General features: G+C 38.7%; 1 protein-coding gene across 1 annotated transcript in view; it reads right to left on the bottom strand.

The window, feature by feature from the left end:
* Positions 1-70,911: 70,911 nt before the first annotated feature.
* The window catches only part of TUSC1 (tumor suppressor candidate 1), a 1,447-nt gene continuing 269 nt past the window's right edge, over positions 70,912-72,089 (bottom strand). Inside the window, 1 exon segment of the mRNA XM_065657216.1 lies at positions 70,912-72,089. This exon segment is cut by the window's right edge and continues 222 nt beyond it. Coding sequence (XP_065513288.1) covers positions 71,634-72,089 — 456 coding nt within the window. The 3' untranslated portion in view covers positions 70,912-71,633.

Here is a 72,089-nt window from a genome sequence, read left to right as displayed (position 1 = left end):
CGACTTGGATGAGGGAATTGAGTGCACTGTCAGCATGTTTGCTGGTGACACGAAACTGGGAGGAGTGGCTGACACTCCAGAAGGCTGTGCTGCCATCTGGTGAGATCTGGACAGACTGGAGAGTTGGGCAGGGAAAAATTTAATGAAATATAACAAGGGCAAGTGTAGAGTCTTGCATCTGGGCAGGAACAACCCCAGGTTCCAGTATAAGTTGGGGAATGACCTATTAGAGAGCAGTGTAGGCGAAAGGGACCTGGGCATCCTGGTGGACAGCAGGATGACCATGAGCCAGCACTGGGCCCTCGTGGCCAAGAAGGCCAATGGCATCCTGGGGTGTATAAGAAGGGGGGTGGTTAGCAGTTCGAGAGAGGTTCTCCTTCCCCTCTACTCTGCCCTGGTGAGACCTCATCTGGAATATTGTGTCCAGTTCTGGGCCCTTCAGTTCAAGAAGGATAGGGAACTGCTGGAGAGAGTCCAGCGCAGGGCCATAAAGATGATGAAGGGAGTGGAGCATCTCCCTTATGAGGAAAGGCTGAAGGAGCTGGGTCTCTTTAGCTTGGAGAAGAGGAGACTGAGGGGTGACCTCATCAGTGTTTATAAATATATAAAGGGTGGTTGTCATGAGGATGGAGCCAGTCTCTTCTCAGTGACAACCAAAGGGGTAATGGGTTCAAGCTGGAACACAAGAGGTTCCACTTAAATTTGAGAAGAAACTTCTTCTCAGTGAGGGTAACAGAGCACTGGAACAGGCTTCCCAGGGAGGTTGTGGATTCTCCTTCTCTGGAGGCATTCAAAACCCACCTGGACGTCTTCCTGTGTAACCTCATCTGGGTGTTCCTGCTCTGGCAGGGGGATTGGACTAGATGATCTTTTGAGGTCACTTCCAATCCCTAACATTCTGTGATTCTGTGATTCTGTGATTGAGAGAGCACACACTAATGGAATCCAGCATGATCCTAGCCATGTCTAGACTATTTCAACTTATGGGGCTAGATAGGTCACCAGTAACACAAGAATCTATGCATGAAGCTCCCGTGCATAGCTTGGACTTACTCCCTGAGGCCAGATTTCTGAAAAAAAATGAAAGCTAATATTAGAACCTGGACATTCTAATGAACTGATTCCAGATTTAGGAAAACCATACACATTATGCAATCTGCACCCTGTTATTGCATAGAGTTAACCTCTCAGGTCTCCTTTCAACAACCAAAAAATTATTTTCTCTTCGGAAAATGAAGTCTTCCCCAAGCAACATTAAGTTCAAAAAAGGAAAAAAAAAAAAAAAAAGGTAGGGGGCATGGCAAGGCTATTTTCACATCTATTAGAATTTCAAGCTGTCCTTCTCTGTTGTATTCACTGTCTTGCCATTTCTAAGTGCAGTAGTTCATTTGCATAGTAATTACAAAGTTTAACAAATACCATTAATTGCTCAAAGCGGTATATTCCAATTAAATTACTGACAGTATTACATTATACACTTTTAACTGCGATTTAAAAATGAAAGCTCTTCAATCCTAATGTGCCATATAGATTCCTAGAGCTCAGTAATATTTTTGTTTTAAGAAGGTAAAACCTCTTCCCCAGTCCATTGTGAAAGCTCTGCTCTTTAGTGACTTCCAAAACCCTATTCATAAATACTGATTAGGCACTATTTCACGCACAGGGTGCAGCATTACTACCACAGCTCCCTACCCAGGGTCAAATTGGAAATGTTAGTAGTGTAAATCAGGCCAAATGTCCTGGTAATTCTATACATGAAAGATCATATTTAATAAATAGATGTTAACTAGGGACTCAGATAATTTTATTTTTAGTTTGCAAGTGTGAAATGCCAGAGACTGACTTAAGGCGGAAAAGCTGTGGGCAAAGAATGCATAATGCGATTGCACCATTTAAAGGGAAAAGCCTGAAGGCAAAGACCAGTTTGCAGTGCAGCTGGCTGACAAACAGCAAAGGGAGGGGATACAAGACACAATTCATTCTGCTAAATTACGAGACAGACATGTTACCTGCCTCAAATTAACCACTTTTACAACTTGTTATGAAAGGCTTCTGTACACCTGCAGAGTTCTTTGACTGTTCTTTGGACTAGTGCCTCATAACAGCCTGTTAAGCATAAAAATGTACTAAATGCATTAGGACTTTTGTTTTAATTATAGAATGGTTATAGAAGCAGTGTAGAAAGTAGGGAGCCCATTAGCCATCAGTCGTACTTTATTCATACTTCTTAGCATTAAATACATAATTAATAGTTCCCTCCATTTTGTTCTTAATCACAATATTTTGTAAGGAAAAAAAAAGAAATAAAACAACAACAATAAAATCAAACATATTACATAGAGGATAGTTGGGAGCAATTACAATATCAGAGCCATTTCCTTGCACCTGCAATAGCTCTCCCTCAGGCAAGCACTTTGGTTCACCCTGTTGCTTGAAGTATAAAGGATTCTTGAATGTTTGGCCATGTTGGAGCCTACAATACCCTCAGAGTCCACTAGAGCAAGAAGGTCACTTTGCAGCAGCTCCTTTTTCACCCAGAGATGTGCAGGTAAGATACCAGTTAATTACTGCACACTTTTCCTTTCTGACAAGCTTCTCTTAAAAATTGGCGCTTTTAGAAATGACACCACAGCTGCTGGTAAACAACAGTTCTGACATTGTTTCCAGAAATGTCAATTAGACCTTCAGGAAATAAGACATGAGCCTGGAGAATTGATTGTTATTAATATTTCACATGCAGATTTACACCACCAAGTACCATGTATCCCTCCATGAGTTCAGGAACCTACCCTACATTAGCAGTGCGAAAATAAAGCAAGTCTTCAGTGTGGCTGAGCGTACTTTTCCACTCTTGGCCTTCATGAAAGTTGTCTAACATATTTGAAATCATTATTCCTAATTCAGGAGAATCAGACAGGCAAGTTAGTATTGACAGCCCTGAGAGCTCTCTCCTTTGGCCAAACCCATCTCCGATGGAAAGGAGTGAAGCCTGGAGAAGACAATCTGCCTATACCTCACCATGCTCAAGCTCCCTAGCTCTATTGTAGGTCTTACACAATTTCTTGATAGAAATTGACAGAGTCTTTCTCACACTAGAGATTACATTAAAGAAGAAAACCTCCCCATTCTAATGAAACTCACACCCATGCGTGATCCTGAATGAGTCTTTAGCCCTTGGAGTACAACAACTACTTGCTTCCCACATTAAGTCACTTTAGTAATAATAATAGCCCTGATGAGAATATTGGTGCCCGACCTGTGACCAACATGCCTCACATTAAAAACTGCACAAAGGAAAACTGCCTTGCCAAAGTTGTGTTCTTAGCTTGTCAAAGACATTATTTTTGCAACCTGTGGTGTCTTCAACATCTGACAGGTCTCTCGTTAAACCATTCCAGAGAGATGGAAGAGGAAGGCATCCTTCAAGAGAATCAAGATATCAGCCTGGTGTGCTGTGCAGGGAACCAAACACATTGGATTTCACCACACTGGGACTTTAAGGATTTGGAGTGCAGAAAGCAGAATTTCTACAGGGTTGCAAAGAGAGAAATATTGTATTTTCTACAGGAAATACGTTTTCCCCTCAGTATTCTCTATATTCCTGGCATCAGGAGCTTCTGTTTTTCAGAATAAGGCTTGTTCCTTTTCTGAATGATACTAGAGCCAAAAGGACATTTTAGCTCTAAATATAGCCTTTTCTGTGTTATTTTCAGAACTCGTGTGTTATCATGACAGAACTAGTCATATAGCACTTTGACTGGAAGAAGAAAAGAAAGACAGATATTATTTTTTTTTTCTGACAACTCCAATTACTCAAATTTACTCAGTTCAATTATGTTAGTTTTATTCTTGGTTCAAAATAGACTGTGATGATCCAAAAAAAAAAAAAAAAAAAAGAAATCTTCCTTCTTCCTTAGACATTTTCTATGCAGTGCCCATACCAGAATATATCATTGCACTGCCTTAATTTATACTAGCTCTTTGTTCAAGCAGAATCATCTCCACATCTGATATGTATAGACAGAGGTTTCATATAAATCAGGAAAGCCACTAGGGTTGAGGATGGGTAAAATTAACATCAGGAAAGAACTGAAATGCTTTGACTCAGTTTACCAGCGTAAACCTCAAAATATCTGGCTTATCAATGGAGGTATTTGTCAGCAACTTACTATTTTTGCATCGTCTTGGGAAAAATCAGCTAAAAGGTGAGTTACATTAGTGATTTTGAGACGACACTGTGATGCTACAAAATATATATATATAACGTAAATATAATTTGTGGCTTCTTTTTGCCTATGGTGAAACACCAATTGCTTAGTGATTTAGGCACCACTCACAGCTGCATCTCTATTTCTCCCAATTTCTACTGTCAACACTAGCTAAGTGAAATGGAAATCGCTTGGAAGATTGCAACCATATTCTTTGATAGTGTGTATGGTGAATGCACACATATACAATCATTTGTAAGAAAGGGAGCCACAGTTTGATGCAAAAAAGTATGTTAGAACTTAATCATGCCTATGTAGCAGTTTAGGAAGGCTATAAAAGATGGTCAAGCTTCCTAGTATAGATTATGAAAAAAAAAGTTCACCCATATTTTTCATAATACTGAAATAGTTTGTCTCATTTTAGCAAAATATTATTTTGCTTAATATTATTTGCACTGTAACAGAATGATTTTCTACAAAAATGTATTTGAAAAAATACAATTTTTTTCCCAAGCCTGATAATAAAGGATAAATTTCTGTGTGCTTGATACTGTTTCAAAGGACAGGCAGTTACAGCCTTGGCATTGCTTTTGCTGGCATTTGGGTAAATTGACTGTATAATGAGTCCTTGGTTGTCCTTAACGAAAACTTTGTTGGACAGGTTCATTTACAATACTCAAACAGAATGACCTTCCAATCTGGCTTAGAGGACCCTAGATTGCTGTAAACGTGACCTGACATTTCCTTATGGGTGACATATTAGATTATAGCAAGGAATACAATAACATAATTTTATTTCAAAGTCTAAGTGAAAGTGATGGTCGAACAGATTAAGATGTAAAGTTCCTCTATAAAATTAAATTATTTGTAATCTGATGCATAAGACTTGTTTTATCTGCCATATAATACAATTATTTTATACAGTATAGTAGCTGTATTCATTGATGCTGCTGACAAAAGAAAAATAGTATCATTGCCAAGAGGGAGTTGAGAACTTTGGAGGGTAGTTATTCTGACTTCTAAAGTTTTATCTTTAAAACAAGAGCATCCTTTTTTCTTTTTTTTGGTCTGTTTTTTATAATGGTATTGGGCCATTAAGTTGATTTATTTTTCACTTATAATATTAGTCAGAACCACAAAATTTTTAGCAGTTTTTTTATAATATTACTGGTTTAAATTACTAGTTGTTTTCATACTTTCCACAGTTTATCTTAACCTCAGACTCTAATTGTTTGCAATTTTGTACCCACAATCAACTGGATGTCCCTAAGAGCCTAGTTGCAATAGTTTAGATTTCTTAAGTAACCCTTATTCAATTATTAAATACCTAAATGCCGTCAACTCAAGTCGGTGAAACTACAGGATCGAAATCAGAAGTACTACCTAAAATTAGGTCCAAGATCTTTGGTACTCTTTTAAAATTCCTTGCTTTTTCTGTGTAATTCTCAGCAGTCTTACCTTATTAAAATTTTTAGCTAACTCCTTCAACTGTTCTCCTGCAAAGTGTTACTGGTCAGATCACATACTTGAAAAGAATAGCTTATAGCAATTAATTCACCAGAATGAATGATACTTGCAATGGAAACTTTCAGTTTCTACCTTAAGTCATATAGTGCTGTTTCTCTGTTCATTTTTTTCTTTAAGCTGCTATGTAAGAAGGCAGAAGCAAAATAAAGTGAATCAACTAGAAAGAATATGAATTTCCAGAAACTCACAGTTTATGCTGCCAATTCCATACAAACACGGAGAGAAGTCTGAAGACTCCATTGTGCTTAATGTCTGTGTTATATTCTTCTCTTAAGGAAAGTAACACACACACACACAAAACAAAAACAAAAACAAACAGAAAAAGAAATTCCAAATCCTAGTAATGTTGTGAAATGAGCCACTAAAAACACGTCGTATTTTGTCAGCCCAGCAGCACTTAGTAATTAAGTCCACTATTCAAAAGCATTTCTGCAGTCACAGTCATAAGCTCAAAAAAAAAAGGAAAAATAAAAGCTTTTATCCTTTTCATCCTGGAATATTTTGACCTTAAAATTATTTTGGATCATGGAGCATTCTGGCCCAGAGATTGCCTTTTCTCTGTGCTGTTTTAATGAAATGGGTAGGTAACTTCCAGTATCAAACACTGAAAAAAATTCTGGCCAAAGTAATGGTTTGTTTAATCTCAGCTAAGCACATAAAATTCTGTCTTCTTATCTAAACTATTACCTCTGTGTTTGATCAGCACGTCTGTCGAGACTTTGTAGGTTGCTCTGAATATATTATCTTTCTTTGTGTAATGATTTTCCAAAGAAAACTTTTGGTTTCTAGTGGTACCACAAGCTTCATGCCATCCTAACCTAATGCCAGTCTGTATTTTTCATCAGTTTTTCGATCTGACACATCCATCATTTTCTTAAGATTGTATTTAATAAAATATCAAGGGTGGCAGATTTTCTTGCTAGGTGTTCAGAATTTTGAAATCCATTAAAAAATGCTGCAGTCTGTATCATGAATAACTGAAGTTTCTCTTACTTCTCCGTTCATATTGTTGTGTCATGTGGCTGCACCTTCCTGAATGGCACCAAACACTGGGTCACAAAAGCTTTGTGTTTTATAGGAGTTGCTCAGTAAAGCTTGCCATAATATACCAGAGATGCCCAAGGCCGGCTGTGCAGGATACTGTTACAAGCAAAATACCCAAGGATCATTTGAGAAAGGGGAAATGGTATTATTTATGAGCATCATTCAGAACCTAGACATTTGAGATGAGGTCTTTAGTCTACCTAAACAAGTCAATACTGCTGTAGGATACCAGCAAACATAAAACTTGTTTTTGAGGTCACAGAACACTAAATATTTTTCTCTCCTTTTATTCTAGTTGTAAAACGCTCCCTGTAATGTTCTTTCAATGTCACATTGTTCAGAAAGGCGTAGGCAATAACAAATAATATGTATCCTTCACTTCTTGCTCCACAGAAAAATGACCGTGCACAGAAATCATGCTGGAGCTCCTAGGAGGAGAGTGGCATCACTGTTTTCTGGTCAACAAACTGCATCTCAAGGAATGTCTTTCACAGATCTCTCTGTCACCTTAAGTTCAGGCTTGAAATTCCCTTTGTAGATATCAGGCCTCATTTTCTGTGTGGCATTAACCTGACCTCATCACAAGTATGATTTTGGGAAGAGCTTTAGGGATATTGTTAAGTACACAAAAATCATCCAGTTGCTTAGAGGAACTTTTCATAAGTAAATCTGCATAATTTGCCCCTCAAGTAGCAGCATTTTGCCATCTGTACATACAGAGGTTTTCTTTACCACTTTGCAATATCCTAAATCAGTCTTTTTTTTCTACAGTGAATCAGATCAAAGGCACAAAAATAAGAAAATAAAGAGGAAACATTCTCTGGGTGCATTTAGGAACTTATTTTATATATTTTTATATATATATATATATATATATATATATATGTATATATATAAACCCAGAAACTACATCTTTCACAATGCTATTGTATTCCAATATGTTCTTCCCACAGTGGAGATTTAGCTACCTGGAAAATAAAGGGGAAAAATCTTTTACTTCCATTTTAATATTTTCAAATGAATAGAATGTCTCAGTCATTTGCAACACATATTAGTTACTTTTTTAAAGAGAACCTCCATTAGCTGAAAGCAGCTTAATTACAACTGTGTTTTTACAGTGAACAAAAATGCAAGAAGTGTATGTCCTGCAGCGCATTTATCACATTACCCTGTCTGCATCTATCACATTACCCTATGTCCATTTGAATTCCATATTGAAAGACAGCAGAAGACCAGCAAATGAATAAGGCACTAGAACATTTAAAGAGCGCTGTTAGCCTATACCAGAAAATTGTAGAAACACATAGAATATAGAAATACATTGCAGAATATACTAGGAAATTGTAGATGTTTTCCAGATATACTGGTCTTCTTTTTCATACAGACCTCCATGTAGTTTCTTTATTACAACAGATAACCTTCTCTGGGAGGATACTCTTGAATGAGAAAAAATTTTCTACCAAAGCAGGTTCATCTTCAGCAGTTATATGTATATGTTGCATTTTTGGAAGCACATACACTATCCCTTTTGAAGATTGTTGCTCCTGTTGAACAGACATCTGACATCTTATGAATCAAATCCTCAGCCACTGCAGTTTTAAAAATTAAATCCAGCATGGTTTTTAGCTCCCTGTCTCCACTCATACAGTGCCAGCAGGGCAAGAGCTTCCACTAAAATCCTCAAGGAGCCCAAAATGCACTGTCAGAAATGTGATGCCCAAGTTATGCTAAGCCAGTGCTAGATAACAGTAAAGAAGCAGTAATCATTCCTGTGCTTTACTTGGAATAAAAGGATGCACAGAATCAGTAACTACAGAGCAGGAGACAGGCTGTAAGAAACCAGTTCAGCCCCAGCAAAAATGAGAACCAGAAGGGTCTGGCGTTTTCATGTGTGATTTTTCCACATATGCAGATGCAAATATTTGTAATGCGACTGTGTTATCTGATACTAGTTGGAGTTCTGCTGCAAAGATTCAGTGTTTTAGCAAAAATGTATTTGGTGTGATGGAACTTTGTATATGTAGATTTCTGGTTTAACTTTCTATTTTTAAAAACCTTTTTAAAACCTGCTCTTGAAACTATTCACAGAAACCTCTCCATTCTCTCAAAAATATTCCATTTCAATGATATAATACATAAAACTTCAAAGGCCTTTATATATAACTGTAATCAGTCTAAGTAATAACATTACACACAATTTTCCATTCTGATTGAAATTAGCACAGACGAGAAAAATGGCTTAGGTATTAAAACCATGGGTCAGCTCCCTGTTTTATTTTAGACTGTCATTTGTAAAGGCTAAATAGTCATTAGCACAGTGACAGTGTGATAATTAAATTAGATTACCTTTTTACAGTATGACAAAAAAAAGATACACCATTGTTTTTGCTTCCTCTCTTTACATTAGCAAAGGCTATTTTCAACTTATTTTCTTGGTTTTTCTCTTTACATTAGGTCAGCAGAATCACAGATATAAAACAAAGCCAGGACAGTTATTTAACATTTGCTGATTGAAGAAAGAGTTATAATAAAATGGCAATACAATTCTGCAAAATTTAGACTTTCTGGGTATGGGACTCCTATTAAGCAAATTCTTGTTAAGAAATATTAAATGATAATTTAAAAAATATAGTAGTAAACACAACATATTTCAAATGTAGTTTAAAGTATTATGATCCAAAGAATTTTGTAAAGGGGAAGCTTTACAAAGAGTAAAGAGTCTGTCCTACAAATGCAGCTTGATGACACGTAAAAGGGAAATATTTTAGACTACGCATGGTAGGTCAACTCATAATGCCAAGAGATGGAACAAATACAGGCAAATATTTTTGTAAGGTAATAATCATAGATACCTGAATGAAAAATTTCATATATGTCAATAAGGATAGAAAAAATGTTAAAGGGAGAAAACTGTGTTTTTCCTCACTGTCTGGCTTAGAGTGTAAGGAAAATAAGCTCCATATAGGCAAAACCTTTCCCCAAAATGGGTACTAGAAAAATCAGGAAATGGAAACTGCAGTTACATATGAGGTCAGGTGAATTTGGCCTGAAGATCTGCACGTCCGTCTCCACTACCAGCCCACCCTTGACTTCCCACTGCAAAGCCCAGTGCTTCCCCAGCTCTGACAGACATCTCTTGCCAGTTCCTCTGCCAGCAGCCTTTTACTCCTGCTCACCACCCTGCCTTTCTCTTTGGCAACCATCACTGGCTGTAATGCAAGCTACACAAGAGCGGCAGCATTTTCATCATTTTTCACACTGCTCTGGCATTTTGGATCATTAATACAAGTCTCTGTGGACACACGGTTTAGAACAAATGCTTCGGCAACATATTTACAAGACCCTTACATTTTGTTCAGATGTGTTTTTCCTGCTCTCTCTCCTGCCTCAAAGGAACTATCACTCACACAAGAGTACATCTTTTGCATAAAAATTATTGACAAGATGTAGTGGCATTGGCCAGGATGTTTGCCAAGTAAGTATATATGATACTTCAGAAAACACGGGTAAAAATAAAGGGAGAGTTTCCAGATGGTACAATTTTTTCTTTAGTCATTAAAACTAAAAGGCAAATTAGGAATATGCATGCGAGTGAAGTTAGTATATTAATTTAAATGACTGCACACCTGTAATTTGGCCAGGATGTACTGAAAGGATCATCTTGTATTTTTTTTCAACCATGATGAGAGCCACTGGCCCCAAAACTGTTTTCTCAAAAGAGGTGCTCTGTAGAAATCTCCTCTGGCAAAGACATTCAGAAAAACTGGTGACTAGACAACAGCAAATCCTAAGCATTTTTTTTTCTCTCTGTGAAAGACAAGCCACTTTTATGGGTTTGAAATCAGGTACCTCATAACCTGCAAAGATACTGAAAATCACTAAGCACCATGGAAATCTTGGTGAGCAAAATAAATAGTTAAGGATGATTTTAATATTGTTTGCTGTGGTTGTCTTCATCTCTGAGTCATCTGTGAAGCTGAGATAAGAGTATGTGGCCTTTACAAAAAGGCTGCAATAGACCACAGCAGGTTGTATTCTTATCCTAATGGGTGAACCTCAAAAGACTGGGAAATCGTGTTGAGATAAATCTCCATCTGTTCAGGAAACTTATTTTCAAGTTGGCTTAGCTTCTACGCAGACTCTTAAAGAAAGAGGCCAGAATTTCAAAAGCATTAAATCCTTTTTTTTTAAGCAGCACCGTGCTGAAACAGCCCTGGTGCTAGAGCTGAATTTGGTTGCTGCTACATAACCGCAGGCAAGAACACCTGGGAAGCAGATCCAGGGCAACCTTGCCAGCTGTCCCACAGTGGAAATCTGGGGGCACATCCTGCTCATCAGGATAGCCTGAAAGTGTGTGTGGAGTGGCTTACTCTCACACAGCACATCTGCACGGTGGTATCCCGCACATCTGTCCAGGAGCTGCCCTGTGGCTAGACTGAGGCAGACACTCGGATGCAAAGGTCTCCCTGGAAAAAGGTACACCGTGTGCCATGTGGATGAGCAGACAATGCAGCTAGGCTGTCCTAAGGCTGAGTCTGAGCTCCTCAAAGACAACATGGCCATGAATCGCTAGCTGTCATGAGCGCACTGATCTTCCTGCAGTCCCTGAAGAGGCAAATGTAAATATAGACAAGTCTTGTGTGATATGGAGGGACTTTGCATTTTCCCTGCTGAGCAAAGGCAGTACCCTGCCTGCGTTTCATTTTCTGTTCTCTAAATCTGTCATCACTGCAGTCCTGACACTAGGCATCAACATATTCTGTAATAGTTACAAAAAGCATATGATTGCTTTTGTTTGTTTATCAGTGTTTAAAACTACATAGTACAGGAAAGAGACTTCCAAATTCCCCTGTTGCAGCTTTTGCATCTGCAGATACTGCAGGGAGAGTATTTATAGTGAAATTCCTGTATGAGAGCACAACTTGTTCTAGTGACAGTGATATTTTCAGTGTGTGCTCACAGACCTGAAAACCTACCTACCCTATCAGGATTCATACCAAGGATTCCTCTCAAAAGTCCTGTTTGTGCAGATTTAAACATGCCTTGGATTTAGTTATTGTGAATAAATAGGTCAATAACACCAAAATGTCTAATGCATACTTCTTTGCAAAGTACTGCACAATCATGTTATGCACTGAGAAGCAGCACACTCAATACCTGGGATTACTGAGTCAGAACCAAGAAATCTACGTTTTATCCTAGCTCTGCCATGATTTACCGTGTGATTCTTGAACATTTTTTTTTGCCACAAACACATGTAGCATTTCTTGCTTATTCCAATAATGCTAACTATTGCTGAATACAGTCAGGAATGTGAAGAGAATATGTTTTACTTCTGCGTTTGATGCAAAGCACTTCTTTGGTTTGAAGCCATCTGTTTTTCTACTCCAGATGTGATTCCTAGAGCAGGTGATAAATAACTCTTTTTCATCCCAGAACCAAAGAAGATATTCCAAAACCCAGAGAAACAAGATTTGGGTTTTGCCATTGTAATTTTTTTTAAAGTTCATTGTTTTAGTTTGGGTTTGGTATAGTTTTTACTTACTTTTTATACTGGAAAAAATGCTCTAGAACATACTTCCCCAGGAAATTAGTTTATAACATACACTTCTTAATGGAAATTTTGCTTTTTTTAAAAAAAAACACATATAAATGTTCCAAGCAAAAAAAAAAAGGGGGGGGGGGGAAGAAACACAAACAAAAACAAACAAACAAAAACACCCTGCCTTTTCACCCTGCAGGTAAACAGTATTTTACTGCTGACGTCCAAAACAGCAACAGAATCAAGACAATCCACTTGAGAAAACTGCACTAGTCTAAGTTCAAAAAGCAGCAGCTGAGACACCAGCACTGAGTGGAAGATAAATTAGCTTGAGCAACCTATAGTTTGGCCAGCTCAGCCATACCTATAGTACCAGCTAGACACTGCAGCGCAGATAGAACCCTGTTTACAACGCTTTAATATTTCCATTGGATGTTTCACTTCTGCTTTATACACAACTTTTTGTAAATTTTTAGAAACAGATCGTTGTCTTATTGTGGACACTTTATACCACTACAGAAGTGCTTTACATACCATGGCTACTCCTGTACAGGAAGGATAATAAACTATACAGATATAGATCCATTTTAAAAGGCTATATATTCCCTTATCTCACAATTGAAGCTGTGACTTTACAGTTTTAAAAAATAATTTCATATTTACTTAAATCAGTAAAAAAAACAAACAACAACAACAGCAAAACCCCACACCAAACAAATAAAACCACCAAACGCAAAACAAAACAAACCCTGCAACCCTTCCCTAGCATTTTAAAGGAAGAATTACTGTAAGGATTTGCATAACTTTTAGTAAAAGTGTTTTTTTACAAAACTGAATATTAACTGCTATAAAATTTCTCCCATATACAAAGGTTTATCTCTGGGCATCATAGTCCATTCTTCTTTTACACTATCAGCCACCACTATTCCTAATTCTCTTCAAAGAATAAGACAAAAAATAGGACAGTATGAGTTTATTTCACTCTCCCTAAATATTCCTCTGAGAAATGTCACTGAAGAGAATATTGTATGTAAGCTCATTCTCTCAATATTTTCAGCTAATGGGTGAGCTTCATTTTGAGTAAATTCAAGTAAGAATGCTTAAGTTCAGGAACATATAACCTCTAACACCAAACACTTGGTGGCTTTCATGGTTTGGTCTTAGTGTCTGGGAAAGTGCATTGCAAGTTCACATATATAAGCAATTGAGTAAATCCCAGTTAGGTGAGATTAAACCAAGCAGACAGATTTGACAAGTGAACAGGGATACCGACTCTGATCCTACTTACGACTTTAGCTTGGACCTTCTCCAGCAATCCAGCTAGTTTCTGCACTGTCCCATGCCTCTCAAGACTGCCATGACCAAGGCATGCTGCAAAAAGTCTGGGTTTCCATGCAACCTCATTAGCACCTGTTAAAATTTACCTTACCAGCTACACTAAGGCTATAAAAAAGCCTAAAGAAGATAAAGGAATCAGCACAGTCCTCAGCGATCCTCACGCTCATGCCACTTTTACTTCCCCAAGAGTCTGACTCTAGATATCTCAGATCAATAGATCTGAGCTGGCCCTGGTGGCCCCTGCAAACCGGTGTCCTCTGCAGAGCTTCTCCATGATATTCAGTATCTCACAAGCATCTCTGCAGCACACTTCATTAGTGATGATGGATAAACTGCCCTGGTCAGTACTTTGTCAAAGTCATGTTGTCCCTGCACGTCTTCACCCTCATGCAGCTGCTACTCACTTGGGAGGCATGTGAACAGCATCATGGAGGCTTTGCATGCCTTCGCAGTGAACACAGCCCCTGGCTGCCCCAGCCCTTCTCCCCTGCTTTTGTTCCCATATTGGCCTCTCCTAAAGCTTTACTTAAGTGCTAATGTTTGTATAATGTGCTGCCTCTCCTGCTGATCTGTGATGAAAATGCAGGTTGCTACACTTCCTCTCAAGCAAGGCACTGACTGAGTCATCGGTCCCAACACACTAATGCTGGTGTCTACCCTTGACAAAGATATTTGTGTCATGAGCCTCGTACAAGGTTTTAAAACGTAAAAATAACTTCAGTCCTGTGATTTAAAGGTTCTGCAATTTAAAAAGGAAAATGTTAAGAAATAGCAGAGCTTTGGGATTATATAAAACAGTATCTAGCAGAGCACACTATTACACCTCTAATCAGGATGGTGTTGACATTGCTGTAATTCATCAAGCTGTTATCAACCTACAGATTTATAAAGCAAATAGGGATTATAAAACCCTGTGTGTATGCCAAGCTGTTCATTCAGCACTCCAGCAGCAAACAAGGGTTAGATCTTTAGGCAGGTATAAACTGCGTGATTTTCTTCAGCTTCCAGGAAGAAAATTCGCATACCTCTGAAGATTTTCTCTTCCTTTCTCCCCTAAACTTTTACATTCTGGTTTATGTTATTAAACGATGTAATCTTAGAGGTGCATAAAAGCCAGCTATGACATTTTGTTCCTTTCTTGCACCTTCATTTTCAGAGTTTGAAGAGTATCCACCTGACAGGGAATATAAATGTGAAGTCTTTATTTCTAGCAAATCCATTGAGGAAAATGACATCTCTCAGCACTGGACAGAAGCGTCATGTTGATGATCCATTCCCAGCAAAATTTCCATCAGTTTCTCCACCAGCAGTTTTGCCTGGACATTGTCCTGAGCAACAGGTTCTCATTAGCCCTGCTTTGAGCATGGCGCAGGACTAGATAAACCCCCAGGTCCTTTTAGATCATAAAAAGCTTGTATCATTCTGTGATTATATAATTCTTGACAGGCTTTGTGGGTTCATTACAATTTTTCCTGCTTCTGAGCTTGCCCGGTTCATCAAGCCAGTAGTGCAGTGCTGACCCCACACATCATTTAAGTGATGTCAAGAGAGTAAAATGTTTTGCCTATCTGGTTTTGTGAAGAGGCTTTCTAAAGAGCCCCATACATAAAAAGCATTGAGCACTATTTCAAGTTCCTTTGGCAAGGCGATCACAGCTTGTATTGACCCATAGGATTATTCTGTACTGTTGTACATGCAGGACTTTGTAATCATGTTCAATGAACTTAAGTGGTTGATTGCCATCAGCCAATTTCTCAGTCTTCCTGAGGTCCCCCTGAATGGCAGCCCTACCCATGTTTTAGGAATATTCTGAAATTACCTTTTTGGGAAAAAGAAAGGGAAGGGAAGGTGCGGGAAGGGAAGGTGCAGGGAGAGGAGAGGAGAGGAGAGGAGAGGAGAGGAGAGGAGAGGAGAGGAGAGGAGAGGAGAGGAGAGGAGAGGAGAGGAGAGGGAAGGGGAGAGGAGAGGGAAGGGGAGAGGAGAGGGAAGGGGAGAGAAGAGGAAGAAAAGAAAAGAAAAGAAAAGAAAAGAAAAGAAAAGAAAAGAAAAGAAAAGAAAAGAAAAGAAAAGAAAAGAAAAGAAAAGAAAAGAAAAGAAAAGAAAAGAAAAGAAAAGAAAAGAAAAGAAAAGAAAAGAAAAGAAAAGAAAAGAAAAGAAAAGGAAAGAAAAGAAAAGAAAAGAAAAGAAAAGAAAAGAAAAGAAAAGAAAAGAAAAGAGAAAAGAAAATAAAAGAAAAGGAAAGGAAAGGAAAGGAAAGGAAAGGAAAGAAAAGAAAAGAAAAGAAAAGAAAAGAAAAGAAAAGAAAAGAAAAGAAAAGAAAAGAAAAGAAAAGAAAAGAAAAGAAAAGAAAAGAAAAAAGAAAAGAAAAGAAAAGGAAAGGAAAGGAAAGGAAAGGAAAGGAAAGGAAAGAAAAGGAAAGAAAAGAAAAGAAAAGAAAAGAAAAGAAAAGAAAAGAAAAGAAAAGAAAAGAAAAGAAAAGAAAAGAAAAGAAAAGAAAAGAAAAGAAAAGAAAAAAGAGAAAAGAAAGACATAAATGTAAATGAAAGTTTTTCTTTTGTTATGCTGGATGTGAGCATAGTTTGGATCTTTCCATGGCTTTTCTAATCAATAACATATATTTCTATGTCTGATTTGTTATGACTTTCAAATTTCAACACTCAGTGAGGCACCCAGACTGTGAGTCTCGCACAGATTCCTTCAGTAAATACAAGACAGGTTTTTCCTTCCCGGTTCACTCGGTCAAGTGCCCTCTATTACTATGACAAGAGCAGTATCTTGCCCTTCACCATGCAGATAGCCGCAGCTAGGTGATTGCTCCCAAGCCACATCTCTTGAATGAAGTATCACAACTTTCAGCTGCAGGGATTAGGGGACAGCAGGCAAGGAGAAGGATCAAAAGGCATGAAATCCATCAATAAATATCACAGGTGAAAAGGGTACCAAGGTACCAGGGTCTCCCTGTTCCCAGACATCTTGTCTTTGAGCAAAACAAAGGAGACAGTGAGAAGAGAAAGGTGTCCTCACAGCTTCAGACCATGGGTCAAACAAGCAGAGAGAGAATTTCTGGAGCAGTTTTTGCTCTTCTTCTCCTCTCTAAGCCAACTTCTCCACCTATGTTTCTCCATCTAGCAAGACTCGTCCCAGCTCAGCCCTGTCGAAGGGACATACACACAGGGACAGATTGCAAAGACACAAAGCTACCTGGATGCTTGGGACATCTCTCAAGCATGTTCCAAGGCAGGTGCCAAGAAAAGCAGGTTCGTGAGCCATGAGCCCACCAGAGCAACCCTGCTGGCAGCTTGCAGAATATCTGGTACTGCTAGGGCCATTGCTCAGCACCACCATTTCTGCAGGGCACTCAGTCTTCTGTTCTCATTTACTGATTAAGCCATTGCTTGAGAGAAATGTGTCTGCCACAGAAATTAAATGTTTTAAGTTGTTATTAAACATTTAGTGTCCTGATTGTATTGATCCAATTTCCCTCATAAGAAAGTCAATGGCAGTGCCAACAGCAGACGTGAAAAAATGCACCTTTTTTAATACCATTTGTCTTCATGTTCACCAGTTAGTTCAAGTCAAAAATACCTTAACTGTTTGTGCTGCACCTTGACATAAGCCTTGGTGGCATCAATTATTTATGCAGTATGCCGTATGTCTGAAGGTTACTCTAAGATGTGATGGATGCAGACCTTTTTTTGAAATCTGAACGGCTGCATTGCCTCAGTAAAAGGACAGAAAGTACTCGATTAATCATTCATAGAAATACTGATAAGAAATTAACTACTGAAAAGTATTGCTATAAGCAAATATTGTTGGTTTCTTATTTTTCTTCAGAAAATAATTAATTAAGAATTTTAATAAAACTTAAATTAAACAATTTAATTAGGCATGTGATTCTTAAGGTTAAAATTTATTCCTTACCACACAAACCCAAATAGCTGGGTAACATGGATAGGGTTAATTAGATACATTTTCTAGAGGTCTATAAAAGTGATACACAGCACAACTGTCAGATAAAAAATAAGGAAATATGAATATAAACATATTAGTGTAATGCTGTGATGGAGATTTTTAAATGTGCAAGGGTTAGAAAATTCTAAATTACACCTCCCACAGCAAGTGTATCTCAGCAATAATGCATATATAAAAATGTCAAGTCTAATGTTACATACTGTACAGTATTAAAAAAAAAGTCTCTATAACCAAGCAGATTTATTCAGGGCTATTCGGGGATTCAGAAACTCCATGGAATGTGTCAGGGACATTCATTCCCCAATTCAGCAAAGTATTTAAGCAAATATCTAATATTGGCCATGCAGCCAGTCTTTTTGATGACACCTTCAATTGCATAGTTATAGCCAGAAATAAAGTTAGTGTTTTGCTGAAATAAAGCTTACAAACATATAATACATGTCCTATGTAGGCAAAATCTGACTCTGTCTCTCTGGTGGGAAAAGTTTTATCATGTTAAGCATGTTATATATGTCAACGTTATTTCTTTTCAGTGGTGTTTATGTAAGTCCTGCCATATTTCTAGAGCAGATGTCAAGAGGATGGACCAGACTCCTTTCAGTGGTGCCCATCAACAGGATGAGAGGCAACAGGCACAGACTGAAGCACAGGAGGTCCCATCTGAATATAAGGAAAAACTTCTTTACCTTGAGGGTGACAGAGCCCTGGAAAAGGCTGCCCAGAGAGGTTGTGGAGTCTCCTTCTCTGGAGACGTTCAAACCCACCTGGACACATTCCTGTGTGATCTGCTCTGGTGAACCTGCTTTAGCAGGTGGGTTGGACTAGATTATCTCCAAAGGTCCCTTCCCACTCTAAACATTCTGTGATTCTGTGATTATCTGTATTTGTTGCTGACCTGCCATGAAATTTGAGCTGCAGCTAACATAAGGCCTGATCTTGCATGTTAATCAGCCTCTGTTGCCTCCAACGTCAAGTGCAAGCCCAGAAGGAACCTGTGTTAATCTGCATCACATGAGGCATAAGTCACAGTTGTCAAACTATCAGTTTCTGAGAAATGCATGATTAGTACAGGAAAAAATAACACCGAAGACAGACAGATACACACATTTTAGTAGTCATTGTGACAGCCATAAATATCTTTTGTTTGTGCTCTGCAAGATGACCCCACCTAGCTATGCTTAAGGGACATCAGAAATTCCAGATTAGGGCGAGACAATTGAAACCATAACTCAGATCCTTCTTAATGACCACCAACAACTCCATAGTTATTGAATGAAGAAATTCTGGAATCCTGGTGTTAGTCCGGTGTAACTAAAAGAAACATTTCAGGGAAAAAAAATACATAAAGAAAAAGTTAAGTGTGAGTATGCAACTAAAGCAATATTTCTCAAAAGACTGCCCTGCAGAGATAGTTTGCACCAATTATGTTCCTTACCATCTTGCTCAAGAAACATCTGGATATCTTGGAGGATGAGAAATACACACAGAGAAGAGGGAAAAAAAAAGAAAAGAAGGAAAAAAAGTAAGGTTTTGGTACAGATCTAAGAATAGAGAGGTATGTGTGATATATTTTTTTCTCATCTGCATCTCTCTAACAGCCTCTGAAATAATTCTGAAAATATTTAGATAATTTAAGTGAAGTAGTATTTTATTTTTTCCAGAGATAATTAAGCCAAGAAATGCCTTAAGATAGCCACATATTAATGAGCAGTTATTTTAAAAGGAAAAGAGTGCCTTACTGTCTATCTTTAACACTGAAGCACTTTCACAAGACCGCACCTCCCCCATTTGGTCACTTTCAGTGACACCCAAAAAAATAACAGTCAGTCCTTCCAGAGGTTGAACAGTAGGTGGATAAAAGAGAAGCTCAGTGTGGATGAAAAGCTCTATGTTGGTCAGATTCAGTGAGGAGCTCTTTCCCATGAGGTTTCCAGCATCACCAGTGACACAGCTGGTGTCTGCAGACCTTGGTTTCCAGTGGCACTGCTGATGCTGCCAGTCCTGCCTTGGGACCCCCGGTGCTGCTTAACCCAGGCTGCTCACAGGCCTTGCCCAAAACTCACTGGAGCTCTCCTCGGCTAAAGTGCTCTAAATCAAATTCTCCAGATCATGATCCCAGCCATATTCCTGCGTGACTGCTGCTTCCATATGCACATCCTAAATTTCTCACTGCAGCAACACTGAAGAGTAAAACCTTTGCATGTAAAGTTCTTCACCTGTCACTTGTGGCATCTCAGTGTGCTCCACCTGCCCTAATGTACATTGGTGGACCAAAGAGGAGACATTGAAGCAATCAGACCCCTAACTGAGAGGTGCTGGGCATCCTCCATGCCCTTTGGGGGTTTGGTGGGCTGTTTTAACCTCTCAGCACCTTGTACGATCCAAAAGATTTTGATGAAGTTCATAAGCTGCAGAACACCTGAGGGCTGTAGCACTCCGGTTCCTTGAACTACATCTGCAGCTGGGACTTTGAATTTACAACAAATGCTGAAGCATTTGTGAGGGCAGATGGAAGAACATTTCCATCAGCCAGGTGACCATTTTCAAGAGAACAAATCCTAACTGCAAGACAATTGGAAAAGGTTGTTTCATTTTGTCATTGTTTTGTTGGTTCTTTGTTTGTTTGCGTGGTTTTCTGGTCATAGCAGTTTTTCATTCTTTTTGGTTTAAATCATATGCAAACAAAGCCTAGGCTGTACTTTGTTGATATTTGTAGGAGGAGGTTAATTAGTGTCAGCAGAAGTTTCAGTAGCGATGTATAGCTAGTCATATGCTACTGTCTGCTCCCAGCCTTATAGAGTAGAGACAAACAAGTTAAAGGCAGAGGGAGGAAAAGTTTCTTCTACACAACCCTGAACAGAAAAACCATTTAGCAAAACAAACATAAACCAATTGGAATCCAGTTCTTTGCATTCTTTGCCTCTGCTCCAGCTAAGCTAAGTGTTTGATTTAGCTGCTTTCTTTACTCTTTCCAAGTCTAACATGTGTTGAGTAGCAATAAAGGTGGCTGTGCCTCTTTTCTGAGGCAACTACAAAAACACATTGGGAGTTATTTCAATGCTCTGTATGATGCAGAGAATGCCTGTGAAATTTTGATAATATAAATCAACAGGACAAATTAGTTAGATTAGTCTGGACTTCCTCCTTAATAATTCTATCGCACCATACTGTATTCTTTGTTGCCAGAGTCTTGTGCTTTGTTTTTTCCACAATAAAAACAATTTATCAAAACACTCTTGAGCATATTTTCTGTTTCTTCAGGAAAAAAAAATCTTCTGTAGTGCTTTTGCATTAGAACATGGATTTTTAAGTTCTAAGCATAGGGTCTTTCACTGTTGTTTTTCATGAGTTTAGAATATATTTGATTACCCTAGATGTCTGAAGACTATCTGAACAAAAATTTACTTTTATCTAGTCAGTTTTTGGAAATATTGTACTCCCTATGTTTCCTACTGATTTCCAAGTCATGCAGATTTTGTCCAACAGATCTCAATCAGCAGCACTTCTGGATGTGAAAATATCTGCCAAGATAAGACACTTAATTGAAAGGCAGTACCTACAACATCATTTATGTAAAACATAACTGCTTATTGGTCAGTCTCACATAAATCAGTATGAGTGATTTGGATTAAAAAAAAAATTAAGAAGTCCCCTGTTATTTACCAGGAAGGACTATAGCCTCCATAAAATTCCTGCCAAAAAGGTGAACAGTGTGCTTCTGGTAACAATCACATTTTAGAGTCTAGAAAGTACACAAATAGGCCACTTCAGCCCCCAGCTGCCAGATCATATATCACTGCAGTGTCTCATGCCTGTGTTTTGACGGCTGATTGCTTAAATCTACACTGCTCCAGGCCCTACTCTCTGTTTCTTAAAGAGGTGGAACCAGAAACTTAGAATTAGTTGTGTATCTCCACTTCCTATGTCGAAAAAATGCTACAGAGTTTAAGTTTCCAATATAAAGGAGGAATGGAAAAAAATTGATGTTATTAATATGCTTCCTGTGTTTTTAAAACAGCAATTCTGAAAAAAATGTTGGACTTCCCAAATTATACCTAAGCAAACAGAAACGTCTGTGGCTCAGTGTTAAGTGGAACAAGATTAAAAATTAGTAAGAGCTATGAGTTTTCATGGTGTGTAGCAGTGCTCTAGTGAGTATTAACCTCTGTAACATGTACACTGCCTAGAATGAAACTATTTGCCCAGTCTATTAGCACAGGCAAATGGCTTCTGACTGGCCCTTGGATTCCTGCTTTTCGAAGTTATATTTGTTAATTATACCTAAATACCTTCTTTTTTTCAGTCTCTGGCATCTCCTTATTTGATTTTCTGATACATATGCAAATTTGGTGTTTGAACAGAGTTCTGTATATTATTCCTTGTACTCAAAAGATATTTAATTCAAATTTATTAGTTGCTATTGCCATTGCACTTGTTGGAAAAGGGTAAGACACTGAAGGCTTTTAAGATACCTAGGAATAGTCAAAGCAGATGGAAAACGTGCTCCCAAGTGACTTAACCCCATCCACAAAGAGCCCTTATAAGGTTTTTACTGATTCACTGCAAGTTTTGAGGCAGGCAAAATAAAGGAAAGCAAAAATAATGCCAGGGTACAGCAGAAATGTTGTCTGAAGATTACAGAAGATGAAAAAACAGAAAATTGAACTCTACACAGCATGCTTTACTATTCTACAGGCAATGTTATATACATTAACGATACACATGTCACTATATGTACATGAAGTATCACATTTAGTACAATTAGTTTTAGATGTAATGTGTTGCTTTATTTTTACAAATTGTACTGCAGACCATTTATGAGTCTGCTAGTAAATGCAGTACTACCATAAATTATTTAAATCAAATTACATTTGTCAACTAAACCAACAAAGTACCTTTAATGATACATTATCCTTGATTTTTTATTGTGTTTGTCCCCTTGCTTGTTGACTGATAAAAATCAGTATTCTGCAATTGATCTCTCAGTCATTAGAATGAATTAATGATGCCCTACTAGCTTTCCAATGGCAGGCAAAGATTTTTCGTTTCATTTCCATTTCACCTGACACCAAGGGTACTGACAGCACTGTGTAAACAAGTGCTTTAATTCAAATACAAATTATCAGGTGAGGGGAGGAGGAAGGAAAAAAAAAAAGGTATATCAACAATTAAAAAAAATGCATTAAATGCAAGTTTTTGGTCACTGACATAATAATGAGATTTATAAAAACTTCTCCAGCTACATTAGCTCACATGACAGAGATCTCTGCCCATGACCCCAGCATCCCATGAAGGCCATGGCCAACACACTTGACAGTGCGAACTGTCTATCAGCATTCCCATATGTTCCACCGACATCATCTTAGATATTTCACTGTCTGGGAAAGCCAAGGAATTGCCAAATCCAGAGGTGGACCCAAGGCAGGAGACGACAATAGCTATTTGTAACCCCTGCCATTGTCCAGTGGGTGAGTTGGGGATTACGACTGAAGCTGAACTGTCAAGGTTGAACTCTGCTGGCTCTCAGTCACATCAGCTCTCCTGCTCACTGCTGGTGATGCTTGTGTCAATGTCCAGTGCCCAGCAGCCGTGCCCCCAGTCTGAGAACTGACACTGGAAGCACGTGGTACTTACACACAGCTCAGGAGTTACAGCTTTCCCATTTTCCTTGTTCCTCCTTAGGCATACAAAGACCTCAAGTAACTCTCGGGACAAAATTATAGGAGTAGCAAAAAATCACTCTTCACCTTTGCTGTACCCTCCGATGATATCAAACCCTGGAAGTCCTCGGTGAGCAAAGACCTTGTTGCAAGAAGGCCCTGAGAAGCACACAGGAGGAACATCAAAAAGGCACCGGTGCATGAGTTATGGTGCGATCCCTATCAGAAACATACATCGGGCTCCTCTGATTTCTGCTTACATATCCTCACTGACTCCATAATCTATCCCTCACTTTCCTGAATAATATTTCTGTAAGAAAAGATCAGATTGTTTTGTGTGTGTTTACAACATTTTCACTATCTGCTGGGAGGAGCCATCTGCTCACCACAGCTCTGATACTAAAATTGTCTAAGTACTTTTGCTTAGAGTGGGAAATTTTCCTTTAATCTCTATGCTCAGTAATCTGTAACTGTGTATGTTCAGTTGGTTATAATTCAGAGATCAACATCTTCCAACGATAACCCAGTATTGGTATTCATATGTGGAAAAGAAGATAGAACCAGCCAAGAGCTGGGAGGCCCTCAAAGCTAAACACTTAGTGGCTAAAGCAGAGCAACTATCTTCATTCATTCATGTGGCTGAAATGTACAATTACATCAATAGAAATTCTTAAAGGTCAGTGCTGAGCAACAGAGAAGCTTTAAGAAACAGAGTGTCAGTTTTTCTATTTTTTGTGCTCATAGATTTTATTTTTAAACTTTGAAATGCACACGCACAAAAAAAATCTCAGAAGAAAATGTTAATTTTATCATATTTGCAGGCTGCTTGCTGAGACAAATGTTTTGGTGTGGAGCAACTACGTATTTCCATTTGATAGGCAAAAGCAAGAGTAAAAAAATGTAAACGTAAAGATGCAAGGAAGGACATGTTTTCTTGTTGTGATCCTCTTGCCAAATAGCTATTAATCAGACACAACCCCTATAATACTTTCCTGTGTAATTGCATCATTTTGGACAAAAGTAAAAAAAAAAAAAAACAAAAAAACGAAAACATCAGCATGAAACCTTCAGAGATCTAAGTCAGTCTTTGCCTCCAATCTCTAACTGAGATCTACAACAGAAATACAAATATGAAATGTGTTATCACCAGGTGAAAGGGTGGACCTGGCCTGTGAGCAAGTAAAAGGCAGCAGGAATATGCACGCAAAAAGGGACAGCTGGAGGACAGAGCAATGGAGAATGAATTCACCAGAGACACAGCATCTAGGAAATGTGCTGGCAGCAAAGACAGTCGAAATTCTGAACAAGCAAAAGGTTTTTCATGGGTTTCTTGGAAACTTTGTAGATATTTTTAAACAGAGTTGCATCAGAGAAGCAACCTGACTCTATTGTCCATTTATCCTCAAAAGGTTTTATGGAGCCATTCAGGTCAAAAGGAATAATACATAACAAGTAAGAGATTTTGTGGTTTTATCCCTTAGTCTGGAAAACTGATTCAAATTAAAAAGAAAGTTCTACCAAATACTGGGCTGGTTGGCTGGCTTTCCTTTTTTATTTTTTTTCCCTTTCCTTTAAGAAAAAGAAATAATCAAAGATTTTAAAATATGTCTATGGAGTTTGACCCAAAGACTTGGAAATCAATGGGCATTACTGTATTGGCTTCAGAGAACAGAAGTTGAATTTAAATTATTTTGTTCTCAGTATCTTGACTTTTTTCTTCACTTCTGATTCGAGAGCACGGAACTATTCTCAGGCCAAGAGTTACTTATTTTTTCTGAAGGGCTCAAAGCCCCAGTTCAGAGAGTCGTTTGTTTTATTTCATTAAAAAAAAAATAAAAGCTATAAACATCATTTAACTTATCATTTTGAAACAGTAGAGAAAAATCAAGGGAACGCATTGCCATGTGGGGCGAGAGTGGGAAAGACAGTATCTTTTTTCATTTATAAACAAACACGTGCAGAAGGGGAGAACATTAACAAAGATTTCTTTTCTTCAAAGGATTTCCAAACGTTCTTGCCTAGCTGATATTTTCCTAAATTGGCTTATACTGTAGGGATCAATTAAAACATCATTACTGATAAATTGCTGCAGGGAAACTGCAAGTCTGGACATGTGTAGCCTCATTTAACGATGAAGTATGTACTCATATGATTTGCTGAGCAAAAACATTAAATAAATTCAAAATTTAAGAATTATTTTTGTGTGGCTGAATACATATGCAAAAAGTAATGAAAGGGTCTCTTTGAACAGGATATTACAAGGATGGGGTTTTAGATGCTGTCTACTTTTATGCATCCATCTCAGGTGAATGAATTAAGGATCTTGGCTCCCACAAATGTAACAAAATCCCCAGAGGATGACTGAGCCCTCAGTTGTACTGTGGACTGTGCTTATGAAACCGGGTTCCTCACTGACAGACATAATTCTACCATACACATAATTACTGGATATTGCAGTTGCTCCCTGGTCTGGACGCCATAGCCAACTGCCTAAAACAGGCTGCTAACTGTTTCTGGATAAAATTAGTCACAAATGAGTGTCAGCTCTCTCTTGAAGCTCCATTATACACCTTTGCAGCAGCAGTTCGTGGAAATACACACTGGATTGAAATAAAAGTAGTTTTGAGCAGCTCATTAGAGGTCATATTTGAAAAACAGAGCTCTGTATGAACAAATACTAGAGACTGAGAAGCATCTAGCACTTTACAAGGAACATTTAGGAGCTAACAGAGGTTAAATGCAAAGATGTATAATGCAAAAGCATCATTGTGCATGGTAGATCTATATTGTCTTGGTTTTCTTGCTCCTTTGGTCATCGCTTGCTATTCAGAAAGTGAGATACATTCTCTCATATATGCTTTTAGACTTCTCTGTATTGGCCATACTAAGATACTCTGATGGGAAACTGAAACCTGTCCGCAGTTTCAAACCACCAGGAGCTGCACCTTGAGTGTCATGATGAAGAGTGTGGCTCACACGCTAAGTAGAGAGACTTCTAACTGACTGGTTTGCATTACTATACTCCATGAAAAGCCAAACAGACCATGACCAAAACTGAAGAGATCGGTCATTTCACTCAGCCAGTTAATTTGCCTGGCTCATGTGAGTTGTGAAATCCAGATAAGAAAATTACCAAATTCATATTTAAAATACTTCCTTAAAATAGTATCTAATATATGCGGGACTAATATTGCACCTGCAGTTTTTTGCAGGCTTTATTTGATTTTTTTTTTTTTAATCTGCTTACTACATTTTTAGCAGCAATATACTATTCAAACAAACCTAGCCCATAAATTATGCAGGCATCAGTAGAAACATCAGACTGAGTCACTACTTAGAAACCAACACTTTAAATTCTAATAGTCTGTAAATGGAAGAATAATATATGCTTCAACCTTGCCATTGCCTTGATCTGTAACAAATGGCTGTACTTTTAAAGAAAAGTTTTATTGGCAAAATTAGAGTTTAAGCCAAAAGCAAACAATGACATACTGCAAAACAGGTACATCCTTTTTTATTCTTTGTGGTCAATTTCCCTTTTAGGCCCCAGCGTCTTTATCACTACTGTTTGATGAATCAGCTTTCCTTTTAACTAGAGGTGCAGAGCCATCATCTAATGAAAACGCTCTGCATTTTATGACTCCCTAGACTGTAGTTCTGCATATTAAAATAGAATTTCAATCTCAGTGTAAGAAATAAAATCAAATCTAGCATCTGTGGTTTGAACAGAACAGATTAAAATGCTGCTCATTTAATTTTAACAATATTTTTAAAGTTAGCATAAAAAGAGGCCTTGGATGTAATTTAAAAATGTATATAAATTATAAATAAATTGGTAGAAATCAGCATAATTGTTCGGTACATGGTCTAGTTTCATTAAGCATACACATTTGATGGCAAAGTGTTTTGAGCTCTGTTTAAAAGTAGCAGAACTACTATTTTGCCACCTACCACATATTGTTTTCATCTGTTCAATAAAAGATACATCTAAGGTGGACTTATCAATCTGTTTGGATTTCTGAACTCCTTTTAGTGAAAAAGTTAATTTTTTATTAGGATTCCACAACACCACCTTAGCTTTTTTAAACATACTGCACATGAAAAATTCTCTCATTCCCTTCTTTTCCCTCTCCCGTTCTATTTCTCTTTCCCTTTCCCATTTTTTTTCCTTTTCCCTTTCCCTTTCTCTTTCCCCTTCCTTTTCCCTTTCGTTTCCCAAAATGGGTTTAGCAGAGCTCCATAAAAGTAACAGTGATTTTGAGTTTTAGAAAGGTCCATGATCTTTGGACGGGTTAATGTACATGCCACAGCACCAAAATTCTGTAGATTTAATCAGCCCAGTTGGATATATGACTTCAAAGCATGAGCTTCTAAAGAAATGACAAAGCAATCTCTGTTAGGAAGAAATGAGCAGAGGGACTGAAAAAGCCTAGAGTGATTATTAGAGATAGATGAACACATGTAAATGGTGTGCTGCTTCAGATTTCTGTCCGTCTTCAGAGATAATCAGATCCTGAGTGGTTTTTCAGCTCAGGAAAATTCAGTTAAGGACTAGCTCAGTTCAGCCTTACTAGAGCTGTCCATCTTCATCTTCTGTCCTTATCCCCCTTCATTTGTCATTGTACTGGCTCACTCCTGATTATGCTCATGAAGACACGAGGCAGAGAACTAGTGGAATTCATACACCATCTGCCGATACGTGATTACTTATTTCTGGTACATTCATAATGAAAATTAAACTGCCACGTACAGATAGCCAAGCCCTGTTTAAACAATCTCACCTGACTTTGCTCAGACAGACAGTAGTACGTAACATGGACACACTCCAAGACATTTCTGCTGAAAGCAGGAGAAGGGCTGGGAGGCACAGAGCTCTACAAGGAGGTCTCTCAGCTCAGGGGAGAACAGAATTATTATCTCTTGTACTGCAGGATCACCTGGGAGCTTAAGCCATGTATAAGTGCTACTGTCAGATCAAACTCTGTAGAGGAGTTCTCGGGTAAACAAAAGTTGGGGGAAAATGGAGTAGAGAATTAAGATAGCAGGGCTTATGAGCAAGCAGAAAAACATCAGGAATAAAAATCTGAAGAAGTCAGTGCAAATTATTAGGTTAGGAAAGATACTGGAGTAGGAAGCAAGCCAGAACTAAAGCAGTTTAAATGTCACTTAGCAGCACTTGATTGTGTTTTTTGGGTGCAGAAAACCAAAATGTTAACCTAACTGACAACAGACTTCCTAGAAAGGATGGGACCTCTCTTCATTAGAAACAAGAATAAGAATAAAATAATACGCATTTCTCCACCATCTCCTTTTCAGCACAATACTAACAATAAAGTTTGATTTGTGTGGTGAACACCCCCTTAAGGAGTTTTACAAAGTGAGAGCACCACAGCTTCTCAGATTTAATAAAGCCTATTATATACGAACGAACAACATAAATCCAGAGAAGCTACAAAAAAACACGTTAGCAATTGCTGAGAGTGTCAGTCAGTAATCCTGATCAGTCAATACCAGGCACTTCTACACACTGTCTCCTTTGAAATTATCTGCTGTTATGTATGTTATGACACAGCACTCTACCTGCGCCTGATGGTGCGTATCGATTGCCTTGGTACTTGAGCACTGCCCATCAACTGAAGGTGTCTTCAAATAGCATGGGGACAGGGGTAATACTGTGCCACCCAAACATCTTTGATCTGCAGTTATCATCATTTTGCAGTTATGATTATTTACTGTCATGATTATCTGCATTGATAGTGACAACTGAAAAATTGCCACAACTCTTATAAAACAGTATAGTCTCCTACATGTGAAAACTTCACTTATCAGTTGTTGTTGCAGCTCACAGCTCCATTAATGGCACTTGGTTAGTGAACATGAATGTGGATATGGTCCTTGTTCTCCAACATATACTTCTAAGTGAAACATATTAAGTTGAGGACAATTTTTTTGTTCAAACAATATGTGCTTTCACTAAAGAAGAGTTTATAAGATGGAAAAGGGAACAAAAAATCTATTTTAAGCATTCTGGGACAGAAATTTTTGGGGTGGCCTGGAAGACAAGAATAAAAGGTGTATTTGTATAAGTTTTGTAAAAAAAATAGTTCCTTTTCCACAACTTTTTTCTTGGGGATGAAGACAGTGTTTTCATACATAAAAAAATAATGTACCATACACAAAAAAATACATGACTTTCATTTAGAAGCAGTAGGTGTTGCTGCCTATGCAGGTGACCCATGGATAATTTAAACCCAGAAGCTCCTATCTTCTTAGCCTTCTTCAGATATCCACAAATCCCTCCTTTGCCTTGTTCTTTTGGCTTTACTGCCCAGATCTCCCACAAGTCTCTGATTTTGAGATGGTTATCTGAGGCTAAAAGTTTTATACATGAAAATAATATTTCTTTGAATATATTTTCTTTCACTGTGCTCACACTCATATCCACTACAGTGTCCCATGCAAACACAGCAGACCCTGAGGAGCTTGTCATCTTCTCCACAAAGGCTCCTTGAATCAAGGTACTCTGGAGGACAATGATGGGAAGGAATACAGTTTTTCACATAGTTTTTTAACTTTTAAGTTGGCAATTGTTAAAATTGTTTTCTTCCTCTGGACAAAGTCCTACCTGCATAAGCTTTTCCAGTGCTACTCCGCTCTGAAGAACAACCAGCAGTTTTGACAGCCAGCATGATATTCTGACTTGAGCTAGCAGAATACCAGTGCATGGTGTAATGACAATGAAAATAGCTTTTATCGAAACAATCATAGTAAAGTGTGATCATTTGTACAGACAAAAGCAGTTCTTGGTGAAAATTTCACATAGGTTTGTTGCACTGTTGCAATGACTAAGTAAAACTGTCTCACAGGAACTTGTAGTTCTACTACTACTCAGGCCACTGCTTTTGCACTGGAGAAATAAAAGTGTAGTAGAAAGAACTCTGAAAGGTAGCCTTACACTGCAGTTCAGTGAATGACTTCTTGGAGTCATGTCATTTTGCCCTTGTACTTTCATTTTAAGTGTAAGAAGATTCCTAAGTCACCTTGAACAACAAATGAAAATAAAGTAAAATCCACATCCTGTGGACACAGGCAATTCTCCTTGCCTAGGGATACAAGTCTCTTTCTTTACTTGAACTTGGTCAGAAAGGCAGGTTCAGACAAAGATTTTTAAAGGCCAGCAGTAACCTTAGATCTTCTATTCCGACCTTGAGTACAACCAAGAACAGGAATGCTCACACACACACACAGCTCAAACTTTCATTTATTACATCAGCCATTTTCTAAACACTGCCAGACTAGAACAAAAAAGAAACATCATCTACCTGCCTAGGCTATCTATGAAATGTGAAGAGTGTTTTGTTATTTCTCTCATATGTGAGTGCACTGTTCACATACACGTGCTTATTTCCCACGAAACTTTCCAGAAAATCTGCATCTGGAATATAGATGTTTGTCAATTGATTCACACTTTCCAGGCTGACTGATTCCCAGCTTCAAAAAGAAAACTGGTTATACTAGACCTCAAAGTCTTGGTTATTCACCCCGTATGTATGAAATTAAGAAAAGAAACTTGAGTTCCTTTCTAAAAGTCCAGATCATTTCCCAAAGCCAGTTTCTTCCCAGAAGTAGGACCCCTACCAGCAAGCTTAAATCTAGCTGATCTAGCAGTGTGAGCCTCAAGGACTTCACTCTTGCTCAGAGCTGGTATTGTCTGGTATTGGCCCTGGTGTCTAACCCACACCTATTCTACCAAACTAGTCACGTCTCAGGCATGAGAAGAAGACGACAAAGCAAAATAAGGGTGGGGTTTTTTCTCCATTTTCCTACAGGTTTTTCGGAAAATCGATTCTCATACTTGTTTTAAGGCCCGGAGTTGTTTGTTTGGTTGGCTGGTTATTGGCAGTGAACTCAACTAATATGAAATTTCTGCCCATCTATAAAAGCAGACAGAGATGTTAACATATCTCATGGAAGGGCAATACAGCCTGGCACAAGCAGTCTAGCTTTCTGGGAAATTCATGCAATTTCTGGATGCAAGTGATCAATCAACAGACTAGAGGTGATGCTTTGTTGGACATGCTACTCGCAAACAATAAAGTAGTGCAAGATGTGAAGATCAAGGGCAGCTTTGGCTCCAGTGACCATGAGACTATGAATTTTAACATCCTAAGAGAATTCAGCAAAACAGAATTACAACTGTGGACTTCAGAATTGCTGATTTTGGCTTTTTCAGGGCTTCCAAGGTCTCTACTGGAGCTTGTAGCAGGGCAGCAGTACCCATAGGAGGGAGGACTGAGATAGAGAACACTTAAGCCAGTTAAACAGAAGCCTGTCAGATCAGAGAGGAAAAAGGCAAACACTGCACCTATCTGAAAGGAAAACAAGGAGAGGATAGATCCAGGCTACATACAGGCTACTTGGCCTCACCACAGTTCCTGGAAGGGGTAGGAGCAAGTCCTCTTAGAAGCCATTTCTAAGTTCACGAAGGACAAGGATGTAACTGGGAAGAGCCAGCATCAGTTTGCCAAGGGCAAGTCCTGCCCAACCAAGCTGATTGTTTTCTTTGAAGAGGTAAACAACGCTGTGCACATGGAGATGGCAGTGGGTCCTGTACACATCAATTTGAGCAAAACTTTTATCAAAGACTCTCGTTGTTTTCTTTACACCAGATTGGTAAGGTACAGGGATGGATAGTAAATTGGGTGGAAAATTGCCTGGAGTGCTGGGCTCAGGAATCTTCTACCACTGGTGCAAACAGCAGCTCTCTGGAAATGCCCTGTGGGCAGCAGCTTGGCAGGAGGCAGCAGTGCTCCTGGGCAGCAAAGCTGTTGCAGACCCATACTCGAGTCTGCACCAGCAGCACCAGGCACTGATCCTGCCCCACTGCTCAGCCCCACTGAGACCACAGCAAGAGTGCGGGGTCCAGGCCTGGGCTCCTGGGGCTAAACTGAGGAAGTGTGGATTGGACGATCGGGTAGTGAAGTGGACCGCAAACTGGCTGAAGGAAAGAAGCCAGAGAGTCGTGGTCAACGGGGCGGAGTCTGGTTGGAGGCCTGTACCTAGTAGAGTCCCTCAAGGGACAGTACTGGGACCAGTATTATTTAATATATTCATCAACAACTTGGATGAGGGAATTGAGTGTACTGTCAGCAAGTTTGCTGATGACACCAAGCTGGGAGGAGTGGCTGACACGCCAGAGGCTGTGCTGCCATCCAGAGAGACCTGGACAGGCTGGAGAGTTGGGCAGGGAAAAATTTAATGAAATATAACAAGGGAAAGTGTAGAGTCTTACATCTGGGCAGGAACAACCCCAGGTTCCAGTATAAGTTGGGGAATGACCTATTAGAGAACAGTGTAGGGGAAAGGGACCTGGGCGTCCTGATGGACAGCAGGGTGACCATGAGCCAGCACTGTGCCCTTGTGGCCAAGAAGGCCAATGGCATCCTGGGGTGTATTAGAAGTGGGGTGGTTAGTAGGTCGAGAGAGGTTCTCCTTCCCCTCTGCTCTGCCCTAGTGAGACCTCATCTGGAGTATTGTGTCCAGTTCTGGGCCCCTCAGTTCAAGAAGGACAGGGAACTGCTGGAGAGAGTCCAGTGCAGGGCAACAAAGATGATGAAGGGAGTGGAGCATCTCCCTTATGAGGAAAGGCTGAGGGAGCTGGGTCTCTTTAGCTTGGAGAAGAGGAGACTGAGGGGTGACCTCATCAATGTTTATAAATATGTAAAGGGTGGGTGTCACGAGGATGGAGCCAGGCTCTTCTCGGTGACAACCAACAGTAAGACAAGGGGTAATGGGTTCAAGCTGGAACACAAGAGGTTCCACTTAAATATGAGAAGAAACTTCTTCTCAGTGAGGGTAACAGAACACTGGAACAGGCTGCCCAGGGGGGTTGTGGAGTCTCCTTCTCTGGAGATATTCAAAACCCGCCTGGACGCCTTCCTGTGTAGCCTTATCTGGGTGTTCCTGCTCCGGCAGGGGGATTGGACTAGATGATCTTTCGAGGTCCCTTCCAATACCTAACATTCTGTAATTCTGTGACAGACCCTGACGTACACGAGTGGAACCAGTGGAGGGTCCCTGCGATGACTGAGGCTGGAGCCCGGGACATGCAAGGGAAGGTGGACGGTGCTAGGCTGGTTCATCCTGAGGAAGAGAAGGACAAGGAGAGATCTCACTGTTCTCTGCAGCTGTCTGGTGGGAAAAGACAAAGCCATAGTCTTCCTGCAGATGCATGCAGATAGAAGCAACAGGTAAAAGTTGGAACATGGGAAAGCCTGATAAGGAAAACAAAAAGTACCATGAGGTAATTAAATAATAGTTCAAGTTGCCCGGAGAGGTTGTGGGATGTCCCATACTGGAGGTATTTAAGACTCAAGTAGTCCCTGAATGAGCCCTGATTTGAGGAGGAGGTTGGACTAGGTGACCTCTAGAGGTCTCTGCTGCCCTGAATTGATCTAGGTGATTCAGTGATTCTAAATATTTGGGTTACGTGCATTCAGACAGAAAGCATACTTAAATGTTTCAGTGCAATGCCCTTATTTTTTTGTTAAATTTTATTACAGCTCATGGTTTTCATGGTTTTACAAGGCATGTCTAATATGCACTTCTCAGGTTTCCTCAGAACATATCGTGGAGCTGTCTTGTAATCATATGTGTAGAATTCCTTATAATTTAAACCACAAGATCTTTCCAATAATATGATTCCTTCATCAATTAGATGTCAAATTGCTTCCTTGGCAGGCTGTGTGTCATGTGGACAGTAGAATCCATATATTCTGTCCTTGGCCACAAACTACTGAGCCATTAGGAGAAATCAGATCTTTTCTTTCAGTGAGGAAGGAAAGATAGGAGATCAGTCACTGCTATGCAAGTGCACCTGAAAAAAAGTGGAAGGTTAGTCACAATGTCACATTCATAGCCACATCATGCAATTAACTAAAATGTAGTATCTGCTATGGAAGATTATTTTTCTTATTGTAAGATAATAAAAATTTACCCTATGGGTAAACTCTGTTTCCAAATCTAGTGAATTTAATGAAAAGACTGCATTTAAATTTGACACAGACTTGGGGTTTTTTTAGTGCATTTTTTTCCATGTTCTTTTTGTTTTATTTTTTTTTTCCGAATTTTAGATATTACATTGGGCTTAAAAATCATCAGAAACTGCTTCCTAACTGAACCTTAGTGTGTGACAGTTCTTATTTGCAAATGAATCACAAAGCGATAAAGTCATAATTTTTGTTACTCAGATTCATGTCCATGATAATCGAGTTGTGGAAATCAAACATGGGAGGCAGGGATGGCTTGCCACCATACTAATTTCAAAAAATGATAACTTCTGTTTCTCACTCAAATAGCCCAGATGGGAGAGGGAGGTAACACCATTTCCTTCAAACCACTTATCCATGAGATGCTGAGTTTACAGATATTTTAAAATGTTATCATGTGAATAATATTCCTGAGTACATACTTTTAGTTTACGGGCACTTGCCATATGGTGTTCCTGCAATTCGGTCTTTTTTTTTTTTTTTAAATGTAGAGTGCATGTGCTTGTGCCAGTCTCCCCATTGAATGCTGCTCATAATTCATCTCTCAGTTCACATAATCACCTTTTCTTTGTATTCTCCCAGTGAAGAAAGTGAGTTCTCAGAGGTGCAACATCTTACGCAGGGAACAAAGGCTTTACTTTCCTCAGTCCATGTTAGAGAGTGCTAATATGATTCTCTGTAGATGAGCTTCTTAGCAAAAAAACTAAGGATTTACAGTCCTCTAGCTTTGTCGGCTAAAGAGTTCTTCAAGGCTTTCAAGAGCTGACCTTGCAAAGGATTGTGTTCTTTTAATAAACTCCCTTTTAGAAGAGAGCTTACCTGTTTTCTAGTCTCATGCAGATACTATTAAAAGGGGTTTCCATGGATACTGACATCAATAGGAAATGAAAGAGGGCTGTCCTCATTTCTGACCCACTGGAGTTCCTCACTGTTGCTATGGTAAAGCTTACAAATGTCGCTAGTATCATTTTGCATAATCTGATCTAAAATTTACAGTCTGGGCAAAAGTATTCTATAGGGATGGATAAATACTTCTAGGTAGAATAAATGAAAAACTGTGTCTTAGGAGACAGGTTCAGTTAGGAAGCAGTTTCTGATGATTTTTAAGCTCAAAGTAATATCTAAAATCTGGAAAAAAAAAACATGGAAAAAAAATGCACTAAAAACTGTGTTTTAGGAGGACCTAAACTTTAGGATAATCTGTAAAACCAATGGATTATTCTACTAAATATCTTTCTCACAGGCCTCTGTCAAAGCCAGAAGTAGAAGTTCAAAAGAGAATGAATCTCAGCACCTTTTGAAATTCTCTCATAGTAATTATTAATGAATTCAGAATTAAACTTGTCATTTTATGCCAGCTATGCCATATGGTTCAAAGTAACTCTTAAATTATAAACTAGCATTGTGGAATTTTCTCATTGTGGCCCTGGATCAAAGACCAATAAAGGGAAGTGCCTCTGCTGATCTGACCTGGTTGTGGATGTGGCTGCAACCCTCAGCTTAGATATTCATGATAAACAGGTACGTATGTCTGAACATCTTAATATCAAATACTGAGTTTTGGTGTTATACAGCCTTTATTTTGTTCATTTTATTATTTGACCAGGAAGGTTTTTAGGACTATTCCTGCATTTCATGAAAGGTTTCCTTAAAAAAAGTGAGACACACTTTCCTCACTTTCTCCAGAATACATGCACACAAAACGAAACAATGTACTCCTCCAGACATCCACAGACATTTCATGTGGCCTAGGTGGGACTTCTCTAGCAGTTAAGATTTATTTCCTGTGTCCCAATACTTGGAGATGGATATAGGGTGTCCTGCCAAAAAGAAGAATTTGAAAATTGCTAGAATAAATAACTGTAGGGGCACATCAGTGAAAGAAAGGGTCTGACCTCCCTAGTAGGGATTATTTTATCATTTTATGTCACCCGGATTAGTCTGTTTGTTTGAATCTTCTTGCTGTATGTTTTATTGTGGATTTTTGTGGTTTTTTTCCATCCTGGTCATAAAGGCCAAGTTTATTGTTTAGTAAGCAGAATTAGGGTGGCTGCAGTTTTCATAGTCAATAGCAGTCAAACACTAAGGTCAGTACCTATCACATCTTGGAAAAATTGGGGTTAGAGTAGGTGAAATTATCATTCTATTTTAGTTTTATGGCTCTAATAGAAAGCCACAAGTCCCTGACCCCTGCTGCCACTCATGTCCTGCTCTAATAGCAATGTATAACCTTCGACACTCAATTAGAACAGAAAATAAGGCAAAGAAGGAGTCAGTATGCATGTTCGACCAACCCGAGCCTTTGGAAAAAAGGTTCAAAAAGGTTTTCAGAGAGAGAGGAAGGAGGGAAGAGGGGAGGGCAGGAGGGAAAGTGGAAAGAAGAGAGGAAAAAGGGAAACAATGGGGGAAGGTGGATGTGAGAAGCAGGAAAAGGGAAGGAAAATAAAGCCCATCTGCATCTGTATGTTGGGTGACCTTAAGTCTTTCAGTGTATTAAAGCATTCTCTTGTATGGCATTTGACACACCCTGTCTCTCTACTAAAAGGACAGGTCTATCTGCCTGGCTGCCTGAGTGAGACAAGGTTGATACCTTTGGTTTTAGAACTTAATACATAGCCCTTTTATTTAAGTAATTTTGCTATATAAATGAAAAATATTTATTTTCATCTGATGCCTAGTGTGTGAGGGCAAAGCAGGAGAAGAGTGCCTTGATTTTGAAAACTAACTCCAAGTAACATTGCAAGCAATATGGGATTGGTTAAGAGAAATGGTTTGCAGATTAGTCTGATGTCTGTCACTGGATCTCAGAGAAAAAGAAGCCCTATTACTTGCTCTTGAGGGAATAGGTTTTTCTCAAGTAAAAAAGAGCTTTAACTATCCCCAGTCTAATTCTAGATTTCTATTGTGGGCTGCATGCTCTTACAGATTTGTAAGGCTGTATGAATCCACAGAAACTACAGAACCTTACTTTCAGTAAGCCACAGAACTCAACATCAAGTCATCAAATTTGGGCTGAGTTACAATGGCAGTTTCAGAAATCTATTCAGTCTTTACTGAAATAACTCAACTAATGAACCATCTGACATAACTCTAACTAAACATTTTTCCAGAGGTTCATAGGTCATGCGATTAGAAAACACGTGCTTATTTTCTATTTGCAGTTTTCTAGCTTCAGTTTTTAATTGCTCAATTAAAATGACATTTTTCCAGTAAATTATTTTTCAGTTTGCTGAAGGAAATCAAAGTAAAAAGTCAGTTTGGGATTGGCAAAAATAAAAGTGTTTTATTTTCCTTGAAAACTGTTTAAATTGAAACAGTTAAGATTAGTTTTCAGACAGTCTGGAGATTTCTTAAGAGCTCTTTGACAGTGAAACATAGACATGTTTCAGAACTAAAGTATACCATATTTAGCAGTGAAGAAAAGCAAATTGAAATGAAGGTTTGAATTTTTAGGAAAGAGAGAGAGTTTCACTGAAATGAGTCAACAGTTCAGATGATCTTTTTTGTGTTAAAGAAGATTTTTTCAACACCAAAAAATACTACCACGTCTCTTCCCACCATGCTTTTTTCTTAGTGTGAGACGAGGGTTGTATATTGCTGTAAATACATCCCTCTTTCTAACCAAGGTAGAAAAGCTATAGAAGCATTATGAAAGACTATTTTAAAGGAGTTAAAAATTGCATTTTTGATTTTGCAGCACGAGCACGATAGTTATCACTTACTGTAGGTAGATAGACCAATGTGCAAGCAACTGGTGGCAAGTTTAAGTTAGGGATTTCTTTAACCTAACCAGAAACTAAAGAAAAATTCCTCCTACAATTAGAGCAGATTGTAACTACACTTCCGTTCATTCTGTTCTTGGAATTCCCATCACAGTTTTGCAAAGGCATTCAGAAAGAATTATCCAATGAATTTTGCCCAGAGGCCTGGAATTACATCTGGGCCCACAAATGCGCTGCTACCTATTTTCTGGTAAACAAAAACTAATTCTGTGGCTGGGCAACTAAAGAAAAGAAACAAGAACACCAGCAACATCCTGTTTGGCCTTGAAAATCCATAATGTCTCAATTCAGGGATAGTCCTTAAGTTAGAAGGCTTCCATAAATACATGCTAGACTTCAAGCACACAGTTATGTACTTTCCTAGCTCTTCAGGTATTAAAACATTAGTTTTGGAGATTTTAAAAAAAAAAAAAAAGTAATTCTAAGCCTAAACTGGTTTTGTGTAAAGCTGATATCTTCTGCACCACAAAGACTGAAATGTTTTAAACAAATGCAGTTACAAGCTTGTGCACAGTCAACGCAAAGGGTCACAGAAATCAAAGGCAGTCAATTCAATGACCTTTTATCATTAGCTTTCTCAGCTGCATGTGTTACTGTGGATCTTTTGTGGCGAAGCATCCTGAGCAAGGAAGCAGGGCCACAGGTTCCAATAACTTCAACAGAGGTCAGTGGATATTATGCTCCAGCCAGCTCAGTTTAAGCTTTAAGGGTCTGCAGCTTTTTGAGTATTCCTTTCTTGTTGCTGTTCTTTCCCCCTGCCCCCTTTTTTTTTCTTCCCCGTGAGGTGCGAATTCAGACTCTGTGGCTCCTAGTACTCGCCCTTTCTGTGTGAGACTGATTGTTTGATAGTGAATTATGAGAAATGTTCTGAGTTTGGTTGTAACTACAGCTTTCCAAAACTGATGAAAGGAGTGAAACGTAGTTGTACAGATTGAATCAGCTAGGGATAACTGACACGTTTCCTTTGGCAGAAACACTTCTCCTGCAATGGCTTTACACATGAATGGAAGACTAGGAAGAAATAGAGAAGAAAAGCCTGCTGACTGCTGTGTATTTTCAAGACCCCAAGCAAATCAGTCTATTTTGTTTTCAAGATGAAGCAGTTTAGCTACTGTGGTTACAACAGAGTGTTCTCCACAGTTGAACTTAACAAATTTAGTCATTGTGCACCTCTCTACTTCTTCTAATAATCTTTGTTACCTTGTTTCCTGTCTTACACCACAATGTAAACACACCTGTAGATTCCTATCTACAGCTGAGGTGAGAAACTTCCAAATAAACTTTAAAGTATGTGTATTTTTCCTCTAGCTCAGATATATTGTTTTTAAATCTCCCTTGTGAATGCTCCTCTTTTCCTGTATTAGAGTGACCAAAAAGTCAAGAGGCCCATCCATTCAACTATTTTTAAAGAAAACTATTCTCTTCTGCATGTTTTTTTCTGTGGTTTTATTAAATATCTGTACATCTGAGCAGCAGTAAACTAATGCATATGCTTATTCAACCAAGTGCCCAGCATCTTCCAAATTTGACAAAACATCTGGAGATGATTTCTTAGAGACCTTGCAGCATGGTTCTCACACTTTGCTCTGCTCTCCTGTGACTGACACAAAGCACACTGCAGCCCGTGCAACTCTTTCCATTGACTTCTCACAGCTTTAACTGGGCTGACTGGAAATAGCCTCACTGTGCAGGAGGGAACATGATTATTTTGAGAAACCTTGCACTGAATAATACTGGGAAGCATTGCATTTTGTCTAACATCTGCCTTCCTTTTTATGTACATGGAAACCACAGACTGAGTTAAGAACAGGCTTCCTTTGAGTGTCACTTTCTTCTTGCAGCTACAGTTGAAATCATTCTGACTTACATTGCTCCACTCTATGTTCAAGAATGAAAATAGAAGGTAAAACCAGAAATACTATCTCACTTTAATTCTAATGCCATTGAAGCCCTTAGTAATGGTTCTGTCTTCAGCTAAGAAAAAGGAGAGGGAAATTATCTATTAATCTCATGTAATATATAGTCCAAATGAGATGTTGTTCTTATGATTTATTAGATCATGCATCACCAGAGCCAGCTGTCACTCCAATGATCTATTGATGCAATAAATCATGGTGGGACACATTGATAAAGTATTATTCAAAAGAGAGTGGTGTCCATGTGAAAAGCAGTACTGCAAAAAAGTCAGACAAAAAAAAATCAAAAAAATCAAAGCAACACGAAATTTTGGTTGGGAACCAGATTCCCTACCACCAGAGAAATGGAGGAAAGAATCTGCAATTAATTGCCAACATCAAGACCTTAAATAGCAATCTTGATAAAGCAAACCGAATTTTACCTCCAAACAGGATGAGTCCTTGAATGTCCTCTGAGTTTCAATTTCTGGCATCAAAGAATGACTTGTTGAATGTTCTTTCACACAGGTTAAAATTGAAATCCCACGTGGCCAGTTCAAAGTCTATAAGAGCTACCTAGCAGAAATTATTTTCATTTGGGTTATACTCATCATTCAGAAATAAATACCTAAAAGAGAACAGAGGAAAGAGTTCCGACATGCCAAAGCATTTTGTTTTGACCCTTTCAGGCAAAACATTTTGATATTTTATTTTGAAATGTTTTGAGTTGTGCATTAAATGTTGGAACACAAAATGTAACTTTGAATGTAAGTAGGGCACTTTTTTCTCTTTGTGTGTGTGAAAACAAAATACTTTTGATTACTCTAAAAAGAAAACTTTTTCAACCTATTTTTTTTTGTGATCATTTTTGCTTCAATTTGCTTTGGAAACTTAAGAAGTGAAGTGGAAATCTTACTGCTGTCTAATCTCATATGATCAAAGATCCATTTTCCCTGGTCAGTACAGAACAAACCCTTATACATAAGTAGAGAGATGAAAGGATGGATAACTATCACAAATACTGCTGTCTGAGAATTTTCCATAAAATTATTTTATTTTCTTAGCAAGCACTGCAGTTGACACAGCCAAATGAGGAATTAGATGCTTAGGAGTCTGTTCTGCTTTGACCAAATGCCCAATGCCCTCAGCAGATCAAACCAGCAGTTAAGCTGTTGAGAATTACTGGTTGCATTTTGCTATGAGTATAGGATCTGAGTGTCACTGCCTTCAACAGATGCCTCATAAAGCCTTGCGAAGTCCTATGTCTTTGAGAGATTACCATGGATAACTTTGTTGAAGATCTGCACAAAAATAGCTAGTGATACTAACACAAATGACAGACTACAGTAATTTTTTTTTCTGAATTATGGTTAGAATATAAAACTTAATGTGAATGTTAATTACTTCAAAGAAGTAGAAAACATTTTCCACCTTTTAGAGGTTTCATTTTTAAGATCCAATTATAAAGGAATGCAGTTTTAGTTATAACATCAATCTCACATCTTTGTCAGAGTGCAGCTAATTCACTTGTTTCTAATTATGTGAGTGGTTTGGCCAGGCTAATTTCAAAAGACCATTCTACAAAGGCAAACTGCTGTGGAAGCCATGTCTCTTCCCCTGCTAAGGATGACAGGTGGCAGAGGGTCATTACAAAATTAAAATAAAGTAACTGTGATGTTCATCTGCAATCTGTAAACAGATTTAAATCATACCCTGGTAGGAAAATTGAAAGAAGTCAAACTGTCAAGAAAAAAAAAATAGTTTAGGCCTTCAAAACCTCAAATAGGTGAAGGACTTGTGGAGTCACAAGAGCTGAACTCCATAATATTTGCAGAAGTAAAAACTCTTTTACTAAATTACCCAACAAAATAATACACTGTGAATGCAAATGAAAAGCATCTCTTTGTCCTTATAAGAACACTTCACTTAAGAAAGGAAATTGACATTTCCATCCATTATTACACATTTTGCCTAGGTCAGTCAGCTTTCCATACAAGCCCTGTGAAACCATGCTTCCAGATTTTCCAGAAAGGTAACAGTTTTCCTTTCTCCAACAAGATTATCCTCTTTAGAAACTATCTCAATCCACTGGATATGAACTACTACATATGACGTGGAAAGAAAATATCGTGACCAGGAACAGAATTTACCCTAACTTTGTAGTTTCTGCATATTTGTATCTTTATTTGAATGGCCCAAGACACATTCATCTCTGTGAGAATCCCATATATAGCATTAGTACCCCCTCATAATCACAAGGCTGCCTCTCTTTGACGTGTTGAGGATCCAGGAATAACGTAAGTGGTGTTTGGTAAACTTTTTATGTGAAAAGTTTATTCTGAAGGATAAGTCAGTTCAGTCTTGCATGAACATGGAAGTAACAATTAAGAGTGGTGGCTACAACTGCGTTTTACACCGAAGTTTGATGCTGGCACAGATTCCAAAGGAAAGAAGTGAACTCGCAGAGCTACGAGGCACATCCCCAAACAATAAAATTTACTGAGTACCACACTCCAATAGCAGCCTGTCAGACTGGCAAAACTTGACTGGAAATCTTGTGAGAATAGTTTCTCATTACTGTAAGCTTTAGATCATCCTAGTTGATGTTAGAAATAATAAGAACAGAATTTCTGAGGAAGCTTGGTACTGCTGCTTCCTACCAGAATGCAAGTATAAAGAAGGTAAAAAAAAATAAAAATTTTTAAAAAAGGAAGCAAAACAGCAAACTGTTTTGTACCTCAGAAGCTACTGGATTCCAATGTAGAGGGAATGTTTGATAAAATTTTAGTATCAAGAAAGTTGATTCATCTGTTATTTCTGAATATACTTACAAGATAATTTAACTGTAACAGCATTATAACATGAACACTCTCTAAGCATCCTAGAACTGCACATATACAGTTGTCAATCAATAATTTACCAAACACATTTTGAAATTGCATATAAGATTCAAAGATTTGCTGTCTGGTGATTTTAATAGCAGAGCTATCCTTCACACCACCCAGCCACAGATCGGGATATCTATAGTGATGTAGAATTGTAAATATAATTTTCTGTGTTCCTTTTGCTTCACTTTATTTGTTTAATAAATACTTTAATGAAAACTACATAACGCACTTGCAAAGAAGTTTTGGTTCTACAGAGAGCAAAGTCTTAAATCTCACTGACTTCTGTAAGAGGAGGTTTCACTTACAACCCTCATCCTAAAACAAGATCACATAATATAGCATACAAGTGGTAAGAAAAGACCCCTCAGGATTTTCCTTTATCTTTGGTCACTAATGAAACTAGTCTTTCTTTACTGACAATTTTGAAATAAATTTGAGGTATGCTGTTCACACTAAAAAAAGTCAAGAAGGAACTACTATGTAGAAAGGGCGGGTAAAAGGAGTGAAATCAGTTTCTGGAATTAATTAAAAGATAATATTCACAAAAGAATGGGCTAGTTCCACAAATAATGATCACTTGAGATTATGCAGTCAAAAAGGCCCATTAAGGCACCAAATACAGCTAACAAGAATTCTTGATTGATGATTTTTCATGTTATTAGATTAATCTTGTATTTTATCCTTAGTTTATCACACATATAGAATCATTTAGTCTGCTGCCTCTGTGCTCATTGAACAAGAACTGTCTCATACAGAGAATGGGCTTTGAAGAGAACATATGTCTGTGTGGCCAGAGAGGAAGCTTGCATTATGCTTTAGCCAATATTGTAAAGAAGGTGGGGAAAAAAACAGCCCAAGAACTTGCTTCTCCTCTGTAAGGTCTGTGGAAATTGGGACTAGGTTCCATGATACCCGTGTGATTATTGCAATATAAAGCAGAAAACAGGGAGAAGATAAAGCCCAAAGACTCCACTGGTCACCTCTGCACATGACGTACACTTCTCTTTCACATTCACAAGGCAAAGAGATGTCAACGCTAAGGAGTCTGGGAGTCCTCCACACCCATATTCTGCTCTTTGCAGCTTGCCAGTTTCTTCTGCCTCACTTGTTCAGTCGATATTCCATTCAGGATTTGCAAATTTAAGACCATCTATTTTGATATTAATTTTAGCAAATCAGCTCTTGCTGATATTAAAAAATAGTATTTTTTTAAAAAACGAAGTCCAATTGTTTATGGGGAGAAAAGAAAGGAAACCTTTTTTTCTTGAAGCTTGTAAACACATTTCTTGGATGTCTATAGTGGTCAGGTTCATAGACAAGATACCAGACATAAGTTAGGGCATGGTGACAAAGACAGTCATGCCCTACATCGAAAGCATAACCCTTAATGAACAATAGTAAAATTACTGCATTTTACTTCTGGCTTCCATCCCCTTAACCCATGACAAACAAAAGGCAAAAATTTAATAAGCCTTTTTAACTTTTTCCCCTTAGGTCTTACATTAACCTTGGGGCAGATATGTACTTAGTGAGTGGTCATGGCTTGGTGGAGGTAGATTACTTAAGACATTGGAACCCAACTCTGTACTGTCAGGAGGAACACTTCTGAAAGGACAGAGCATCAGTGTTATCCAGACAAAACTATACTAAAGGAAGAGAGAAGAAAGACAAAAACCCTCAAGGCAAAACCTAAGGAAAGGGTAAGTTAAAATCAAATGGTTTTTATATTACTCCTGAACTCAGTCTTCACACCTCTGAGCAACTTACGAAGGATCTATTCCTTACCATTCTCTATTACATTGCACTCACTATGTCGTCTTGGTGCAAAGTGCTGGTTTTTACTTCTTCCCCTAGAAGGGCAGATATCCCTGGTGTCATTGCTTCTCTTGTCACCATGTCAAGTTTCAGCTTTACCTATTTCCTCTTCCAGCCTACCTAAGCACTGTCTCCTGAACATTTCAGCAGCAACTCTCAGAGAGGTAATGGAAAGCTTACTTCACTAAAGCACCACCAGATGCAAAGTTGTGCCATCCTCGGGCTCTGCAGACTAGAGGCTAGACTATGGTGACCCGTTCAACCCTGGTTTTCCAAAGGCTGCTAACTTTGAATAAATGCCCCCCCAGCAGCCCCCAGCCCCTATGGCACCCTGATATTGAGGGTGTGTCCATACAATTCCTTTGAATTTGCTCCAGTTTAAATCAGGAGACTAAATACAGGACTAAATACAAACTGTGAATACCCACGGAAAAGAAAAAAAAAAAAAAGGAATCTTGCAAGGTATCATCGTGAGAATGTTACAAATAACATGTGGCATTACAAATAACATGTGGCACTACACAGCCACTGCCTCAATTTTAAAGTCATTTAGCAGCTCAGTGGCATGTCTGCATACTATATCATATGATCAAGCAGCAGATCCTCAGCTGGTACTGAACAAATTAGCTCTGGAAACAGAAGCAGCTTATTTACAACATGCAGTGACTGTATGGGGTAACCAGACTTGCAGCAAAACACAACTGTTCAGCCTTTTTCAAATTGTGAGCTAAAGCACCTACCGGTGGTTGCATTTGAGTCTCTCTGCAGGTACTCATTGCACTTTATCACCTGTGCTGGTCTGGAAAACAGCTGAGATACAGTTAACACAGCATCGAGTTATATGGTGTAGATGGTTCAATAAAAGCCATTGAGATTTTGCATCCTGCCCAGCTTAAAAACTGTAATCAGAAAGAGTTAAGCTTGCACTTATCTGACATGCAAAATAAAATCCTGCTGTATGGGCAGAATTGTGACTGGCAGATCACTATTGGAAAATATGCACATCAGAGGAAACTTAAATCAGAAATGCAATACACTAAAGGATTTTACATAGGCAATGTACTAGCAAAAGTCACTTGCCTTGCTAAAACAAGGTAAATTTTGTTGTGAAAAGGAAAAGAAGGAAGACAGAAATTTAGGTCACCAGTTTGAAACTGACCTATAAATTCAATAATGACTTTTTTTTAAATTGTTATTTCCAGTTGTTTCCAAACTTAAAGTAAAAAATATTCTGCTTCCTAATTGTGTGTCACTGAGGCTTTGGGCTGCTGCTTGTAGTTTCATTTCTCATTCATTGGGATTTCAAAGGCTAAAGTATCTCTCACCATTTTCAGTTACTAATTAGAGCTTGTCTTAGTTGTAGGAGGGACAACATTAGTCTAATGCCAGTCAGCCTGTGCAAGTTCATAATGCTGACAATACTCCAGGTGGTGTAACTCATTCTCTCATTATGCTTAGTATCTCTGTTGTGGATTTTTGCATTATATTTTCAGGTATTATTTAGGTTTGAGTTTAAAGTCAAGTTACCAAGCTTACATCACTGAAAATGTAAATTGTGATGAAAATTATCTTGTTTGTCAAACACCACTCTTGGAAACTTCATCCCTAACTCCCTCTCTATTATGAACAATCTCATGACACCATTCATTTATTCTGGTCAAAAAATCAATTGCATTCCGGAAAAAAAGCAAAGCCTATATCCTCCTCTGTTGTCTGGATGACTCCAAGGCAAAACAACAGACTTGAAACTCAGTCTTCCACAGTGCTTTCTGTTCCTTTTAACTTCCAGCAGTGTAGCAGACTTCAGAGATCAAGGCCTTCTTGCAGAGAAGGATCAAATCCAAAGACCTCTTGAAGGCACTTTGGCTTTTCAAGACTATGTTTTCCCCTTCAATATAACACACCAGGTCATACCCAGGAGGGCTGTAATAACAGTAGGTAATGCCTCATGATCTTCTCAAATCTATTAACTTTGATTAGTAGACACAGAAACAAATCAAGACTAGGAAGATTTAAAAGATTACATACGTCATTGTCTATTTCACCAGAAATTAGGCTTTTAGGTGGAACACAGATAGTGCCATTCTCCAGCAACGCAAAGAACTCATCAGTTGGTGTCTCCTAACAGACTCTCAATCTTTCCCTTTCGCTGTTCACATTGGCTTTTATGCTTTCATGTTACAGCAAAACTGAATGTTTAAGAAGTCCTGCTCTGATACTATACTCTAACAATAGTTAACTTCGAGCTAATAAAGCAAACTTCCTGAGATGTAAAAAGAATCTGTTTCCAGAATAGCTCCATGGAGTTATGATTAAAAGACTCTACAAGAGTGACAGATCCAGACTCACCATTCATTTTCAAATAATGACAGTAATCACTGGAGTCAACATATTCTGTGCGCTTTCAGTAAGACAAAAACAAAACACAGTACAGATTGTGTTTTTTAAAAAAATCTTTCTCTCCTTTTCATTCAAATGCACCTACCTGCCGCGCTGCGTTGCAAGGGACTTAACAAGACAACAGCTTCCAGCTGCTGGGTATAGTGGTGCTTCACTGAAGTTACGCATCTTCAAAGTGCCTACACAACAACCTGTTTCTTTTGTCTGCAGCACACACCTGGGGGATAGTAGCACTCTGAAGATCTTTCCAACTCTTGGCTGGAGCCAGCAAAGGTAATAAAGGAGTTGCTTCTGCTGTGGTTTAGCATGAACTCAACCACATAGCAAAGCCAACACAAAAAAGAATTGGAGTTTCATTGCTAACTCTCCATAGTTAATTACACTGGAATATTTTGATGTCAGCCTGTTTTATCTTGAGAAGAGGAAATTCTCAGCTCTATTATCCCATTTATATCAAAACCAAATAAACAAACAAAAATATGTAGAGTGGCAGATGATAAAATTAGTAACAGTGGAATTTGGGGGCAAAAGGAGCTCCTGGGCAATACACTAGCTTAAATAGCAATCAGAAACCTGGAAACAGAAATCCTTATCAGCAATACTGAGATCCTAGGCTGAAGCTCTCTGTGCACACAATATGCAGTGGAAAGACAAAAGACTTAAAGCTTGGATATTTCAAGCAGGGTTTTCTTGTTAGAACAATGGCTCTCTGCAAAGGCACTTTCCTATGGATACTGCCCACTAAAAGGTAAAATAAAATACATGCACATGTTCCTTTTCAGGTATAACACAAGTCCACCTGTCCTTCACAATCTGGTTGTTTTAGTGAGTCTGGTTTCAGCAAGAAATACTTTAGATGTTATAAAATTTGCATGAGTGATAGCGAGAGTATTGACGCTGTTTCAGATGAAGCTCTGACAGTCTGGTAAAAAGACTCCGCTGTTCTACCTATAACTCATTACTTTGCATCTTACTCATAAAATTATCTGGCCTATGCTATATTAACAATATTTACAGTAAGAATAACCTGGGAATACATGGATGGAGTGCTTTGAAGTAAAAAGCATCCATGTTAGTAGGTACTTGTAGCACTTCAAAATTACTCGGTGTCAGATTAACTTTGATCCCATTATTTCTATGAAAATATTTAAAATCACCAACAAAAAATTAACTGATAGCAGAATTTTTCTTTTTTTTCCATTAATTTTATTTTTCCTTTTTTTTCTGTTCATAGAATGGGGGATAGCCTTTTTCTCTTTCTTCAAGCTGACTTTTGGTCTTCATAAACAATAACCAAAAAAATGGCCAGTTAAATCAACTTTGACTAAAAAACAAAATACACAAAACTTTCTATGAACTCTGTTCATTCCTTCAGTATGACCTTACTCTTTTAATACTAAATAAGCCTGTGTGGTCTTTTGACTACCTTCTCATCTCTTTGACATTATTGTTTGGATTTCCAAGTACCATAATGGTTTTTACCTAATGCTTTTACTAAAAAAATAAATCGTAAAGTTAGACAACATGGCAGTATACAACCTACTTTTTCCTGTTGACTCTCCTCTTACTCAACTTCTTTGTTTATGTTTATGTTTTAAAAGATTTTCTTAGCTACTTCCCATGCCATTTCAGTTGTTCCTCTGGACCATTCAAAGAGCTGACAAGTCACCACTGATTTACAGGTGACCCATTTTATTAATTAGCCCTTTTTCTTGGCTTTTCTGTGATTCCACTGTTGATAACTGTTTATAACTCCTCTACGCCTTCTCCAAAAGGCATATTCTCTGTCTATTTGCTACTAGTAAGACTGCTAGTCTTGACAAAGCACTATCAAGCTACACCCCCAAAAACGTGACATCATAAAAATGTTTGAGGAAAAAAAGTAAAAGAAATGAACTCTGACTTAGGGAACAATCGTAGTAAACGTGGCAGTAATGAAATAACTCACTAGCAAGTGCTACAGCTGTGAGTCTTTAAACAGAAAGTTCTTTTAACTCTTTCTGGTTTTCTTTGTGGCGGTTATGGAAGAGACAAAGTAGTAGTGAGAAAAATGTCTAAAGCATCATAATTTCCAACTTGTCATGGCATCCATGAAAGATTTCTTTCCTCTTGCACCTCTCAGGAGAACAGGGGCTCCATGATGCCTGGTTGCATAGACCATGCAGGTAGAAATGATAGGTGAAGGCAAGAGCTTCCTGTAGCAATGATCATGAATTCACTGTGGGAGTAAAATATATTTTACTGGGCTGTGCATCATCTGAATACAGTGTGTGCAGCTGTGGCTGCTTGCAAGTACTGTGTGGCAAGAGAGATAATATCACACTACCCCGAGAAAAATAAAAGTTGCTGTAGCAAAGCAGATGTCTGTGACAGCTGTAAATTATCAGTGTACCAAAACCGATGTAATTAACCTTGAATCTCAGTATAAAGGTACTAAAATAGTCTAACTGACAATAGTACACAAGTATTTTCTAACATTGCAATAGCATAGCTGAACTAAATTTTACATAGCTATATAAGCAAGGTGATCACCAAAGAGACATCCGGGAAGAGACATTCAGGAACAAAAGTTGCCAGGCAAAGTATGAGATAGGGACAGGGGACCAAGAACAGGCAGGACATCCTTCTGAATAGACTCAGATAACTAGAAAGACAAAAGAAAACAAGATAATCAGTAATGAAGCAGAGACCTTCTTTCAGGCAGGAGGCAATAGCCTAAAACTATCAGGCCTCAGCAAGGAAAGCCAGTGAAAAAAAAGAGGACAAAACCACTCCGGCTCTGGCTACTTCTGTCCAACAGCTCTCAGGCCTGATCACTGTGACCTCCATGACCAAGTGCCACCATGTACCCCAGCCATCAGCCCTAACTATATGGCATCAGGCCCTTGGCATTGCATACTCATAAGCTCACTCAGGATATTAGTGTGGAAGACTCACATATTTGTATACATAGTTATGATGATTAATACTGTGTAAAAACTGACTATTACTAAGGGTCATGTTGCTAATGAATTAATTTAGCAAAGCTCTTTTTAGAGTTTTAAGCTGATCTACTTCATCAGTCTTTTAAACACTTCATCACAGCAATCTGCGTGACTGCCTAAGTGATGTGTGTATGTATAGAGAGATATAAATTCAGTTACAACATTATCATTCCATTTACTGGCAAAGGCAAGAACTCTAGATGTCAAATGCTTTGCTGAAGGCCTTCCTTCAAGAAGGCAGCAACGACACTTTGATTTCTAATTCTGAAAACAGAAATACAAAGACAGCTGCTTTCAAAACACACATTACATTAAGTGGTTGAAAATCAGTTTGGCAAAACTTGCACTTTGGCAAGATTACCTCTTCTTGTTGAACAGCAATAGGAATATGCGGAAGGTCTCACAGGCCTTTGCAGTCCTCATCAGTTACGAACCATTTGCAGCTCATGGTCTTGCCAGTCAGAAACATTTAACTAACAAAGGACGGGATTATTTGTAAAAGGATGTAGCATCTGGAGCCTTCCCTCTGAAGGATTTCAGTTATTGTTTACCACCTCCTGGTTGTCCAACAGGGTTTGGTGAAGAACACGATGTACACCCTAAAGGTATATAAACCCCATAACTGCCCTATTTGGGCAGAGTTCACAGCAGCAGAGGCTGTCATGCTGCTGCTCCATGGTCTCCTCTATAGCAATAAACTGCTCCTGCTCTGACCTCATCTAAATTGAATTCCCATTAATTCAGGGTAAAAGATGATGCCGTGACTCGAACTCACACGTCTCTCTTGGCCAGGGAAGATGGCAAGATGGCAGGCTGCTCCCTGTCAAAACCCCCTGTTGCCCCTCAGAGATGTACAGCACCTTCTGAAACCCCTCCTAGGGATTCGGCTGAGCCTTCTCTGCAGCTCTGGTGCTCTGTGGGGACAGCTGCAACCTAGCTTTTAATACAGGTCCATCCAAAACACACCTACTGACTTCCAATATGAGTCCCCTTGGGTGCTGATGCTATTTGGCAGCTTGAATGGCACGGTGAGCTCAGGCTAGGTGTTGTGATGGAGTGGACCCCTCCATGGGTCTTGTCTTATTTAACTTTAAGTCTCTGGTGTCTGTTGGGCTGGAGGGACATATCAGCAGCAGGGACTGGGAACGGATATCCAAGTAGCATAGGTCTCCTCATTGAAATGTCTGAAAATGGGGAATGGACAACCAGGGGAATTCCCGGTACACCAGAAGAGACTCTAGGATGTTTTATGTGGAAGTATGGCTCTCGAAAACCTTCAGGTAGGTAAGTTGCCTATAAAAGGTACCCTAATCTAGATAAAATAGTGCACTTAGGGAGTGACTTGGAGTCCAGAGGACCTAAGACACCCCAGTTTCAGTGGAATGTGTTTATTTCTATGAAGAGGCCTCAAAAAGAAAAACAGGATCCAAGACCAGAAGTCAGAAAGACTCTCAGGAAGATATGAAAGATCAAGTAAAGCATCTTAAGGGAAAGCTGGAAACAAAGACCCAAAAAACCCCAACCAACCACACAACAAAACAAACAACAAACAAACAAAAAAGCCAAACAAGATCCCCACCTGATGGCTGCCAAAAGAGTGTGGCTTTCCTTTTATCTGAAAAGGTGAAATCTTACAAATGTCCGTTGATGTGAAGAATTAATCGAGTGTGAAGTGCATGTGGGACTCGTGTGTGAGTGGTGTGTGCTTGGTGTACCAGGGTGAGCCAGCCTGCAAATGAAGGACCCGTGAAGCAGGTGAGGGGCAGGACGTGGGCTGGGGTCCCGAGAGGACAGAGGAGCCCTGCCAGTTTTGGGGGATGTGTGTGTGCCTGAATTAGTGACCTTCTGCCTCCAACATCTGAAGAGGAAGAAGGGGACTCAACTGTCTGTGTTTGTGTTGCATTTGAGTCCCACATGTAGGTGCTGCTGAAGGCAGTGCCTTATCTGTGTCTCAGTACCTCCAGACCTGTTCAGGAATGATGGGTACAACTTACTGCAAGGTGCCACACAAAATACAAAACACTGCAAAATCCACTTCTCATTTGACAAACTAGATTCCATCCATTTGCACAAACATGCATCCCCTGGCTAGGAGAATGAGAATTAGAAAGAGTTATTGTATAAATTCTACTGTAATAAAAGAGATGGGTAGTGCTATTTCAGCCTTACAGTTAGAGGTAAAATAATCATAGACAGCCTTGCAAAACAGAATGGTACTAGATTATGTACTCCTTGCTTAAGGAGGTATGTATGTATTAGTTAACAACACTTGCTGTACACATGCAGACTAAAATCAGGGAATATAAATGAATATAGATGTAATTCAAGATAAATTTCAGATGCTACATGAAATATCTGGAGAAAAACTTTTTTGAGTGGTGGGAATGGCTCCCAGACATGGAAGCACGGCTAGGAAAATTTGCCTAAAACAGCACTGAGGTATAATTTATTGGGATTATTAGTTTTGGTAATTGTGTATGTATCGGTTCAGTTGATTTTACATTGTGGCAAATTGGTATGCAAGAGGATGGAAGGAGGCATGGATTAAGCAGAGGCTAGAATAATGATGCTGAATGTTTTTGGGGATGTGAAAGAAGAGAAGGGAAGTACTTGGCCTAATGACCACACAAGATCGTAAAACCTACAGGCAAGAATGAATGATGGGACAGCACAGCCCATGCAGTGTTTGATCTTGGGGTCCCAGGAGTCACGAGCAGGGCATCCTCAGCCCTTCTACTGTACTATGTATATTCAAAAGAAAAACAGTGTTAGATTGTAAGTCTCAAAGGAGGAAATACGGCAGCAAAACAGTTAATGTCTCATAGGCCTTTGCAGCCCTCATTAGTTAAGAAACATTTGCAGCTAATGGTCCTGACACTCACCATCATCTAACTAGCAAAGGACCAGACTATTTGTAAAAGGAATATTGTAAAAGGAGGTACTGTCTGGAGCTTCCTTATCTGAAGGATTTCTAATGCTGTTTTTTACCACTTCCTGCTTATCTAACAGGTTTGGTGAAGAACAGGCTGTTCATCCTGAAGGTTAATAAACCCCATAACTGCTCCATTTGGGTAGAATTCACATCAGCAGAGGCTGTTGTGCTGCTTCTCTGTGATCTCTCCTACAGCTATAGGAATAAACTGCTCCTGCTTTGACCTCATCTAAATTGTACTCTTATTATTTCTGTGACAAATACATAAATATGATGCAAACAGAGCTACTAGGGCTGGCTTACTTACTGGTTTCATAGCTCTGCACTTTCAACATCAACTGAATATGTTCAGATATCCTTAGCATATGTTCTCTCTACCTTTTTTTCTTTCTTGTCTTTTTTTCTTTTTTTTTTGGTCTCTCTCTTAGTACTTGTTTTTTCTGTCTTTGCCCAACAATTTAAAACCAATCCAACCAAAGGCACAAATATACGACAGGAACTAGTCCCGAGTTGGGCATACAGCAGAGCATGACCTCACTAAAAAAATGGTGTGTGGTTCTAAGCATGACTGAAACATAAAGGGAGATCTTCAATCACACTTTTGAAAAACTATCCCCATCCTAATTCCACCAACTCACTTTTTGCATACACAGGAGTCATTTTATTTTCAGGTATTCTGAACACCACATAAATGTGAGCAAAACAGGACACTAATCAGAAGACTAATACGGATGAGCTAGACATTTGTTTTGGCCTGCTGAATCATAAGCCAGAGATCCTCATGATGTCTAGCACAGTGCTTGTTTCATGTACAAGTACTTTCTGCTCAAGTGCTGCAGGGACATGGTTAAGTAGCAACAACTTTTTTCAGAAATCGTATATTTTGACAGAGAAGTGAAAGCACACATGCTAGTGTACAGAAAGAAACAAGCTGACCATATCTTCCTACATGAATAAATTAAACTTAAAACACTGAAAATTTTCTTCCATATATTTAAAAGCTATTTGTACACAGAGTTCAGATGCTTTTAAAGATGAGCTCATCTTAAGATCCTCATGAATGAGATTTTCAGTGGGACAGAGTGCATAAATTCTTACCTCCCCATATCCATTCTTCGTAAGGATGTGTTATAAAAAGCAGTACATAATCTACACAAAATGTTGCTGCATCAGTTCACGTAACAGAAAATGAGAATTCATGTCACAGATCTCCATTGCATTTATCAATTTTACTGGTATTCTCAGCAGGGTGATACATACTGCTTTCCTCACTCTACCTGAAGAGCAACTCCATTGAATCAAGAAGAGAAAGAAATGAAAAAAGTTTGTGTGGTGCTTACCCATCTATCTATACTGAGTTCTGTAGCCTTAAAAAGAATCTATTGGTGGTATTATGAATTACGTTACTAATTAGTGACTTATTTATAATACATAATTAAGCAAAAATTTCATCTTGGTATAGTAACAGTATAAATACTGGTTGTTAACTGTGAGTTGTATTATTTGCTCTTCTTCCCCTCTACCATGACAGCTTAACTACTGGATACTGCCAGTAATTAGCCATGTTTAAGGACATTGCTTGTTTCAAAAATTCAGTGTGTTATCAAAATAAAACACACTCTCCAAGCGATCATGATGTTTATACTTCAACTTATTGAACTTTCAACCATAAATAGGATGACAGTATTGAAAATCAAGCTTTTAAAATTAAATGTGTGTTAGACTTTAATTTTCACCTTATGAAAAAATGTTCATTCAAATAAAATGAGCTATAGGCTAAGTGTTCAAAAATCAACCCATTATCATTAAATTCAACATTCTGAGCAACACACATTCAGGAGGGCAACTAAGCATAGCACCAACCCTTAATGGTGGAGACGGCTCAGTAGAACACAAGACATTAAGATCTTACAGAGGCTTAATATATCTGTTGGAAACATTCTCAATGATGTAGTCAGGGAATTTAATATGATAGGTATTTGGGTCTTTGAGATGTATTTTTATGTCATGGAAGTCTTGCTAAAATGTTACAAAACATTTTAACAATGAAACACTTAAGACAACACAAAGGCTTCTACAGAACTCCATACTATTTTGCATGGACTGTTAAATTTTCACACTTAGAACCTGCAAATGTTTACAGCTTTCAACAGAACATGTAATCTGAGTACTCTTCATTAGCAATGATACATTAATCTTTACTGGACATAAACCCCAATACAATCCATTGATTCTACGTGGCTAGTCTAGTGTAGATGTAGTTGTACGCAGGTATGACTAAGAATAAAGTAACCAGTTAGCTGCTGCTCAAAAATTAGAAAAAGTGTTTAAAAAATCATGTTTATGCTTATAATTTGGTTGTGCATTATAGCTGATTCTGTATTTTGTGCTCTAGCTTTTCAGTAGTATTTTTCACTTGACATCTCCTGTTCATCTTCAGAAGAGATGATTGCAAGTAGCAGAATCTCTGAGCAAAGTTTTCAAAAGAAGGTGAGACACTTTTCCTGTTGATGATGAGAGAGAGAGGCATTTAGACACTTTGGAAGATCACACTCTTATTTTTTCATTGACTGCTTTCACCTCTGTGAAAATAGTCAGCCAAATGCTTAGGCAGCCATTAAGATCTCAATTCGAAACAAAAGCGAGTTCTAAATGGAGTGTGAGCCTTACCAAGCCCTGCACGCAACAGAAAGTTCTGGCCTTTGAGCGTTTAATTTGGGTAGAAGGTAAATATAATGCATTTACACTACACATGATAACACTATAAACCAGACCCACTAACACACTCATTCATTCTCTTTCTCACAGACATTTTTAGCAGAGTGTTAACATCACTGCTTTTATTTTATTTTATTTTTTTCAACACAAGATCTTCCATAATCCGAGACATAATTCTTGCTGCTTGAAATAAATAACATTTATTTCAAAATTTCCTATGCCTTATCTCCAACCTCTGTTAAATACCTTCCCTTGAACCCTTCTACAGCTGCTATCAGCATGTCCTTAATATCCATGGACCAGAAGCACCAAATGAGAGCACCAAGTCTTCTTAAAACCATTAAAACCCTTCAGTGTTTCACAAAATCAGTCCATGATACAGACAATGCACATAAAGTCTTTCTTTCATCTTTGCAGAGACACATGCACATACCAAGTACAACGTTTGCGAATTAGAACATAACCCATTTTTGTTTTCATTCTAGTACTTGCTATATGTGTGTCCTCAAGTTCCTTGATTAGTCCCTTAGTTGAGAGCATATTACTTTTTAAAGGAGCTCTTCCTATTAATTTAAATGAAAATGACTGAAAGTGTTATTCCCTAAATGTTTTGAAAGTGCTCCAACATTTGTTAATCCTTAATTGGAATATGCCTGAGGCACTTAACATACAGTAACTTCATATTCACTGTTGTTTTATTTTACACAGGATGAAGGACTATTGTAAATAACAGCATGCCTATGGGCAATGAGACAGGGTGGTGCACATCTAGGGTTAATGACAATGACCTTTCCTAAAAATTATATCATCAAACTGGACAAAACAAAACACCCTTTTAAGAGAAACTAAGAATATCTTGCAGAGTTCTTTCCCTAATGCTCACAATTAGCAGTCTTTCTGTTGACCATCCTGAATCACTGTTGTTTTCTTTCCTAGCTTGTTTGGTTTAAAGTGTATCTTAAGCAAAGCTAAGATCTCGAGTTTCAGTCTGTGGGGAAATGTCTTTACTGAAAGAAAGCTCAGACCAAAACCAGTGAGTGCTTTGTTTAGCAAGAACTTCACAATATACCTTTTCCCTCTCTGAAGCTGTACTGTTGAATTTCATCCCTTACTAAAACCTGGTTGACTGTTTTTAATACCTTTTGCAGGTAGAGCTGTTTAAATCATGTACAATGTAACCAGATGATCATTGAAGTACACCTTCAGTCTTCTTCTAACGTTCCTACTACCTGGATTTAATTAAATTAAGCTTAGCAATTTTCTCCTCTCACACTTTTGTTTGTTTAGTCAGAGGACTGTTCACCCCACATGTTAGCCTTAACTTGAATAGTCATTAGGTACCAGTTAAAAGTTTCAGATAACTTCTTAAATGTGTAAATTTAGTAAATATTTTGTGCTGATCCAGTGAAGCCCATGTGCATCAAGTCACTGCTTTCACCGGGTATGTTTAATGTGAAGAGAATTATCTGAAAAGTAGAGATTGCTTTAATTTATAAGAGTATAGTAAAAAGAGTTTATTCTGGTCTGCAGGCCCATCGGCAGTACTGCTGATGATCACACCAGGCTCTTGTCACGATTTTCAGATGAAGCAGCTACAACAGTAAAACAAAACACACAAGTTTTCTCTATGTGAGCACCTAGGAATAGGACATTCTCCCTCTACAAGCACAAAGCCTCTTGGCAACCCAGATAAGCTCCTGAGACTTAAAAAAGTCCTTTCCAGATCATTTACAGCAGGTTCACATGTTCCAACAGATTTAGTATTTTTCAGTAGATTTCTATTTCAAAGTAGAGCTGCCCCTCAAAACTACCTAAAATGTAAAATGTTGTGCTAGACAAAAAGCCTAGTTAGAAGGACAAAGCCTTCCTAAAAACAGGTGAAAATGAACACAGTATACAGTTGAAGGACTTTCGCGTTTTTCAGAAGACACTGACTTAGAGAAGACGCATGGAAAACTGATAGATCCTACAACCGAGAGTATTTTGACATCCAGTTTTCTCACAATACTGTATTTGAATGTCATGGGAACAGAGATATAGTATAAATATTTAAAATTTGCCTTAGAATATTGTGAAATACAAAGTCTTTTTCTCATAAATCTTCACACTCAGATGAGTTTCACTGTGTACTTGATGTCTAAGTTCATGTGAAAAAAGTAAAACAGAGGCTGTTAATATAAAGCCAGATATTGATCTAAACAGTACTTGCAATGTTTACATAAAGCATAAGAGAACCATGCACTTAGATCTGCATGTCATAGAGCTCAGTTGTAAACAGTGAGCTCATGAGAAAACTTGCAATGCAAAACAAAATCAAACATTGTTGTTCTGATTCAGAGCAACCTTTTTTTAAGAAAAAAACCAAAGAATTCTGACTAGGGATTACAGTGCTGTTTCCAAGACTGCAAAATGTTTTGCTTCCATTTCAAACATAGAATATTAAATGCATTAACACACCCTAAAATTAAATATTGTCCCTTACTCCCTCACCAATCTAACGTGTTCCTGTAATACTGAACTAACCATGTTGTTCATGCTGACTGAGCAAAGGAATCTGAATAAAACAGATAAAACCTGTCTTCCTTGGCATACATATAGACCAAGGAGAAGCTAATAAATCCATTTTTAATCAGGAAATACAGTGTTGCTCCTTTGCTCAAGGCTATGTAGAAGAGACACTTAGATCATTACAACAATTACACCTTTATTTGATTAAGAAGACCAGTAGCTGGCATATGAGAATTTGGGGGAAGAGAATATTCTTCCAGCTGGGTTCTCAAGTCAAGGAAAGACACCTTTAATTGCACATTTAGAGTAAAGTATTTTAAGGGAGGGGCTTTTTTCATTGTGACTTAATTTGAGATACTGCATTCTGGTTAAGGTGTAGGTCCCTAAAATACAAGGGGAGGAAAAAAAGGTTTCTCTCTTTTTCCTGAGAAGAAATTAAAAAATAATTTTTTGCTGCAAGCAGCTGAACTGGGAATATTATTGCATAGTTGAAAGTTGAACTAACAGATCATAGAAGCATCTAGCAAATATTTTCAGACTGAATCTTCCAGTTATTACACATACAATTAGAAGTTAAGGAAAAAATCCCTAATGTCAGCTGTCATGAAAGCCTTTTCACTCCCTTTTTGCCTTTTCAATCACTTTCTAAAGACTCAGTGGGACTATCAGACATAATAGATTTGTACAGTTTAAAGAAAGTAAACGAGTTAGCTTCTGGATGTTTGCTCAACAATTAAATTTATATAGATATACACACATATACTTTTTTATATATACATATATATATATATATTTGTAGATGAGTCCAGTCCGGTGGGCTAATATATATGGCTGTGCAGTCATGTATGTTTGCACAGCCACATATATTCACTCACTGGACTGGACTGATCTACGGTCCCTACTGAACCTAACCCTGATGAACTGGACTTAGGTAAATTCTCAATGACAACACATTTTTCCCTGTCAGCAGTGCTAGGTTAAAAGCTTTCTATCCCTTTACTTGTCCCTGGTCAATTGTTCCAACCTCAGTGCTGCAGCTCACTTCCAAATAAGCTTTATGAAAGGTTGCTTTTGAAAGCCGGGTGATTGAAACTGCCCTAGGTTAAAAAAAGCAGAATAGCCTGTCTAAAAGTGGGTAAAAACAGGAAGAACACAGGAGAATATGGGCACATATCCTGAGTTTCACCCTGTCTTGGTAAAAAACCAAGCTAGAAACAATGCCCCCTTTCCAGCCCTGCAATTGCAACTTCACTTTATACTATGAAGAAGGGAAAAAAAAAAAATCTTTCTTCAGTTATTAGCTTCTGTTCTGTTCTATCTTTGACATTTTGGGACTTATCAAGTGCTTCTTTCAAACTAATGAGTTAGCAAAAATATATGCTAAATTGTGGGAGATAAACAATGTGATGTTATTCAAAAGACATCCTGTGAAATAGTCCTGCAATCTACTTCATCTCAACATCAATGAAAATGGTAATTGTCCATCACTACAAGCATCTAATTTTAATTGTTCTGTGCTGTACATTTAAAAATCCCAGCTCTATCATGTCAGTACCTTTTGTGTCTGAAGGAAGAAAAATGTGGGAATGAGACATGGCCATTATTTAACAATCACACACACACACACACACACACACACACACACAAATCATTGCCACCTCTATTTATAAAAATAGTGCTAAAAAAAAGAAGTTGCATCATGCATGTTCTGAAATGCTTTCGTTTCCATCTTAAAAAAGGTGCATCAGATTCAGACACTGAGATCTCTATCAGGTCCTCAGTAGGTGTATTTGTTCCCATGTAACTTTGTTGCTCTCAAGCAGATAAAAATTTGTTAAAATTAAATTTGTTAGAATGTATCAGAATTTATTAGTCTGCCTTTCCCAAACACTATCAGACTGACACATTTATGCTCCTACACAAATAGCAGCCCATGAACAGATGCCCACGACAGCCTGGCTGATAACAGGGTGGCAAAACAGGGAGATGTGTCTTTGCAGATCACTCGACATTTAATATACATGCTCTGTGTGCAGGAGAACCAACAGCAGCTCTTCCTTCTCCCTGATGTGGGGATCTTCTGTACACCAGGGAAATGCCCAGTGTATCAGATTTGGCCTGCGGATGGACCTCCTCCGTGAACAACCTTCCTTGCAAAATTCCTCACAATTTGATGTTTTTCAGCAAAAATGCACCACCCTTATTAGTTGCTGGCCCATTTCCTCTGAAATTACTGGGGAATATCCACTGCCCAAAGGGAAATGAGCCAGCACAGAGATGGATGAGCGCCCGGAACCACAGACAGCCCTTGGCACCTGCTCTGATTCCTATTAGGTACTCCTGGCCATGTGCATGGTGCCCACACGGCACAGCACACTCCATGTCCTTCTCCCTGGGTAGCAATGTGTCCCTCTTGAGACTGGCAGTTCGGTCTCTTGCTGGTGGCCCTCTGGGAGGTGAGATCCAGGTTCTGGTAAGGTGATATCTCTACTATGGTGCAGCCATCCTCAGCCCACTGAGGCAAGCAAATAGTCTGCTGCATTTTATTAAATGCAGTGCTCAGTCCCCTCTTTTCACATATATACCCTTATTCAAGTGAAGGAACAAATCTGCAAGGTTTGTAGTGAGGAGGTGTCTATCTTTGTAAAACACAATTTCTCAGTATAAGCAGCAGTTCAGCAAATATTCAATCATTTCTTACCACAGCTGTCATGTTCACAGTAACTATCGAGATTAGCTACTTCATCAACAATGATAACCGAATTTGTTGGGGAATAACCTTCCTTTCTATATTGATTTCGCTGTTCTCTTCCTGTCACCAGAAGATTTTCAGATTAGTAAGTCAGACTGCATTACCCTTACTCACACAGAATAGAGCCTCGCTCTACAATTATCTCCACTGCCTTCCATAGGACCGTTCCTGGTAGAAGTTATTAAATAAGGTTATCAGCCATACCTTCAGATTCTAGCATAGTCTGTCTCCAGCTGTTATCACAAAGAGTACCCTTAACAGCCTTGCAGAACCTATAAGATGATAACGTCACATTGTCTCAAGCAGGTGTGTCCTTTTACACATTTCCTGATTTTACCTACACCATCTTCCAGCGCTTTCACTTCCTTAATACTCTGAAGAAGAAAGATCAATTCACAGATCTTGCAGCTTTCCCACTGGTATTTTTCAAGATGTTACCCTGCTCCACAATTTGTTTTCATCACTTTTAAAATGTCACATTTTTATATTGCTTGCATTATACAACCATCATTTATGAATTTACCTTCTCCTTTGTGCTCATTTTTCCTTCTCTTTCCTTACCCATGAAAGTCCTCCCCAAAACCTAGTCCATCATTTCACTAGCCCTTTTCCAGTTTGTCCTGTAAATGATTCTACAAGTGATGACTTAACTTGTACTTTTTGTTTCCTCTTTGTCTTCATTTTTGTCTGCACTGTTCTCTCTTCCCCAATTCGATATCAATTTTCCCCTACCCTACAACCACCTCAAAAATGTCTGAAACACTGACAGCTGGTATCACGGAAGAACTATGTTGGATTTGACCATCTCTTCAAATTTTCTCCCTAACTAGCTGCTACTAAACTCTAGTTGGTACTACCTACTACTTCAGATTGACTTAATTCTCATGTTCATGTAAGGTAGGTCTCAGCACACTGAAAAAAAAAAAAAAAAATCACGAGAAAAACATTATCATTCCTTCTGTGCAGATATGGTTTTCATCATCCAAGCCTCCTGCACATTAGCGCATCATTCCACTCTGTTCTCCCTCCTTGATATGCAATGCAGCTGGGAACCAAAGTGCAGAGGCTGAATCTGGAACTAAGCAGATCTCACTGAAAGTAAATAGGCACCCTAACAGTGCTATAAATCCAGGCAAAACAAATCCTTGCCTTGTGAAACAGCACCCTGGAAAGACATCTGCTTCCTCATCTCACATTCTATACCACACCAGGGCTTGAGAAAGAATGGCCACGAGCATTTCAGACTACATTAGCTCTTTAGTAACAAATCCTTAATTAGATAGTCCAAGGACAAAGCTGTCCTCAGTCTTTAAAACTTTTATGAGAGAATTTCAGTCTTTCATGAAATCATGTGTCCTGGCATACAAACCATAGCTAAGAAGTTAAGCGTCTCAGATTTTGATAACATAGTTGTAACATAAAACTGAATATATAGCTCTGGACTATGGTAATGACAGTCAATTTACCCCACAACCAAACAATAAAGTTTAAATTTCCAAGGTTTTTTAATATATCACTTGAAAGATGCGCCTTAAAGATTTTTTTAATTATGAATCCAATCTCACTTCCACAATACTAAAATGTGACCAGTATTTTAATAATGATTTGGGGTTTTTATTTACAAAACAAAAGAAAAATATATTTTCTGTATAACTTAAGAAGAGAGATTTTCAGAAAAACTATTTCTAAATCAGTCAAGATAGAGCTATTTGTTAGAGGCATACAGGAGAAATGTCCACTGCTGTGCAACATCTTAGTTAACTGTATTTAACTGATGCGCTGAACTCAGTTCATGCTTGCTTTTAATGGTCATGGCTCAGCTAAAGCAATAAAGTTATACCGAACCACATCATTGCGCTATCTTGCATACAAGTACAAGAGCACACTCTTTTCACAAAAATTCAAATGTATGAATAACATCTTCTAATACTTTCTGTATTCCAGAGAGTTCATGAGCCATTTCAATCAAAAAGCCACTGTATAATGTACTTAACATTCCATAGAAAATTATTATAAATCAAGAATAAAGTAGGACAAATTTTCCAGTCAGCCAGCAGCACTGAAGTTTGCAGATAACACAACTTGGCAAATATACAATCTAGGAACAGTCTTACAGATTCAGCTAAACCAGATTTCTAATAAGCTGCATCATCACCTGAATTTCATTTCACAAAATTTATGTTACTAGCTGAAAAGAAATTTCTTAGCTGGACAGCTGCTATCTAAATTATTAAAACACCTGTTTTGAAAAGAAAGGAATTGGTATAAAAAGTCTGAGGCTGCACAAATGTACTGAACAATCATGTCACTGAAAAGACTTAGCATGAAAAGGATAAAGTAAGTTTTCATTCATATCTTTAAAGAGGGAAAAAATTACTTAAATCCAATAACTGATTGCAGAGACTCAAGATCATACTATTGCGTTGTGTTAAAGCTATGCATACCCATGAAACCACAAGCTTTTACACAGCAAAACTAGAAGCTTTCCTGGTCTATGTTGCACCTCATCTTGTTGCAAAGAAGACTGGTCAATGATAGTATTTTGGCTGGCTGTCCCCTTAGGGACAGAATTACACATTTTCAATTTCCACAGGAAAGGCAGATAAAACCAGATTTTTCTGCTTTTCTTCTTGAAGCAGCAGTAGGGATAATAAGGATTTTATTTATGAATTATGTTAAGAAAACCAGTATGTTTGCTTTAACAGTCAACACCCTCAGAATAACAGTTCTGTTATCATAAAAATAAGCTTTATTTTTTCAGAAAATCCACATAATATTTGGAAATCTTTCAAAGAAAGAGGATATTCCCTACTGGAACTGTCCCTATTGTGAAGCTTTTATCTCAGGAGTTCTAAAGACAGAAGAAAATTAAAAATTCCCTAAGACTACAAATGATGGATGAACCTCAGCATACTTTAATATAGGGTTATTAAAAGGCAGTTAAATGTAGGAACTATAAAGAGGGGGGCAAGAAATTTTTTTAAATGAATGTATCAATTAACAGGTGTCACTATTAGAAATCACTGCAGAGCAGTTCCCTGAAGGAAGGTCTGAGAACACAGCACCCTTATTCCCACTGGACTGAAGCTTCTCTCATACAGCAAGTTAATCAACTATACAGATCAGCAAAACACCTCCTTTCTGTCTCATGCATTGCATTCCATTTTCCTGCAGTGTAGAAGCACCTCAGTAAGACAACACAGCTCCCTGACAGCAAAGCCAAGCAAGCTCTTAGAAACTGAGAGAAGGACTTTGGATTTCCTCATGCCAAAGACAGAAAAACACATCTTGATTAACTTCTCTAAAGCAGGGGTGTCAAACTCGTTTTCACTGGGGGCCACATCAGCCTCACGGTTGCCTTCAAAGGACTGAATGTCATTTTATGACTGTATAAATGCAGGAGTAGTTACATTTATGAAAAGAGTTTGACACCCCTGCTCTAAGGTTTAAGTTCTTGCATGAAAGTTCCAGCTTCAGCTGTGTTTTCTTAAGAAAACGGCAGCATTCCTGTATTTTTTGTTGTGCCTAACATCTGAGGACTGCTCTGTGAAATCGGTACTTTATAAGCCACTCAAAAGAGCTTAACACAACAGGGAACAAAAAGACTTGCAACTCTGTTTGGCAGTAAGCATGGGTTAACACAATAATATCCTCTGCTTTTCTGAGATTACAGTGCTGCTTGGCATACAGAAAGAGAAAGCTTTAAGCTCCTGGTGAAGTTTAATGCCCTGTGTACAGAAATGAATCTCGGGTGATTACAGTTTGAGAGTTAGGTGCACACATTCTTTCCCTGCATTTGAGAGCGGGCACTAATTTAGCCCTAAATCAAGTTCTGAGTGCTGTTGAAAAGTACTCATCATACCAGTCCAGTCCAAAGTGAAGCATTCCTAGGGCACACCAGAATCTGCTCTAGAGATCTGCAACAGAAACATCAAGTTTAGTCAGCATGGTGAAGGGGGAAAAGGTCTGGGTGTGGAACCAGCAAAAGGAACAAATCGCAGAAGAGCAGTAGGAATGGCACCTACATTACCAGGTCACAAAGACCCCATCATACATCTGTGTGCAGCTACTCAGGGTGCTCAGGCCAGGAGACAAAGGGAGAGAGTGCAAACCCTGACGATTGACTAGGCTGGGATGGAGCAACTGCTCATAGCCAGTTCATAAAGGACACAAAATACTATTTACAAAAGCAGTATACGGTAACCAACCTAAAAATCAAGGAGAGGCAGACTTGTAAGATGGTATTTTTTGTCCTGTGTATCACCCAAGGAGTTCTGGAAGGACTTCCAGAGTACCTGTACTTTGGGGCTGGACTGCCAGATGTATGCATCTCAATGCTCTTGAGTTTTTCCTTATGAAAGCATGAATTCGAACGAGTAGGTTTGCTTTTTTTATTTTTTTTTTTTAAATAAGGATATCTTACTCTCCTTTAAGAGCTTGCATTTAAATTTGCTACACCAGCTTGCCGGAGTCTAGCATTTTTCTCAGCATATTTTATATGGAAATCTTTAATGCAACAAGGTCTTCTTACCCATATGGTCAGAGATCCTCCCATCTGTTCTTTAACCAGATATATTCAGTCTCTTTATAGCCACTTTTCTGGCCTCTTAATTGGCCAAAGGCAGATCTTGCTCAGCAGCCACTGACGAAACACAGGAATACCCACTATGGGCAGAAAAGCACCTCTATCTAAAAGCCAAAATGAAATACTCCCTGGCAGAGCACAAACAAAAGCTCCTCTGCTATCAAGAGAGGGCCAGCAACCAAGCTGACTGGTACCTGAAGCCCTCTCCTTGATCCCCTCATCAGACGTCCTCCAAGCCATACCCAGAAGAAGAGTAGCTTTTCACACACACTCCTCTAGTTGCTAGCGCTTTTTTTGAGCACTACCATAGGTGCCTCAAACACACAGGATCAAATTTGTCTTTTACGCTATTTTTACATCTGCTTCTTTCACAATAAGCAAAGGTTTCAAAAGTAAAATAGGCACAACCTTCCTCTGTCAAATGTAGAGAGCCTTCTGGGACTGCTTTTGGTAGTAAAGACCTTATTTTAGATTTTATATGCCTGAGTCTTTCAGTATATCCAGTCACTTATATTCACAGTGCAGAGTAATGAAATTTTTAACTGTCGCTAAAGCTACAGTTCTTACATCAATTAAAAAAAAAAAAAAGAGCAGAAGAAAAACAAAATCTTCCACAGAATTTTTTTGAAAACTTCTTCTTTCTTACTTTTTGACTATCAAAGTCCTTGGGACAATGTGTCAACTACACTGCTCTGATTCGAAATGATTTTACAGTATCCACCCTGAAGCTTTTCTTCTTCACCAGTGCAGCACAGCAAAACTCCCCTAAATGACAAGCAGTAACAAAATTCAAAATTATAAGCAATAAAAGCCTCAGCTGGAAATGAATCTTTCTAATAGCCAGGTAGAACAATTTAATCATTTTCATCATGAAGAAAAATTACCAAACACCCACAGAGCCATGGCTATGACCGAGGAATAGACAACACTATTTTGTACTTAATAACGAGAAGAAACACAGGTGCAGCTAATTATTTGCAATTCACACACAAACACACCAGCTGTTATTTCGGTAGCCCATATAATTTTTGTAGGTAGTCATTATAACAGAAGTCATCACCACTAACATATAAGAGGTACTGTATTAAGATGCTTTGCAGGCACCTCACCTCCGGGTATGCCCTGTGGTGTCACAGGTTAATAATCAGCATCAGGCTGGGTCAGGCACTTGGGAGCAAGTTTGTCACCTGGATGGTGCTGGCTGACTGCAGCGCATCCCTCTACTATTGAACCAGTACTGCACTGGGGGGTAAGAGTTGTGCTGGTCTAGGTGCTAAATTGCAAACAACTCTGTAAAGCACTTGAGGCCATCGAAAATCCTGCAGAGTTTATAAAATGGATGCTCGGTCTTCTGGCCCTCACAAATTTTCACATAAATCAACCTTAATGAGCAGCACTCCCAGCTATCTCAGTAGAGGCTGAGGATTGCTTGCAGAGTGGCTCTCCAAAGCTTGCCCTCACTTCAAAGACATGCCAGTGTAAGACACAGTTGCATTTTTCGCCAGTGCTAATCTTTTACTTTATCCAAACTTTGCATTCAATATTTTTATTCATAAAAATACAAAAATATAAATAAATGTAATAATTCCATTAGCTTTTGTTTGCTGGTCACATCCTCCTACAGTAATTCTCTTTCACAAAATATTCTCTTTCCCTGGATTATCCAAACAATTTGCTGTCTTCCCAGACTTATCCTTCACTCTCTCCTATAAAGCTAGATCTAAAGCAGCCTCTTTATGCCCTCTAATGTAATGTCTTTTATCTTCTCTTGTGCTACAGCTACTTCTGATTGCACAAAGACCATTGACAGCACTAAGAGCAAGCAAACGGCCTTGAAAGTAATGAAATAATAGTGGTTGCAAGCTTTTTTAAAAAGAGCTTTATAACAACATGGTGCTATTATTCTCTGAATGTTACGGGGGTTTATTTTGGAAGGGATTTGGCAGTAAATTCAATCCAGATATTGTACAGAATGATGACTGTTCCCAGGCAGTTACACCTAAGCTTCCCAGAATGAGAACACAAATACCAGAGACCACTTAAAAATATACGGGAAAGACCTTGTTAACTTGTGTTCACTAAAAATCCAGCTTTAAACCACCACTTCAAATAATTTGCAAGTTTGGAAAACAGGCTTTCAATACATCCTGCAAATGTCTTATGCTGAACTGAACAAACTCAAAAGGGAATACTGAATACAGTGAGATAGATGGAAAGGGAAGAGTAACAGATGACTGCTTTGGTAACAAAGTAGCTGAACTAAACTGATCTGAGTGGCATTAGTTTATCATACAAAGATATTTAATTTATTTCATTATTCTCTGTGGGCAGCTAAAGCACCTCAAGGCCCTAACATATTCAAGGAGATGAGTACAGCAGAGAAAGGCTCCTTCAGAGTGCAATATTTAATGAAACTTAAATTAGGTCTCAAAAGAGCAATAGAGTGTATATTAAATATGGCACTGACACTAAGCCATTCTGTTCATATGCATGTGTTTTAAAGTAATCGCTATCAAATTCACACAGGGCCCCAGAAGATTCTAATACACTTTTAATATATCCATGCACATAGCTTCCATTTGAACATACACTTCATAATAATTTGTTAACATGAAGCACAGGCCAGAAGGGTAAGAAAAAGTCTGAAGCTAAGATTGAACCCTTCCTTAAGAAACAAAGGAAAATAATTTTGTTGTCTTAGCAATGAAGCGAAAGGCTACAGGAGTTTTGGTTCTGTTTGCATCTATAAATTTATATATACATGCCAAATAAAGTTAAGACAATATGTATTAATATTCTAAACACTGCAATGTAACAAGGTGATCAAGAAGGTATTATTGCCGAATGTTTTATATATTGTTGTTTCTATGTGTTTATGTGGGGACAAAAAAAAATAAACAAAAAAATAAGCAAAACACAAAACACCCAAACCCCCAAATTCAGACTTGGACTCAATCCATTCCCTAATAAAGAACTTACCTGCAAACAAACTCACTGCTATGTAGCACTCTGACACACTGGTACAAAAAACTGCGTAATAAATATTAATTATAAGCAAAACCATTTTTAAACAGGAAAATAATCCACCAGTCTTCAAAAATTTGGCCTTAGCAAGAACATAAAGAAGATTTTGTTGCTTTGTTTTCATTTGGTTGATTTGTTTTGTTTTCCAGTAACTATGACGAAGCAATAGGTACTTAAAACGTGGAATGAAAAACATATGGTTTTGAAATTCACAGTTTTGAAAATGATCAGTGTACAACTGAAATTATTTTTAATCAAAAAAAGTGCAGTTATAAAAAGACGGCCAACAGGACAGCACGGTTCTGTTTGCTGAGTGTACCACAGCAATTTTGTTCTGCAATGTGCTCCCTTTGCAACCTGGGGAAGCAATGTTCAGTCAGGCCAGAGGAAGAAAGGCTTGATGCAGCAGGACATTGAAACACAGAGACACTGTCATCACAGCTAGAAAAAAAGGACAAATACTTGTCACAGTCCAGAACATGATAAACAGAACTAAAGACAAAATTTGGGAGCAAGAAGCAAAGACCGGAACTTCAAGGTTTGACAATTTATAGGACAGAAACCAGAACAACAGGAAACAAAACAGACCTTAACCAAAAGTAGAGGAAGGTTTGAGCCTTCACAGAACTGTCGTAACACTTCTCCCATCACTTCACACATGTGGATGCCGCGATGTGTCAGACAATTCCAAAGATACTTTGTGCTTTCCACCAACCATCAACACAATGGGCTTTGGCTAAACTGCAGTTTTAGGGCCAGACATGAGTTTCTGCCTGTGGTATCAAGCTACTAAGTTAGAACTGGTCACACAGAAAAATCCAGGCCACAACCATTTTGGTTCAAACAGGTTTATCCCAAAGGATCATTTACTTTTCCTCTAAGTCTCAGTATTTATAGTTTCTTGTAGCCAAGGATCATGCAAGCGTGTCACAAAGGAAACCCACCACTTGTAAACCACTAATTAGGGGACACTGTAGTGAAGTACCACTTTTGCACTATCTTACTCAAGATTTTTCCTAAATCTTGTGTTTTCGTCTCTTTTGCTTTCAAAATCAAACTCACGACAACCAGATCAGATGATTGGTTAAATGAAAGTTTGGCAGCTTGGCTGAATTGATAATTTACTGCAGTTCATCTAGAAGCAGCAATTTCAAGAAATACTTTGAATCTCTTCCTTGGCACTTTCACATGAATTTGAAATCTACTGATTTTTTTGTCCCTCTTCATTTTATAATCTGCAGGGTTGTTTTGTAATTTCTCTACCAAGATAGAGAAAAAAATTAAGAAGAATCTTCTATACAAACTTGCACAGAACTTACTACTCTTCCATAAAAATTGCCTTTATTGGGAGTGCCTCAAAAGTTTAATTAAAAAAAATGCATACAGTATCAGAAAATTCCAGAATCTCTTCTCTTTTGTATATGCCAATACTTTAACTTTTGAAAAGGCTGCCTGGCACAGTTACATGTTTCTAGCCTCGTATCTAAACACAGTCCTGTGCTGTACTATTTCGACAGATCCTTCCTGTTGCTTGGGTAGTCATACTTTACTGGAAACTGCTACAAAAATAAGACAATCCTGTTGGTGCTTTTCTTGAAGGTACTGTAATTCTTCAGCATTTATCAATTTAGGCATTTCTGAGAATTATTTGTTTAAAAATCAGTCAACCACCACATCCAGATGTCCACACTGACACTTTCTCATTAACATCCACAACTTCTCATCAAGGAGATTATTAACAGCACTATATCAAATTTCTTTTTCCATTTTGAGAATGCACTTACTTGAGGCTGCAGATTGAAAGAGATTTAACAAGTACTGCAGCCACTTTATAATTAAAGGTTTATGCTGACATTATATGAAAAAATAACCACTCTTGTCAAAAGTTTTATAACCAAAGATACTTATGGAAAAGATGGATTTTCACCTTTTCACGTTAGAGCTGAAACAAAACCTCGTCTATTAAAGCTTTAAGGAACCAATCCCAAACCTGAAGGCATCAGACAGCTTTTAAAATACAAAAAATGAGGGAACATTACAAAACCAATTGATGTCTCTGTTCTTTACACAGCCTGCTTTCGAACAGTGGATTTTCTAAAGGAAGACAGGTCCGGAAAAGAATTAAGTACTTCACTTTCAAACAGCAGATTTTCTTAAGGAAGAAAGATCCCAAAAATAACCAACTCCTTTGACTTTGAGGAGTGCCTTACAAAGGTCTGAAGGATGCTTCACCTACAATTTCAAATAACTCCCTGCTAAAAATCACACTTAAGACAGTCGTTTGGTGCATCATGTTTTATTTTTTACCAGCTGCATGTTTATGTGAAAGTGTGAAATTCAAACCAATATTCATGTGATGACAAACAAAAGTCCATCATTAAAAATACAAATACTGTTTTGTGGAAAATTTCCAGACAATTCTGGGTGGTGGTTCAAATTCAGAGTGGTTCAAATAATCACCAAGTTTTACTGGAGTACTGATAAAGAGGCTTGCAAGCTTCCTCCACTCCCTTTCCTAACAGACATACACACACATACTGAGGACTAGTCAGAGTCATCTCTTGATAGTCTCCATGGCTACTGAGCTCTACATGACAGTTACTAACTCGAAGAGAAGAACAGTAATCTTCGGCTGGTCCCCAAAAGCAGCAGAGTTCAGTGCTGAGGTGACATGAGACCAAACTGTTCTTTTCACAGTGGTTCTTTCCTCCACGCCAACAGCTGGTTTGAGTGATTCCTCGACTACACCACCGGCCTGTTCCACGCATCAGTTTTCCAGCTGAACCTGTTTCTCCTCGACCACCATCAGTGCTTGCTCGTCGTACATCTGGAATGGGGGTTAAATAAAGAACCCGGCTCCTCCCCCACCGTTTCTTTGGGAAGAGCCAGTTTGGACGGAAAGGGCGCGGGTCGGCGCAGGGAGGCCGAGCCGGGTCAGTGCAGGGAGGCCGAGCCAGGCCGCCCCGTCCCGCCCCGGGCTCCCTCACGGCAGCGCCTTCCCCCGGGGCCGGCTATACGGGCGGCACCAGGCTCCTCTTCTCCAGCGGCTGCTCGTCCTCCTCCAGCAGCTCGTCCAGCTCCGAGGCCTCCGGCCCGCCGGCGGCCCGGCACCGCCGCAGGTGCTGCAGGGCCCGGCGGTGCTTCTCTTGCAGCCGCCCCAGCTGGGCGCGCAGGGCCTCCGCCTCCTCGCCCGGCTCCGCGGCGGTGGGCTTGCCCGGGCCGGGCCCCAGCAGGGCCTGGCGGAAGAGGCAGCGGTTCTCGCGGCGCAGCCGGCGGTTCTCCAGCCGCAGCCGCGCGTTCTCCTGGCGCAGCCGCGCGTTGTGCCACTCCCGCTCCTCCCGCTGCCGCAGCGCCTCGCTGTGGCTGGCCGCCAGGTCCGCGTACCGCTCCGCCAGCTGCTGCGGCGAGCCCCGCGACTGGCCCCGCCACCCCTCTTGGCCGCCGCCCGCCTCGGCGAACTCCGCCGC

Source organism: Caloenas nicobarica, chromosome Z (assembly GCF_036013445.1).
Source record: "Caloenas nicobarica isolate bCalNic1 chromosome Z, bCalNic1.hap1, whole genome shotgun sequence".
NCBI lineage: Eukaryota > Metazoa > Chordata > Aves > Columbiformes > Columbidae > Caloenas > Caloenas nicobarica.
Note: the sequence above shows the minus strand (reverse complement) of the source record. Positions and strands in the feature narration are given on the sequence as shown.